The sequence below is a fragment of the Penicillium soppii genome (genome assembly GCF_028829465.1).
Source record: "Penicillium soppii strain IBT 18220 chromosome Unknown utg000003l, whole genome shotgun sequence".
In the NCBI taxonomy this organism is placed as follows: Eukaryota; Fungi; Ascomycota; class Eurotiomycetes; order Eurotiales; family Aspergillaceae; genus Penicillium; species Penicillium soppii.
The window spans coordinates 3,363,425-3,416,457 of record NW_026643233.1 but is presented as its reverse complement, the minus strand read 5'-3'; the positions used below and the strand labels follow the sequence as shown (position 1 = coordinate 3,416,457).

Here is a 53,033-nt window from a genome sequence, read left to right as displayed (position 1 = left end):
GCCTAAGCCCTAAGCCCTAAGCCCTAAGCCCTAAGCCCTAAGCCCTAAGCCCTAAGCCCTTAAGCCCTAAGCCCAAACTGCCACGGGCCCTAATAACGACTTCAACCCTCACTGCTACGAACCCTCACCCCTCGAACTACTAAAACCCTCACCCCTCATCTACATCCCTCACCCCTCATCTAAAACCCTCACCCCTTATCCTTATGTACAACCCTCACCCCTCATCTACATCCCTCACCCCTCATCTACATCCCTCACCCCTCATCTAAATCCCTCACCCCTCATCTACAACCCTCACCCCTTATGTACAACCCTCACCCCTCATCTAAATCCCTCACCCCTCATCTACAACCCTCACCCCTTATGTACAACCCTCACCCCCCAACCCCACCCCTCATCTAAATCCCTCACCCCTCATCTACAACCCTCACCCCTTATCTACAACCCTCACCCCTCATCTACAACCCTCACCCCTTATGTACAACCCTCACCAATCATCTACAACCCTCACCCCTTATCTACAACTTTCCTTTACCTTTCTTTATACTACCTATTCGGGATGAATTACTATAATTTACTCCCTATTAACTATAACCATCCTATACCCCGACTTGTACTGTAAACCCTTACCCCTTGATATCCTCGCATTCGATCTTCTGTATCAATTACTATCCCGGATCCCTCTCTGTACTACTATCTCTTACTCCTTAATCTATTACTATCCTTTACCTCTTATCTATCACCCTCCTCTCTTATCTATCACCCTTACTCCTTATCTTTAACTATCCTTTACCTTTCCATATACTATCGATTCTTGATCTATTACCTTAACTTACCCTCTATAAACTATAACTACCCTTCACCCCCGCCTATACTATAAACCCTTGCCCCGAGCTATATGATAATTCCAAATCCCTGAATATCCTGATATTCCATCTTCTTTACTGATTCCTATCCCGCATCCCAAAATTTATTACTGTCCCTTACCCCTCTATCAATTACGAATCGATGTCTACCACTGATATGAATCTCCCCTCCTGTTATATATCCCTCTCTATATCTATATCTATCCATCCGAAACCTAACTACCCTATCAATCCTTCTCGGATATATCATTCCCCGGAACGGATAATACCGATATATTATATATACTACATATCTTTAAATATTTATTCGCCTCTGTCTTCTCGTTATATACTATGTACTACCTTCGAACCTATATATATATTTAATATACCATTTTTTCGCTTGCCTGACTACCCTCGCCCCATAATATTAAACCCTGACATATATGCTGCCTGACCGCGCTTGGTAACCACTTGAACTTACACTGCTACGGACCCTTACCTCGAAAACCGCTGTTAACCCTTACCCCTGGAACTACTATAACCCTCACCCCTTATCTAAAACCCTGACCCCTCGCTATACTATAAACCCTTACCCCTCGCTATACTATAAACCCTTACCCCTCGCTATACTATAATTCTATACTCCTTAATATCCTCGTATTCTATCTTCTTTACGAATTACTATCCCGGGTCCCTCTCTTTACTACTATCTCTTACTCCTTAATCTATTACTATCCCTTACCCCTTATCTATAACCCTCACCCCTTATCTGTAACCCTTACCCCTTATCTGTAACCCTCACCCCTTATCTGTAACCCTGACCCCTCGCTATACTATAAACCCTTACCCCTCGCTATACCATAAACCCTTACCCCTCGCTATACTATAATTCTATACTCCTTAATATCCTCGTATTCTATCTTCTTTACTTCTTACTATCCCGTATCAGTTTCTTTACTATAATCTCTTACCCCCGAATCGATTACTATCCCTTACCCGTCTCTTTATTACTAATCTATATCGATTACTTTCCTTAATCTCCTCCCCTCTTTTAAATCCCCTCTTATATATATATCCGTATATGTCTATCGATCCTTAAACGAACCATCCTATAAATCCCTTTCCGATACGTTATTACCCGGAACTTATAATGTGTAAATATAATCTATATACTATATATAAATGAATATATATTCGCCAGTATCTTCTCCAAATATTCAATGTACTACCTTCGAAGCTATATATATATTTAATATACCATTTTTACCCTTGTCTGACTACCCTCGCCCGATAATATTAACCCTGATATATATACTGCCTAACCGGGCTTGGTAACGACTTCAACCCTTACTGCTACGGACCCTCACCCCTCGCTATCACTGTTAACCCTTACCCCTGGAACTACTATAACCCTCACCCCTTATCTAAAACCCTCACCCCTCGTCTAAAACCCTTACCCCTTTATCTATAACCCTGACCCCTCGAACTACTATGACCCTCACCCCTTATCTATAACCCTGACCCCTCGAATTACTATGACCCTCACCCCTTATCTATAACCCTGACCCCTCGCTATACTGTAAACCCTTACCCCGAGCTATACTATAATTCTATCTTCTTGACTTCTTACTATCCCGTCTCTCTTTCTTTACTACTATCCCTTACCCCTGAATCTATTACTATCCCTAACCCCTCTCCTGATTACAAACCTTTACCCCTCTCTTAATTAAACACCCTCACCCGTCTATCTATTACTAGTCCGTATCGATTACTGATATTCCTCTCCTCTCGTCTTTTAAATCCCCTTTTTATATATATATCGCTATATGTATATCGATCCTTAACCGAACCACGATGTTAAACCCTTTCCGATATATGATTACCCGGAAGTTATAATGTATATATATATTATATACTCTATATATAAATGAATATATATTCGCCGATATTTTCTCCGAATATTCAATGTACTTTCTTCGAAGCTATATATATGTAAAATGCTGTTAATATCCTTGCCTGCCTACGCGAGCCTATAATAATAAAACCGGATATATACACCGCCTGACCGGGCTTGGTAACGACGGGCCTAAATGCTGTGAAACGCTGACCTGGGCCGGTGATGCCTGTACTGCCTATATGGGGAATGCCTGCCCTAAATGCCTGAGCTGCGCTGGTAATGCCTGCCTAGCCTGGGTTGGTAATGAATGCTTCGTATGCCTAGTAATACTCCGCCGCCGATAAATGCCCCCCCTGTATGCCATGTCTAAACTATATATATCTGTAATAAATGCCCTCTATGGCTAACAAATGCCCTGCCTGGGTGACTAATGCCCTGCCTGGGTGACTAATGCCCTGCCTGGGTGACTAATGCCCTGCCTGGGTGACTAATGACTGCCCTGCCTATGTTGGTAATAAATGCTCGGTATGGTAATACTCCGCCGCCGATAAATGCCCTCCCTATATGTGATGTCTGATCTATATATATCTTTAATGAATGCCCTTGTTAAATGCGATCATTTTTATATATATATCAGTGTATGGCCTGCCTATGTGGGTAATGCCTGCCTTGTATGGTTGATTAATGCCCTTCCTGAATGTGATCGCTATATTATATATATCGGTAACGAATCCATAGCTTATGTGCGTAATGAATGCCCTACCTGAATGTGGTGGCTATACTATATATATCTGTGCTAAATGCCCCGCCTATGTGGGTAATGCCTGCCCTATACGGCGTGACTGGGCTTGTGATGAATGCCCTGCCTATATTACTAATGAATCGTGTGAATGATCGACCTGTGGTGGTAATGATGGGATGATTTGGGCGGGCAATGAATGCCCTCTATGGCTAATGAATGCTCTGTATGGCCTGTGTTGGTAATGTATGCTCTGCATGCCCTGTCTGGCTAATAAATGCTCTGCATGGCCTGTGGTGGTAATGCATGCTCTGTATGCCCTGTCTGGCTAATAAATGCTCTCTATGGCCAATGAATGCTCTCTATGGCTAATGAATGCTCTCTCTGGCCAATGAATGCTCTCTATGGCCAATGCATGCTCTCTCTGGCCAATGCATGCTCTCTCTGGCCAATGCATGCTCTCTCTGGCCAATGCATGCTCTCTATGGCCAATGCATGTTCTCCATGGCCAATAAATGCTTTCCATGGTCAATGAATGCCCTCCATGGCCAATGAATGCTCTACATGGCCTGTGGTGGTAATGCATGCTCTCTCTGGCCAATGCAAGCTCTCCATGGCCTGTGGTGGTAATGCATGCTCTCTCTAGCCAATGCATGCTCTCCATGGCTAATGCATACTCTCTCTGGCCAATGCATGCTCTCTATGGCCAATGCATGTTCTCCATGGCCAATAAATGCTTTCCATGGCCAATGAATGCTCTCCATGGCCAATGAATGCTCTCCATGGCCTGTGTTGGTGATGCATGCTCTCTCTGGCCAATGAATGCTCTACATGGCCTGTGGTGGTAATGCATGCGCTCTCTGGCCAATGCATGCTCTCCATGGCCAATGCATGCTCTCCATGGCCAATGAATGCTCTACATGGTCAATGAATGCTCTCCATGGTCAATGAATGCTCTACATGGCCTGTGTTGGTGATGCATGGGCTCTCTGGCCAATACATGCTCTACATGGCTTGTGTTGGTGATACATGCTCTCTCTGGCCAATGCATGCTCTCCATGGTCAATGAATGCTCTCTATGGCCAATGAATGCTCTCTATGGCCAATGAATGCTCTACATGGCCTGTGTTGGTGATGCATGCTCTCTCTGGCCAATGAATGCTCTACATGGCCTGTGGTGGTAATGCATGCGCTCTCTGGCCAATGCATGCTCTCCATGGCCAATGCATGCTCTCTCTGGCCAATGCATGCTCTCTCTGGCCAATGCATGCTCTCTATGGCCAATGCATGTTCTCCATGGCCAATAAATGCTTTCCATGGCCAATGAATGCTCTCCATGGCCTATGAATGCTCTCTATGGCCAATGAATACCCTACATGGCGAATGAATGCTCTACATGGCCTGTGTTGGTGATGCATGGGCTCTCTGGCCAATACATGCTCTACATGGCTTGTGCTGGTGATGCATGCTCTCTCTGGCCAATGAATGCTCTACATGGCCTGTGGTGGTAATGCATGCGCTCTCTGGCCAATGCATGCTCTCCATGGCCAATGAATGCTCTACATGGTCAATGAATGCTCTCCATGGTCAATGAATGCTCTACATGGCCAATGAATGCTCTCCATGGCCTATGAATGCTCTCTATGGCCAATGAATACCCTACATGGCGAATGAATGCTCTACATGGCCAATACATGCTCTACATGGCTTGTGCTGGTGATGCATGCTCTCTCTGGCCAATGAATGCTCTACATGGCCTGTGGTGGTAATGCATGCGCTCTCTGGCCAATGCATGCTCTCCATGGCCAATGAATGCTCTACATGGTCAATGAATGCTCTCCATGGTCAATGAATGCTCTACATGGCCTGTGGTGGTAATGCATGCGCTCTCTGGCCAATGTATGCTCTCCATGGCCTGTGTTGGTAATGCATACTCTCTCTGGCCAATACATGCTCTACATGGCTTGTGTTGGTGATACATGCTCTCTCTGGCCAATGCATGCTCTCCATGGTCAATGAATGCTCTCTATGGCCAATGAATGCTCTCTATGGCCAATGAATGCTCTACATGGCCTGTGTTGGTGATGCATGCTCTCTCTGGCCAATGAATGCTCTACATGGCCTGTGGTGGTAATGCATGCGCTCTCTGGCCAATGCATGCTCTCCATGGCCAATGCATGCTCTCTCTGGCCAATGCATGCTCTCTATGGCCAATGCATGTTCTCCATGGCCAATAAATGCTTTCCATGGCCAATGAATGCTCTCCATGGCCAATGAATGCTCTCCATGGCCTGTGTTGGTGATGCATGCTCTCTCTGGCCAATGCATGCTCTCTCTGGCCAATGCATGCTCTCTCTGGCCAATGCATGCTCTCTATGGCCAATGCATGTTCTCCATGGCCAATGCATGCTCTCCATGGTCAATGAATGCTCTCTATGGCCAATGAATGCTCTCTATGGCCAATGAATGCTCTACATGGCCTGTGGTGGTAATGCATGCGCTCTCTGGCCAATGCATGCTCTCCATGGCCAATGAATGCTCTACATGGCCAATGCATGCTCTCTCTGGCCAATGCATGCTCTCTCTGGCCAATGCATGCTCTCTATGGCCAATGCATGTTCTCCATGGCCAATAAATGCTTTCCATGGTCAATGAATGCTCTCCATGGTCAATGAATGCTCTACATGGCCTGTGGTGGTAATGCATGCGCTCTCTGGCCAATGTATGCTCTCCATGGCCTGTGTTGGTAATGCATACTCTCTCTGGCCAATGCATGCTCTCCATGGCTAATGCATACTCTCTCTGGCCAATGCATGCTCTCCATGGCCTGTGGTGGTAATGCATGGGCTCTCTGGCCAATGTATGCTCTCCATGGCCTGTGTTGGTAATGCATACTCTCTCTGGCCAATGCATGCTCTCCATGGCTAATGCATACTCTCTCTGGCCAATGCATGCTCTCCATGGCCTGTGGTGGTAATGCATGGGCTCTCTGGCTAATTAATGCTCTGCATGGCCAATGAATGCCCTCCATGGCTATTGAATGCTCTGCATGCCCTGTCTGGCTAATAAACGCTCTCCATGGCCAATGCATGCTGTCTCTGGCCAATGCATGCTCTCTCTGGCCAATGCATGCTCTCTCTGGCCACTGCATGCTCTGTATGGCCTGTGGTGGTAATGCATGCGCTCTCTGGCCAACGAATGATCTCTCTGGCCAATGAATGCCCTACATGGCTAATTAATGCTCTGCATGGCCAATGAATGCCCTCCATGGCTATTGAATGCTCTGCATGCCCTGTCTGGCTAATAAACGCTCTCTCTGGCCAATGCATGCTCTCCATGGCCAATGCATGCTCTCCATGGCCAATGCATGCTCTCCATGGCCAATGCATGCTCTCTATGGCCAATGAATGCTCTCCATGGCTAATGAATGCCCTCCATGGCTATTGAATGCTCTGCATGGCCTGTGTTGGTAATGAATGCCCTGCCCGGCTAATGCCTGTGTTGGTAATGAATGCCCTGCCCGGCTAATGCCAGCCCTGCCTGACTAATGCCTGCCCTCCATGGCTAATGAATGCCCTCCATGGCCGATTAATGTCCTATATAGCCTGTGTTGGTGATTCATGCCCTGCCTAAGCTATTCCCCCTCCACACTATCCTTTTTCGCTATATTGCCGATTTCTTAGTAATATATCTGATACCTCCCGTACATCTTTATTGAATTCACCTGTATATATCTGAACTCGCCCTATACCCTCTCGCCATACTCGATCCACCTCCTTCGAAGCCATATATATTCGTGCACTAGCTGCACCGTATCTCCGTCAAACCGGGATCCCAAAAACCGTACAAGCTCACCCTCATTCTCCATCTGCACTCCCTGTGTTTGTAGCCGCTGAGCCCACGCCTCCTGAATTGTCTCACTGCCCTCGCTGTACACCATCATTGCCACCCCCGATAATAACAGCCCCCGGTACATACACTGCCCCTGCCCGCCACTAATATATCGATCGCAGATCGCCTGTGGCATCCCGCACCCAAAGCACCCGGCGAATACCGCATATTTAATCTGCCGCCGCACACGAATCCACCAACTCTTTGCCGATGTGTACCCGGACTGTGCCTGTGCCCCGCACTCGTATAAGTCATGCTGGTCATGAAGCCCGCGTTGGGCACAAAACCAGCATCGTCCGACCCATAACTGCGCCTGTTGCTGTAAAAACTCGAGTCCGGCACTGATCTCTTGGCGGGCTTGCTGGTAACTAACCCGGGCTGCCTCTCTCTCTTGGTCCTGGCGTTGAAACCGTTGGGCGGCCTCTGTTGGTATGGACGGAGCTGAACTTGCGGGTAATAACGGGTCTTGCCGGCCTGAATGGCCTGGCTGGGCTGAATGGCTGAGCTGGGCTGAATGGGCTGCTGTGCCTGAATGGGCTGCTGTGCCTGAATGGGCTGCTGTGCCTGAATGGGCTGCTGTGCCTGAATGGGCTGCTGTGCCTGAATGGCCTGCTGTGCCTGAATGGCCTGCTGTGCCTGAATGGCCTGGCTGGGCTGCTGGGCGTGAATGGCTGATCTGGGCTGAATGGCTGATCTGGGCTGAATGGCTGATCTGGGCTGAATGGCTGATCTGGGCTGAATGGCTGAGCTGGGCGGGTAATGATGATCCTGAATGCCCTGATGACTGCACCGGCCGTTCTGGCGCGGCTAAGTGGTGCCTGCCTGGTTCATCACTCCGCCGATACATTGGACTGGTGGATCGAACTTGGGATCGAAACGTAGTCGATTCGCTATCACTGCGCTGGCCACTGGCCTCCGACTCGCTCGATAATGGCCTCGGTCCTTGGGCATCGTGGCTGGCCTCAATTGAACCGTACTGGATATCTTCCATGGGCTCCGACCTATATGTTGGGGCTGGGCCCTGGGCTGGGCTGTTTCTCTCACTAGCCATCTCACTGCCCCCATCACTGTCCCCCCCCAACGGCCAGCTCACTCGCCACCTCACTCTCAAGCTCTTCTTCGTTAGCTAGCCACTCCGGATCACAGCCATCACAACGTTGCTCGATGGCTTCAGAATCCCCGCAATACTGCCTGTGATGCCCATCGAGATACTCATCGAGAATAACCCGTCGACACCCTCCGTTATATATATAACGATCTAGCCGGCTCTGCTCCGCCTGAGCCTTGATGGGGTCCTCATGGATTTGGTCCCATATTGGCCGCTGGAACCCCTCGGGCTGAATGATAATGGCCTCACTGCGGTCCCCATCCCGGCCCGCTCGCCCACTCTCTTGCGCGTAGTCTAGCAGACTGCGCGGCACCCCGATGTGAATGATACACCGGATGTTGGGGATATCAACCCCCATACCTAGCGCACTAGTTGCGGCCACCACGCCGGTGGGATCAGCCTGAAATCGGGCTAGCACCCCCGGACGATCGAGTACTCGGCTATGGTATGCTTCACTGCCTACGATCTGGGCAATGTGCTCGACGATCTTAGTAGTGGGCCCATAAATGACCACTCGGCCAGCCGCGCAGCGGGCACGCCGAACACGGTCCTGAATGAATCTCACGATCTCGGGACGTTCGATCCAATCGTAGCCGTTTCGGTACCGACTCGGCACGTTGGGTTGCCAGAGCCGGTACGCAACATTAGTCCGATAGGTCCGCGCTCGAAACATATGGGCCTTCTCGCGGGTAGTCCGTAAACGCCGGAATAGCTGGTCCTCGGCTGCCGGGGGTAACGTAGCCGTTAGATATATCATCTGGGCCTGGGCCACGATCAACCTGCCCAGTTGGGCCATGGCAGGCCGGAATTGGCTTTGGTCATTTAGCACAACGTGGCATTCATCAATCACAATTCGATCTAGCCGATGGCCGAGCCGCTGCCTGTTCAAGAACGTCATAAAGTCCTCCGTAATAGCCGATTCGGGCGTGACCAGTACAATGGATGCCTGATCGGCCGGCCGCCGGCTCTCCCATTCCACACATGCGATGCCGAGCTGCCGGCAACGGTGGACCAGATCCCCCCGTAGTGCAATTAACGGCACGACGACCACCGTTACCCCTCGGGGGCTGATCCACGCGGGTAGCATGAATAGCAGGCTCTTGCCGCCCCCGGTGGGCATCACAGCCACCACTGGGCTCTGGCCCTGTTGAATGGCAGCTAATGCCGGTGCCTGCACACCTCGAAGCCGTAGCCCGGTGTTACCCATCATCCGTTGCATCTCAGGCTCGATGGCGGCCTGGGCTAGCTGCCACCGGCGCTCCGTACGGCTCATCTCAGCTTCCTTTTGCCATGGCGAAGGCTGCGCGAGCCCTAATGCGCTCTCGGCCCCTCCGTCATCAGCGGACACAAAGCCTAGAAAGCGGTGCCAATCGGTGCTGCTGAGCCGAAACATCTCTCGCCGGTGGGCCGTTGTACCGGGCTGCTCGGTGATCCCGCGGCCATAGATCATCCCGGCCACATGGGATGAATGGGCTGCTTGGAGATCGGCAATATGGCCCATCCATTGCTCGGCATTGATCCCATCTTCGTCATCTTCTTGGGATGCCTCGGCCCGGCTGTCCTGTTGGGCATTATTGGGGAATATGCTCGATGGCCGCATGAATCGTCGGCTGATCCCAATAGCGATGTCTCGGTATGCATGGAGATTGATGGCGTGCCCGTTCAAACCAATGGTGGTTTCTCGCTTTAGAACTTCTCTGAGTCTCTCTGAAGACCACTGTCGGCCGGTGCCAGGGTCAGGGGACCATAGATATGCCTGTCGACGGGGGCTGGTAGTGAACGTGTTAGTGTATATATATGTGTGTGTTGGGTGGGTGCGTGTGAGAGAGAGCGGGGGCAATATATATGTTTGATCTCTGTGTTGAACTGTGTGTTGATCTCTGTGTTGATCTGTGTGTTGGGTGTGTTGGGTGTGTGTGTGAGGGGGGGTATATATATATCCAACGTACCCGGTCGTCTCAGCATCAGATGCCTCCCCGCGCACCTTCTGTGTGTACGCCTCCAATCTCTCCACAAACGGCAGCACTAGCCATAGATACCAAACCACTAGCTCACCGACTTCCCGGGGTAGATACCGATGAATAACCTTCACGTCGTTCGTACTATAAAACCCTTTATGGTACTGCGTAACAAACGCTACCAGACCATCTTCGACAAAGACATTCCGGTGGCCTCCGCTGTCAGTATTGTAGTGCCGAATGCTTAACAGCTCTGGTGCCCGTGCAGGCTGGCCTCCGCTGACGTGGACAGCAATGGCTAGCTTCTCGCGGAAATGGGCTACCCGTTGGAGATAACTGTGCACATTCGACATTCGGAGCCGGCCGGCACTAGACTCGATGAAACGATGCTGGAGTGGTCTCTCGTTTCGGACCCGATTCACCATCCATTCGCTACCGGCCACAGGCCATACCGTGCGAGTGTCTTTTAGAAAGCTCCACCCGTGCGCGGTCTCGGTGGGATCATCATAGATAGCCTGCCACGGGATCGTGGGAACTGAGCTAGCCTGACTAAACAGGAGCTCTTCGTGTAGTATCTGGAGTGTGGAGCTTACGAGGCCGTGGGTAAAGCCGCGGAAGTCACCCATAGTGAAACTGTACTGTTGATATAACAGCTGGTCCTGGTTCATCCAGCCAACATGGCCTGTGGCGGTGCTGTTATAATGGATCTTCAAGCCGTAGGTGCGGAGATCTAACAGCCACTGCATTGGACTGTTAGTGCCGCGGACCATAAACTGGCTGACCATCTCGGTCACCCACTCCCGGAATGATCGTTGGCTGTGGCCCTGTGTGTGGCCCTGTGTGTGGCCCTGGCTGAACTGAATAAAGTGCGATGACGGAGGTGTGCCCTGATCTAGGCCACTATCAAAGTTGTAAAACGAATCGTCCGTTGTTTGCGTTAAAAATGTGAAATCAGGTGAATCTAACGGACTTTCCGTATCCCATTCGCCAGCCATCTGATGCGTAGCTAGTTGGTGGATCATCTTCTCGGCCGTTGGGTCTAGCTTTAATGCTTTGTGGACCACCATAAACCGGGCAATCTTAATCACTTTTGACAAGATTGGGGGATAGCTCTGGGCAGTGCCCCAGCCTGCCTCTCCACGTCCAAGCACCGCGCTAGCGCAGATGAGCGCGCTCTCATAGTCCTCGACCTTAGTTCGGTGGTTCAATAGCTCAATGCAAAAATCCAGACAGGCGGAGTCGAGGGGTGTGAGCTGAAAGGGTGATTCGCTAGTGACTTGGTCCTGTTGTTCCTCGGAATCACTTCCTGATTGCACACTGCTTTGGTCCGAACTGCTCAGGTCTTCACTGCCCTGGTCTAGATCTTCACTGCCCTGGCCGGCGTTGGAATGGCCTGCCATGCCCTGGCCTGTGTTGGAAAGGCCTGCCCTGCCCTGGCCTGTGTTGGGATGGCCTGTGTTGGAAAGGCCTGTGTTGGAATGGCCTGCCCTGCCCTGGCCGGCGTTGGAATGGCCTGCTCTGCCCTGGCCTACGATGGGTGAGGCACTAAGCTCTGCCTGGGCTAGTCTCCATAATGTGGCCCATGTCGCTCGCTGGCGTTTGGAAAACCTGTAGTGGGGGCTAGCCCAATCATGTGGGGCCTGCGTGCGCGTGAAAAACATGAGAATCTGCTGCCACGGGATCGTGTGTCGCTTAACATTATCACCATCCATATATGCTTGTAGTGGTTGATGTGGCAGGCGATCCCGCTCAGTCCGAACAGCCTCGCACCGAATGGTGTGGCTCGTTTTGGTGCAGATCAACTGGCTGATGCGAGCTACAGTGGCCATTGAATTCCAAATTGTATAGGCGGCCTGCTCGGTCTGATCGGGCGCTTCGGGATCGGGGGCTCGGACACAGTCCACTAGGTCGTGCGGGTTGATCCCCTGGAGATAGACGGCCCACTGGGTCCTCCGAAGCCATGGATTCGTCTCGTCTCGCTGGCTGGCCACGATCACCTGGGGGAGCTCTTCTCTTTCGGCATATGCTCTTTCCATCTGATCAATCACCTGACTATTATGATCAGATATTGCTAGCGAATCGGCCTCGGGAATGGCCTCGGCTCCGAGGGTTTGAACGCGGATGTAATGGGACCCTAGCCCGTGATTAAACGCACGTTGGCATCGGACGATTCGAGTGAATTGTTGGATTTGTTGCTCCGCAGCTGATGAAGTATGCTGCCGCCGACGACCGCCCCGGTTTGTAGGAGCTACCCAGCTATGATGATCACGCCAGTGAACACGCATAGTGCTAATTGACCGGGCAACGAACTGGCACATCGGGCCTTGCTCGCATAAAATGCCATCTGAATAAACAGGCAAATTAGCAACGGGCTGATTCACCACTAAGGGTGGCTGCCATTCATCACATTCTGCCGTACGCTCCCATTGTTGAACTGCCTCGGCAATTTGGCGCGCTTTCGGCTTCGGCATCCGATGATTAGCAGATTGGAGGTGGCGAGAAACCTCTTTTGGTCGAACACCATATTCACATAGCTTACATACAATCACGGGCGTGGTTGATGGCTGGTGAAAAAGCTGATGTTCCATTGTGGTAGTGGGGGTAAGTAATGAAAGAAAACAGTGAAGGATAACGAAGATGAAAGAGAGAGGAAAAGCAGAGTAGAAAGGGCGGGCAGGTTAGTGTGAGAAGAATTTCAAAATAGGCCGGGGGATCGTTTCAGCCCCCGTTACCCCACCTGCACACACTATATATAGAATACGATGATCGACATAGTGCGTTTCGGCCCGGGCCTTAGATTGACAGGTCAACCACTGATTCCCCACATATGCAGGGCTGCCACTAGCCACATAGGCTGGCCCTCAGCTCACCTAGGCAGGGCAGTCATCCCGTTTCAGTCCTTTCCCAGCCCATATAGGCTCAGCAGCCCATTAGCCAGCCAGTAAGGGCCCTCAGCCCATTCAGGCATGGCAGTCATCCCATTTCAGTCCATTCCCAGCCCATACAGGCTCAGCAGCTCATTGGCCAGCCAGGAAGGGCCCTCAGCCCATTAAGGCATGGTAGTCATCCCATTTCAGTCCATTCCCAGCCCATACAGGCTCAGCAGCTCATTGGCCAGCCAGGCAGGGCATTCACTGCCCACACAGGCTCAGCAGCCCATTGGCCAGCCAAGGAGGGCATTCATTGCCCACATAGGCTCAACACGCTATTGGCCACACAGGAAGGGCACTCAGCTCAGCCCAGGTCATTCATTGGCCATCTAGGTCGCCCAGTCATCCCATCTCAAGGCAGTCGTTGCCCACATGGGCTCAACACGCCATTGGCCAGGCAGGCAGGGCATTCAGCCTTTCCTAGGGCATTAATTGCTCATATAGCACGGCATTCATCATATATATATATATAACAATTAGCCTAATCTGGTTTGAATGGCTGAATAACATGAATATGGTGAGCAACACGAATAGCTGAGCAACATGAATGGCATATATGTTAGGAATGGCTGAATAACATGAATGGCGGAGTAACACGAATGACTGAATAACATGAATGTGGTGAGCAACACGAATAGCTGAGCAACATGAATGTGGTAAGCAACATGAATGTGGTAAGCAACATGAATGGGTGAATAACATGAATATGGTAAGCAACATGAATAGCTGAATAACATGAATGTAGTGAGCAACACGAATAGCTGAGTAATATGAATGGCTGATCAACATGAATGGGTGAATAATATGAATATGGTAAGCAACACGAACAGCTGAGCAATATGAATGGCCTAATAACGTGAATATGGTGAATAACATAAATATGGTGAATAACATAAATATGGTGAATAACATAAATATGGTGAATAACATAAATATGGTGAATAACATAAATATAGTGAATAATATAAATATGGTGAGCAGCATAAATGCCATGCATAGTGCGAGTAACATGAATGTGGTGAAAAAAACCAATGGCTGGATCCCATGAATGGCATATATAGTGTGAATAACATGGATGGTTTGAAAGATATGAAATGGGAATGGGAGTATTGTATGGCTGTAGTGCCAAGCCTTTCTTGTCCCCCATCAAAACATCTCCCATTTTTGATCACCCTCCACCCCACATATATATGCTCCTATATTCTAAAAATTAACAGAGATAAATAAATCACTCTATATTATAACCTCTGCAAATTTCAGATCCATCAGAGGTCTGTAGCCCTCGGCAGTGGGGGTGCGAAGTTTACCTGAAGTCAGGATGCGACCCGCTTATCTTATCGTGGTGACCAAGTGGCTGCCTCAGGCCCCGGTCGCACCTCCAGATTCCCGCACCCCATCAAAATATCTCGAAAAACCCGACATTTTCAATCACCATTTTCTCGACAACCAGAGGGCTGTGCAAGCTCCGGAGCAAATGGGGGCAAATTCATATGTGCCATTATAACTTTCCAAATTTTCAGACTGATCGGAGGCCTCTAGACCAAAGGAGTCAGGGTGAGAAGTTAACCTGAAGTCAGGGTATGGACCCACTTTCCCCCCTCCATAGTAAAAGAAAAACCTAACCTGGAGTCACCGTGACTCCAGGTACCCCCGCGGGGGATAGGCGCAGAAAATGGCAAGGGGACCCCTCAACAGAAAGAGACGACAAGCAACAGATATTCTGGTACCGAGCGGTCTGTTGTTGCTGGCCGTATCAGTGAGACGACGAGACACTCTTCATCTGAGGTCACTACTCATAATTTCCAAACCCTTTTAAGAACGCTGACAGAAACAACCAGTTCTCAAACTAGTTCGTAGACGATCGGACCCCCATCAGCCACAAAAACCTCAAACCCTAAATGGCAAGACACGGCAATCTCAGGCAGTAACATATCGGTGGAGCTTTCAAAACAGGGCGTGGTACTTGTACTTAGTAGTGTTCTCGGGGGCATACTTGCTTTGATCGGAATTTTAAGTATACATCGCATTATCCTGCGTCATTTCCATAGGCATGCGGGGGGGTCGGTTGTCGTTCGCTCGCAACCAGCTGCGGATTTCCCGGATAAAAAAGAGAGAACATTACCTTGGACAGCTGAATTTTCGCACTTTTCAATTAACACTTGAATTTACATCTCATAGTGACTGGCGTTCGGTGAAATTTCTTGCGTACACAATTTGTAATAGCTCTCTAGATCTGGATGTTGATAGTCTAAGCCAACAGTTCTTCTCAGGGCGGCTTGCTCCTCCAACCCGACTTTGGGATACGCAATCCAAGCTTGGTACTCAGTTGGTATCGAGAAAACTCTTATTCCAAGTCCCGGCTGCTTTCCAGTGGTCCATGCGAGTCCGAACATGGAGTTAGAACATGGACGCTCCCTAGCTGAATGACAATGGAAGGAGTAAATATGGTGAAGATCATCATGGTCAACCCAATGTAAGCTCGGTCGTACTTTGAGCATATACGCTACGTTTTCTAGATGTTGGCTTCAGGCTGGTATGACCATTGCCATTTCCATAGCGAGGCTACAAAGCCTCCAATTCTGCTGCCTACCAGAACGGCCCTCATCCCATTGATTTTAAAGGGCCCGCAACTATACAAGTAGCCTCAGAAATCGACAATGTTGGCCGGGATGGCATTATAATGTACTGCCAAATTCAAACTCGTCTCAATGATTATCTCGTATTCAATCACTATTTAAGGTTGTTAGTCCCGTGCAGTAAGGTCAGTTTATGCACAATAGGTACCACACTTACGGTGCAAGTGGAAGCTCGCGGTATCTGTGACAGCCAGGTCATGGCTTCTGAAAATTGATCGGTTAAGCAAAGGCTCGGCACAGCTTTACAAGCAAAGAAGCCATCAAATGGGCGAAGCCAAATCTCCAATGAAAACTACATCAGTTGCATGATCCTGTTGTTTTTACTATTTTCGGGTACCTCCCCAGTGTATCGTATCACTGCCGTCAAGAAGGAAACAGAGCAGCCAGCAGGTACATCGACGGCGTCAATGCCCAAAGTTCACCGTCCTACTTTAGATCTAGCATTTGCCCCGATGACTTTGGTATCGGATCTGTTGGCTCAAGCACAGGGCACACAAGTTCCGCAGGGAAAGAAGGGGAATTACAAGATATCGTTCCCTATCAAGAAGGTCCGGCTTCCATTAGTGAATTCAGTGAATATATCAGGAATGCTCTATATAGCTGTGGAAATACACCGGATTTACTGGCCAGCGAAAGGCAACGGAATCAAAAAGGGGAAATACCAAAAGATACGATAAAAAGAGTGTTGATTCTTGCTTTCCTATCTACTGGGCTCGAGGGGGTTAAAATACCCTCGAGAATACCTGGTATCGAATCCTCTAGAATCTCAGAGGTACCGTTTGGGTTAATACGATGCTGATCACCACTTTCCTGACAACTTCCGACCAAAATAACCAAAAAAAAAAACAAAACAATGTCACGCATGTAGGCAAGGGAATTGGTCAATTAACAGAGCGATCAACCCCGGAATATTCACCCTATTTCCATCAATTGGCTCCTCATTCCATTTCTGGAGATAATACTGGACCAAAAAAGATCCAACTAGATACATCCGACCTGGGGAGAACTCATTTTCAGTCAGCTCCTGCTTGCACAGAGTTGTCCTTGCTGAGCCATCTCGCGATGATGTCCATTCTTCGAGCTCTGCTTGTAAGAATGACAAGTGTGCACGAAGACGCGAAATCCGTCTTGAATTGCGTTAAACAGCTCGACCCAGTCGCTTCAACTTGGGCCAGCCTCGTCTCTTCAAAGTTTCAATTTTGGTCGAGATTTGACTCGTATCTAGCAAATTCACTAATGGTAGCCGAGATTGCTTGATAGGGAACGTCCTCCTATAATTTCCCGTCTTTCGCTGCAGAGCTTATGCAGACTGTGTTTAAGCCAACAGATTCGATGCCAGGGTCATCGGGGTAAATGCTTGATCCAAAGGTGGACGGTGAATTTTGGGAATTGTCGCCGTCAATGTTCCCACTGACCGCTCCACTTCATTCTCGACGGCAGTGATACGATGCTCTGGGGAGGTGCCCGAAAAGAGTAAAACCAGCAGGATCATGCAACTGACGCAGCATTCATCGGAGATTTGGTCTCCCCCATTTGACCACTTTTTTGTTTTTAAAATTTTGACGGGACTTTGGCTAATCAATTGATTTCCAGAAGCCATGACCTGCCGGCACAGATACCGTGTGCACCCGCTTGCGTCGTGTGTGTGTTGAAGCTGAGCTCGAGCGTAGCGTAACGTGGGTGTGCTGACCTTACTTCGCGGGACTAGCAACCTTAAATAGTCACTAAATATGATATAATAATTGACACGACGTTTTGAATTTCGCAGTACATTATAATGCCACCCCGGTCAGCATTGTCGATTTTTGAGGCTATTTGTATAGTTGTGGGCCTATTAAAATCAACGGGATGAATATTTTTCTGGTAGGCAGCAGAATTGAAGGCTGTGTAGCCTCGCTATGAGAATGGCAATATTCATACCAGTCCGACGCCAAAATCTAGAAAACGAAGTGTGAATGCTCAAAGCACGACCGACCTAACGTTGATTACACCTTCACCATCTTCACCACTTTCATCTCCTTCGCTACTGTTGATTGATAAGTGATGCTTTAGTATTCATGTTCTTGAGGGGAGTTGATTGTGTTAGATACAAGGCTGGTAGACAGGTATATATGTATGCACGTGCTCCCAGCCCCTGTGACTATCTCAGTGACCGTGATATTCAACAACCTTCATCTCCGTCATTGCCACTAGCTGCATTTCCACTCAGTTAGGCAGTGCCCACGTCATAATCCCATGATCATTGTCCTGAAACCTAAAAAGGGACTCGTCCTAGGCTGAAAGTGATTTTCGTCTCATTTATTGAACATAGAACCTAACATTAAACTGTATGTCCCACACTCGGGTTGGGGAAACAGGGGGTCTCAAATTGAAGTCTGGCCCTGATCTATCAATAACAACTCCTAGAGAGTTATTACGAGGGGATTAAGCACAGTAAAAGGGTTTATTGTGAGCCAGTCGCAATGCGATGCGAATTCAAGTATCATTTGAAAAACGCGATACTTCAGCTGTCCTAGGTAGGATTTTTGCACTTTTTTCCGGGGTATCTACCACTAGTTGCGAGGGAAGGATAGGGGTCGATCCCCCGGCATGCCTATGGAAATGACGGAGGATAAAGGGAGTAGTTTTATTGGGGTTGCCTCACAATGCCCATAGCCTCACGTGATATCTACACCGACATTACTGAGGGCCTCTTCCTCCTACAACTGCCTCACGAGTTCAGTTGCTTGCCTCTGCGGGTAGCTCGTCATCTCTCACGCAGTCAAGTCTTGATTTTGTTTCACGTCCTTCTCCAGGACAACAGCACCGATAGGCTTTGACTATATCGCTCTCCACCATGACGTTCAGCCAGTCTAGCAGTGCCACTCCTACCCCGCTCGACTCCGCTTGGCCGCCGGCCCACATTTGGGAAACCATAGGTACGGCAGACCGTGCCAGCTGGCTAGGACAGATACAGAGAGACCGGGCTAGGCGCCTTGAATTGGATGTAGCGGAGACCGACCTCCGCCGCAGAAGGCCTCGTGTGGACCTTCAAGATGATGATACTCTCGAAGAAAACCGTGAGCCACTCCCCGAAGTTAAACCACTCATCGACATATTTCCTGGTGTCTCCGCCGCCCTTCTTACTCGCGTCTTTGAGAGGAAGTTGAAGGCGACTGAACTCATACGCTTCAAAGAGAAGTCAGTCACCGAGCTAGATCAGGAGGACAGAGTCTTCAAGATGACCGAGTTAGGAGGCACAGTAGGCTTCAAAAAGGCAGCAGCGTCGCTTAAGGACTGGGGCCCCAACCCTCAAATATAGACAACCTGCTTTCTTGCCTATCTGGCTGTTGTAGGATATCTCTTCGGCGAAAAACATCCTAAAGCAGTTCCCAATCTACTCATGTTTATGAGGCAGATCCTAGACTTCGCTCAGACTTATCAGTGGTCAGAAGCAGTTCTCCCACTTGCCCTTAATTTCCACTAATACATGATGGATAAAGGAGAGTTATCGACGGACAGCTACCTGGTCACGGGCCCATTTCGCGAGAAATACCTCCGCCACAATCTCACCGTGTCTGCGAAGTCACTAACAAACCCTCCAACCCGGCTTCGTTAAGCTAGGAATACCAGATCTTCGAATAATAAGACAGAAGTTTGCGATAAGTTCAACTCGATAGGGTGCTCCTAGGAAGGCTGTAAGAGACGTCATGAGTGCACGGCATGCGGCCTAAGCGAGCATGGCGCCTCCTCCTGCCGCAAGAAAAAATAGCAAGTGACAATTCTTGAGAACTGCACCAATATCACCGACAACGTTGTTCTCAATCCCCTATCCCTAAGCCTCATACCACAGGGGCAACCGCCCCGACCAAACACTGCTGTTCAATACCCCGTCTTCAACCCAGAGCTCCCAAGGCTACAGTCCTCTCCGTCGCCACTGTATGCGTAAGCCTGGAGCAATCTTCTACGCTACTATCCGGGCGATCTCGGGTCCACTATCGCTGGCATTCTGACCTACGGTGCTCAAGTCGGTTATAGGGGCAAGAAGCAGTTTCGCCACTCCTCTAACCATCACATACATGAACCCGACATGATCACAGCCAAACTAGCAGAGGATCTCAGCCTCGGTCGTGTTCGGCTAGCCTCTAGGTCCTCCTTCGTTTCACCGCTTGGTTTAGTCCCTAAGCACGACGGGGGATGGCGCCGTATCCATGATCTATCCTGGCCCCCTAGACAGGGCGTTAACCAGGGCATACCGGACCCCTGGTCAGCTATCGAATATATGTCAATCGATGACATATACGAGCAGGTCATACAAGCTGGCCCAGGTTGCACAATAATCAAGAGAGACATTAAGGACGCCTTCCGAATAGTCCCCGTTACCGAGGATAATTAGCACCTCCTTACCTTCCAGTGGACCGATTCCACTTATGTCGAATGCTGCCTCCCCTTTAGCCTCGCAACGGCCCCGTTTCTCTTCAACCTCTTTGCCGAGGCACTCCATTAGATACTCCAATGCCTCCTCCCTACATTCCATATCAATCATTACCTAGACGACTTCATCACAATTACTCAGTCTCCCTCAGTGTCCGACCCCACGGGTCTTTTTGATAAGGTCTACAACAGAGTCACCGACTATCTACGTATTCCTCGCAATACCAAAAAGGACCAGCAAGGGACCTGTATTACAGTCCTAGGTATCCAGATCGACTCTATTGCAATAGAAGCTCGTCTGCCGCCAGAAAAGTTATGCCGCGCCACATTAGACGCCGCAGCTGCCCTGAACGCAGCGAGTCTCTCCCTTAAGCAAGCAGAGCGTCTCACAGGCTTATTAGCCTTTTGTTCAAGAGTTGTCCGACTTGGAAGAACAAGATTACAGTCTCTATACACCTTCCAAGCCGCTTTCCCACATGGTAGTAGTGCGCGCCGCCGTATCCCTTACGAGGTACGTGACGATTTGGAATGGTGGAGGGACTCTTTGTCTCTCTTCAACGGCGTACTCCTAATTGACCCCTACCGCCGCCCTATCACGCATCTCTACACAGATGCCTCCAGTACAGGCCAGGGGCTCTTCTTCTTCTCATCCCAGTCTACATTAGACTGCTAGCTAGCCCATTGTCACCAGCTTCATCCAAACAATGCGGCCACATTAGCCCTTGCTCAAGACGCACATACGCACATCAATACCAACGAAGTAGACGCCATCCTACAAGGCTTCCTACTCTTCAGCCACCATTAGCTCCATCATACTCTCGTTATCCACACGGATAGCTCCACAGCGCACTCGGGACTTAAGAAAGGATTTCTTCATAGTCCGCCTAACGCACCTCTAAAGAGCCTGCTTATCCTAGCGGCGGCGAGAGACATCCACATCGTGCCACACTGGCTTCCCTCCGGGGAAAATACATTAGCAGACGCGCTCTCACGTAACAATCTTAAAGACATTGCTAACATTTGTCCCCATTAGCAGGACCTCTCGGTATTAAACCGCCCGCGTGGTTCTGTTCACGAGCTCCTCAGCTCAATGCCGGCCATCTAAAATTACTCTAGAACGGACTCAGCGCCAACACACGTTCCGTTTACCTCTCTATTCAGCGCAGCTACGAAAAACACTACGCGCTACAAAACTTATCCGCATAGCCAGTTTCAAGACAGTCATTGACCTCATAGCTAAGCTCACGACTCCTTAGTAACGCCAGCCAAAAGGTTGTCAAGCCTGACACCGCACTCGCCGACCTAGCCGCTCTCCGAGCCTACCACATCGATAATTTCCTTAACGATAAAATCTTCGATAACAAGCATTTTCGGCGTCTTATAGACGGCGCGAGAAGACTTAACCCAGTCACAAAAGTACGGGTCAAAAAACCTATTTCGCGTGACACTATTACGAAACTATCTGCGAGCCTTGCCGCACTACCACCACGGCCTTTGGAGATGTCTGCGAAACTGCTAGACGACTTGAACTTTGCAACCGCGTGCCGGGTAGCATTTACTGGATTCCTTCGCCTCGGAGAATTCACCTACAAGACTGACGACCTTAGCACACATTCTATCTTCTCAGCCACAAAGTTAACGCGCTCCGACGTCAGGTTCTCGTCCTCGTTAGACCACGCACAACTCACACTTAAGCGCAGTAAGACAGACCGCCGTCACGAAGGGGTGCAAATTATTCTTGCAAAGACGGGAGATAGCGCGTGCCCAGTTAATGCCTTTCAGAAGCTGCTACTTCTCGACCCCAGAGGGCCCGACGCCCCATTGTTCTCCTTCCACAGAAAACCATTTAGTCGCAACAACTTCCTCTCGACCTTATCTACTAAGCTAAGAGCGCTTGGACTACGGACAGAGGGCTATTCGGGTCACAGTTTTCGAAAGGGCGCAGCTCAGCATGCGCACGATAGTGGGATACTCGACGACCAGATTCAAATGCTAGGGAGATGGACCTCAGAAGCTTTCAGGGTATATTTTACGACGAACGCGTCAGTTTTGTACAAGCTCAATCACCAGTTCCAGACAGGCTCGCCGGCCCCGCTGTCTCTGCTGCTTCCCCCACCGTCCCCTCCACCATCCTAGTTTGGCCGGGTCATTTGGGCCCTATCTGACGCTACCGTCTACGACTGCAGCGACAGGTGACCCGTTATAGCCAAACTAAACTATTCTTGCTCCTCTTGACTGCGTGAGGTCACCAATAAAGGGAGTAGTTTTATTGGGGTTGCCTCACAATGCCCATAGCCTCACGTGATATCTACACCGACATTACTGAGGGCCTCTTCCTCCTACAACTGCCTCACGAGTTCAGTTGCTTGCCTCTGCGGGTAGCTCGTCATCTCTCACGCAGTCAAGTCTTGATTTTGTCCCTCCCGCCTTCCCTCTGTATATAGAACCCACTACAATACAGACATATTGCCTCCCTACAAGGGAGCGCGAACGGGCCCTATCTGACGCTACCGTCTACGACTGCAGCGACAGGTGACCCGTTATGGCCAAACTAAACTATTCTTGCTCCTCTTGACTGCGTGAGGTCACCAATAAAGTTACTATAAGGTTCTTCACGGTCTGGCCGAGTGCAGTGGGTTTCGGGTGAACTTACTGCCTTGTCCCAGTGTACCGGGGAAATGGTTCTTGTTGTACTTGAAATCGTTGCTTTCAAAGGCCATCAGGCTAAGGATTGCGACTTGTTCGGCTTTGTTGGTGACTTTGTATATACTGAAAGATTAGGAGATGGAGTCGGCGGCTGTCTTTGCCGTAGCACATTCTCCCTTTGCTGGAGCGTCGTCGCAGGATTTTGATTGCGGAGCAATTTGTATCAGTTAGGCTTCTGTTAGAGAAATATCGTTTGTCGCGAACGAGCAGGGGTTTAGCGCCGCTGTGGAGAAGAGGGCGAGTGATAGGACGAGCGATGTGGCGAGGATCGAATGCATGATATTCAGTCACACTTAAGGTAAAACCTGAAGCAATTCTGTGCGAGTATTACACAGGATGTAAAAGGGCGATAAAGCTTGTTTCCCGCGTAGTGCAGAAAGAGAGCTGGATATATAGTCGAGGGAGCAAGGTCGGTCCGGTGAGGCCGCGTCGAATCAAGAACAAATCCGCTGAATTAAAAATAGAGAATTGCTTAGGGGCGAGGATTTGAGCGGCCAGTAACCATCTATATCAGATAATGTGGAGTGTTGGTATTGTGATAATCAGAATCATAATACAACTAGAGATAGATGTAGCTCCAAAAGAAGAGGGATCCCACAACTTATTAATACATCCGCTCGGGCTCGCATTCTAGCGGCATTATAAGAGGGTGGTGATAAATAGCATATTGAAACAAGGTTATTTATACATTATATGAGGCCACTCATGCGTTCGTTTTACAAAAAAGGGCGGTGGAGGTGGATGCGATTGCAGTATAAATGCAAATCCTAACAACCATCCCCCCAAATACAGTTTAGACCAATTGAACTTAGTACCCGCATCGTAAGCTAATAAAGATGGTCGATTGTAAAATTTCAACCGTTAGAACCTGTCGCAGGGTTAACATTATCTATATACGTCTTAGCTCGCAGTAATCAGGGAGTAAACACCCGGTGGGTAATCTTGTACTAGGAGAATCCAATTATATCGCATGATTAATGACCCCAGCGTTTCCAGAAGACAGGGCTGAATTCCAACCAACCATGGAAGAAGATGGTTGTGAGGTCATGGCGTTGCACCAATGGGCTCCCCTCGCATCCATCTAGCTCCCAGGAGCTTGATGTAACTTAGATATGGCTTATAAGGCCCGGATTTGGTCACAGGCACAGAGATTCACAGAAGCATTTCAATCTTCCAATCCACTTAAGTTGTATATAAGTCAACCATCTCGGCGTGAAGGACCTTAAAAGCCCACCAGACCTCTAACTGCGCGGCCCCGTAATCGAAAACCTACATATTGCCACCTCCGCCTTATTCCCACTGTGGAGCATGGATGTCAAGTCCTTTACCATGACCCCTGAAGAGTTTATACAAGACTGATTATCATGCTAATTTTATTTGCCCTGATTACCCGGCTACTTTTCTTATGGTTTCTCGAAGATGATGGCCGTTTTTTCAGGCAGACTAGGCCCCATACGTGTCATCATTACTTTTATCCGCTGTCGTGACAGGTTTAATCTGGGGCAAGTGCTCATCAACTTGGATTTGTATACTGCTTGGACTCCACTCGATCAGACCATCTATTCAAACTATAGGTATCATTGTTACAGCATCACTAAGAAATAGAAGAGGCTTTCTAAGCAGTAGTTCTACTGAATTCGAAAAGGTCAACTATAGTATTTCTATGCCGAAATAGGACACATCGCCTCGAAAAGACAGTTTTTCACCTTTCTCTTGCATTGTCCGACAATCCTGCCAGATTGAGTCTCGAGGGGTGATTCCAGTCATCGAGTACGCCAACCAGCCTCTCCCTAGATAAATCCAATGCCTGCTCAAAAAAGCGCAGCCGGGCTAGCTGCTTGTCGTGACGAGCCTAAAGACCGTCCCTCTTTTGTCTCCGGTTCGTATCAGCCTCCTTCAAGACCATGTTTTCCTGCTCTAGCTTCTGGCCATCAATATACTTAGACACGCACGACTCCCATAGGCGTCGATAGAGTCCAATAAGTCGAGCTGCTGGAAAGGCGAACTTGGGATCGTCGCGTTCGAGTTCGGCTAGCACCTTCAAGATGGGTTAAAAGGGCTCGGTCACCCGGGCGTGTCTTGTATCTGCTTCCTGTTGGGAGAGACAGGGCTGCATTTATTAGCAATAATATTCAAAGCCGAGTCATCGCACTTACCAATGGGACGTGGTCGGAATTTTCCTATGGTTTGTCTTTCTCGCCGAGGATGAGCAATTCACTAGGCAGCTGATCTCCTATTTCCTGGTCTGTCGAGCTATGTTTTGTATCCATTTTGTCTGCAGGGAAAATCAAGATCTAGATTATACCATTTCCATTGATCCTCTGTGTCTCTTATAGACTATACAGGCGCAGGTGGTTATAGACTAGGTTTATAACCACCACTACGGTCAATTAAAGCATTCAAATTCGGACTGGAGTTGTTTTACGCTTCAGCGGACTGTTGACTGTGTATTCAACAATAGGAATAGTTGATTAAGGGTAATGATCAAGCCTCACGAAGTTAAGGGCCAAAGATGAAATTTCGTTAAGGATACTATCAGACACTTCTTTCCCTTTCGTTGAACGCCTCAGAAACTTATCTTATCAATCGAATGGGTTCAGAAGACAGCAAATTTTTTTAATGTAGTTTCAGGGTCACAAGTTCGAAAATTGAGGGTTGCCAACGCTATTCTAAGCTTCAACGGGTTGACGTGTCGAGCACATCCTCCTATGATCTCGCTTTCTGCAGTCTAGTCGTGCAGACCTACAGCTCAAAGCAACCAAGATCACACTAACGCGAGGCGAGGAAAAAATTCCATATTTCGAGTATGAAATTGTAGGCGCTTTTCGGTGATTCAATATTGAGTCATTCACAGGTGAGTTATCAGATCAAGAAATATAAGCCTGTCATTGCGAATTGAATACTACTCAGTGCCTCAATTTGAAAGGGCTGTGAAGGATTCAACAGTCAGCCAACGTTTCTTGTCCAACTCAACATACTGTCGCTCAAGAGGACTCTTGCTCGTCTCTCTCGCCAAGCATCTAGAGCATGAAAAATATCGCTGCAAATAGTTGCGGTTGAATGAAGACGAGGCTTTCCACAGGCATGAATTAGGACAAGTGTCCTTCAATGCTGCCTGCCCAGCTTGTAACTGACGCCGAGAAGCCTATAAAGAAGTCCTCACCCCCGGCAATCGGTTCGGAAATTTATTCACTTGGCTCTACAAAATCGAGCAGGCTTGTGCCTGAGCCACTTGATAAGTTCTTCCCAATTGATCCAGTACTGAAATTCCCACTCCACTGACATTAATAGAAGGTTCCCTTTTTTTGTACCACGCGCTAAACCCTGTTAGGCCATCACATGATTCCCAGATGTACCCTGTTTTTTAAATGGTCTTTTACACCTACGTTTCATTACCAATTTCCTACCAAATTCCTATATTCAATCCCCATATTCAACCCCCATATTTAAACCCCATATTCAACCCCCTATATTCAGCCTCTATATTTATCATGTCTATCATTTTCAATGCCCTCCCTCTGCCGCCTATCCCTGAATTTGGCGAGCCCTTTTATCGCTCGGCTGAGCAGGCTATTGAGGCTATTAATATGCACGCCCAGCCCCAGGGCTTCGCAGTTTCAAAGCGAGGCTCCCAGCCTAAAAGGGTTCGAATTCAATGCGCCCGAAGTAGGGCTTACAAAGCCCAAAAGACCACTAATCATCAATCGACTACCCGATCAACCGAATGCCCATACCGTGCCACCCTCCACCTACGTTCCGATCCCGATATTACCAGCAATCATGGGCTTTGGGATATCCAGATTGTTGAAAGTGGCCATAATCATGATCGACAACCAGGTCATACCTTTGCTATCCACCAGACAAGGCAGATCGATCGGTTTAGAATCCAAGTCATTGCTGGAATTCATCAAGGTTCCTCTCCATCTATGATATCACAAGGAATCAAGAATCAATGTGAGGCAATAGGCGAAGAATTCACCCTTAATCCTGATAGGATTGGGCGTTTTATATTCGATTATCGGCAATCGGATTTAGGAGGTTATTCGCAGATTCAAAACCTACTAAAGCAAGACAATGATCAATGGATTATTCACTACGATGTGGATACAGACGACCAATTAACTGCGGCATTCTTAGTCCACCGTAGTTCGATTGAATTACTTCGGAGCAATCCCTTTTTTCTATGGATGGACTGCACCTACAAAACCAACCGATATCACTTCCCGCTACTTGATATTATCGGCGAGTCTTCGGTCGGTAAGAGTTTCTATATTGGGCTTGCATTATAGCCAATGAGCGAGAACCAGCTTATCGACAGGTGCTACGTTGGCTAAAAGGGCTATTGGATCAGCAGCAGATCCCGTACCCAAGGACAATTATGACCGATAAAGAGAAGGCCTTACGGAATGCATCGCCAAATTCAGAGATAGGCGGAAGAGGGAGGGTATTGAATATGACAGACATGATGGTTATAGAGGCTAAGTTGAATATGGGGGATTGAATATGGGGGATTGAATATGGGGGATTGAATGTGGGGTTGAATATAGGAAATGTGTAGTAAATTGGTAATGAAACGCAGTTGTAAAAGACCATTTAAAAAACAGGGTACATCTAGAAATCATGTGATGGACTAATATAGTTAGCGTGGTGTACAAATTAAGAGAGCCTTCTCTTTTCCAGTCTCAGGAACATAAAACATAAGACAGGAGTCAAATGAGTCACCTTGTTTTGGCCTACAAGTCTGAGTTATGGGGGCTTTGGCCACCCTAACCTGCCTAGTTCGGGCCTCGGATGTGACTGAACATGAATCATTTACAAGGAACGCAACTTTGGCAGTCATAATATTAACGTTTTTGTAAACAAGGGGCGCCCTATATAAAACACGCGTACAATGTGGTCGAGGCAAACATTATTTGTGATGTGAGATGAAACTGGGGCTGAGCAAAGACTATGTGTGAGGCTTTGGGCTTACAGATAAGCGGCTCGTGGATAGAAATTCATATTGAACGAGCACAGTACCAGAGCGATTTTCTATTTGAATCATTAATTGAATCCATGGATGACTTCCCCGCAAAGAGATGGAACCACTAGTAGATACTACGATGATACCCCCACACAGTACGCTTCCTCCAACCAGAACCCAGAAGTACAATCTAACGAGACAGCCGGGTTCCAGGCCAGGAATTGAGCGGTAGTGATGCCAAATTTAGTGGCCACAGTACCACAGTCGTCGCCATCTGTATTTATTAGCTTTTTCCGAAATAAGGGCATAGGCGTTAGGGACGAGGTGTGAGAAAGGAAAGGGTATTTAAGCTTACCGACTGGCACGTAGTATTCATCACAGTTACTGGCAATGCCGGTCTGCGTTAGAGCAGGAGGTGACACCGTAGTAGCCGTAGTTGCCCTGGCTGTTGTTGTTACTTTAGTTATAATAGTTGTCGAGACTGCGGCAGTGGTGGTAGTTGATGACACACCGACGCAGTATGCCTCTTCGAGCCAGAAGCCAGATGAGCAGTCTGAAGAGACCGCTAGATTCCAGGCAAGGAATTGGGCGGTGGTGATACCAAATTCGCTCACCACAGTCTCGCAGGTGTCGCCGTCTGCATAAATTAGTTCACTTCCATGTGAGATATTTAAAAATTAGGGAGGGGAGTGGCAAAGGGGAAGGGTGGCTGAGCATACCGACTGGCACATAGTACTGATCGCAGTCACTGGCAATACCGGATTGAGTTGGCGCGGGGGCTGTCACTGTATAAGCCGTGGCCGCTTTGGATGATGTTGATGTTGTTGGGACTGCGGTGGTGGTGGTAGTAGTAGTAGTAGCCGACGACACGCCGACGCAGTACGCCTCATCAACCCAGAAGCCAGACGTGCAGTCAGAAGAAACAGCCGGATTCCAGGTTAGGAATTGGGCGGTGGTGATGCCGAATTCTGCAGCTACTGTAGCGCAATTATCGCCATCTGTTATAGAATGATTAGTGTACAAAACTCGGAACAAATGGCAGTGGAGAGTGAAACGTACTTTGAGCAGTGTAGTATTTGTTACAATCTGAAACAATTCCCGTCTGTGTGGGAACCGCAGGGGTGCTGGCTACAGAGACCGAAGTGGTCGTGGTAGCATTACTGATGGAATTTCCATAGTTCCACCCGGACAGTGGATCGACACAATAGGCGGAACCGGCCACCAAATCGTTGTCACAGGTCGTCTTGTTCAGAGAAGGATTGGCCTCGGTGAACAGATTGATTGCGATCAGGTTGGACAGACAGATCTGCGCGCAGGTGAGATTGAGGCTAGCATCGTTGACAAACCAGGCGCTGCAGTCAGTGGTTGTGCCGGTAGCCACGACACTGCCTGCCGGGGGATTAACAATTGAACTAACGCTGTCATCGGTAGTGGTGTTTAGGGGCTGGCCAATATATATGCCTCCTGGGGTGGAGACACAAAGGGTCGAGCCCCAGTAAGGGACAGGATCAACCAGGTTACTGCAGTTCACGTTGAGCTGAGAGTTGAAGTTGATTACGTCCACCGTCAGGAGGCCATAGTCGACAGCAATAGTGCTGCAGGTGTCATTGGCCTGGATCGTGTAGATGCTGCTACAAGTCTGGGGCAGGCACAGATCGGTCCCATTACAGATCGATGAGCAATTGACTAGACTAGGATTGATGTAAAACATAGTAGCAGCGGACACGCCATAGGCGTAGGCGATAGAGTCACACGTATCGCCTTCCTTGGTCGTATACGTATTCCCAGAAACGCAGTTCACATCAACAGATGGGACTGTAACGTTGAACTCACTTTGCACTAGGTCAAAATCAGAAACGGTGAGGTTACAAGCCTTTGCAACGCTCTCGTAAGTTGTCTGCCAATCCTCAGTGTAAGCGTCTAAGTAGGCGTTCGCCTAGAGGAGGGCTAGCTGCTGCACGTTGCAATACGAGCACAGATCTGCAGTAGGCAGATCGATGACATCGTCAACATCAGGGAACGCCGCAATAACATCTGTAATAAGTTAGTGATAGTTTCACCCGACATCAGGGTACTAGAAACAGGGTTGATATACCGTTACAATTGTCACCGGTTGTGGGATCAGTAAAGCAAGAGGAATTCCAATTACTCCAGACCTGATCAACCAGCGCGAGAAAAGTCATTCCGGGGACCAGTTCAGCGGTGCTGCCACAGCTAGTCTCCACGGAGTCACGCAGCTGGGCAATTGATGTTCCGCATGCGCTCTAACAGACCAGAGACGTCAACGTGTCGTTGTCTAGGCTGCCCCCATAGGAGCTCGTGGCCAGGGATGACACGCCCGGGTCACAATCAACGCTATTATATAGCGAAAGTTCACAGGCCGTGGTCAGACCAAAGCTAGACAGAGAACCATTTGCGAACATAGTCACCTCGGCATCTGCACTGACGCCCGCAGAGGCCACCAAAAGCAGCGCAAGAACGCTAGGAAGGGCCATCTTAGAACACAGAATAAAAAATGGGCCTCTCTGAATTGTCCTTTGCAATAGCCCCAGGGGCATCAGTACCTATTATGAAAAAGTTCATTACTTCGAAAAGTTTTCCTGGTAGTCAGAAGACACTACTACATGACCCGATATGATATGATAGGATCCTGGCGGATGGATCCCAGGAACCGGAAATGAGGACATACAAGGCGGGCGTATTCTCAAATATACTAGACCCCATCGAGTGAGACATCAGGCGTTTGTTCCTAGTCAACGCCTGATCATTCTTGGCCCCCATGCAGGTGGGTCTTCATTGTTCAAGCTAGGGCCAGTCAAGGCGAATGCACGGCTTTTCTCCGACCCGAGAAGCGGGGACTGCCGCATCTCGGCAAACAATGGTCCACTGAAGGGTTTTATGAAAGGGTCTAGCCAAGGGTCTAGTAAAGGCTTTAACCCGACCTCGGGGGGGAATTGACCAATTGTAAATGTTGCCCGTTGCGCTAACTAATACAGGCAAACGCCGCCGTTCACACCAGGACTCTTTAAGGCTAGCTATCTGCAACTACTTAACTAAGATTCAAGTGCCTCTAGATAGTTTGTGAGTAGAAATTTTCTCGCAGACAAGCATTGGATACCCGGCCTCCGGTAATCTATAGCGGGTCACTAAACCACTTGTAATATTATCCTCTCATCCTTCCGGCATGTCCGTCAGGTCCGCCACTGTTTTAATTAGTCGTTTAGCGAGGTCCAATCTCGCTACGCAGTAGATGAGACATGCAACTTGATCTAGACTGGACAGAGCCCGACTTACTGGTTATAGAGAATACCCCGAGAACGGCGAGGATAGGACAGAAAATTATGGGATTAATTTGACTTGCCAGATAAGTTCTGTAATTCCTTATATAGCGCGGGGTGTATCTCTGGCAGATACTTCACCGGGAAAACAGGTCTTCAATATTAGCAGAGGCCGAGTGGCATATCTCCGTAAGTCTTGACCTCCATGCCACTTGTCTTTGGCGTTATCTCGGTTGCTTTACAGAAGAACACTGTCTAATATTATTTACAACAGACATATGAGGCGAATGCTTTAGGCCCTATTCGGGCTTCTCTCGTTGGCGCTCGCCGATACCTACTACGATACAAACACCGCTTGTGAGATTGGCTGCTGCGGTGAATACAATGTCTGTGGCATGGGACCAACCTACTACAGCGCCAAAACCTACATCAACAACTGCGATGCGAAAGCAGAATGCAATCCAGACAACTGGCCAGAACAGTATGTCAACGCGACAACCTGTCCCCTGAACGTTTACTGCAGTTCATTTGGTTTCTACGGCACGACCGAGGAATTCTACGGCAACACCACCGTGACCCGGCCATCATGTGATGCCGATACTCAGTCAATCAACCGAGTCATTGGTTACTACAACTCAGCGGCGGCCTCACGGGGATATGGTGGCATGCAGCCCGCATCAATACCCCAGGGTGTCTACTCTCACATCTATTTTGCTTTCGTGAGCATCGACCCAGACAGTTTTGAGGTCATCCCGGCATCCAATGCCGATAAACTGCTCTACCCCCAGATGCAGGCACTTCAGATGCGTGACTTGAGTCAGGAGCTTTGGCTCTCCATCGGTAGTTAGGACTTTTCCGACAGTGGCGCCGCGACAGCAACGACATTCTCCGATCTAGTTGGGGCCAGTACGAGCAAGCAGAATGCCTTTTTCAAGTCGCTCACCCAGTTCATGACCACCTATGGCTTTACTGGTATTGATATCGACTAGGAGTACCCCGCAGCAGGCGATCGTAACGGCCGGGACTCAGACTATGCCAACTTTCCCACCTTCCTCGCTCGATTGAGGAAGGCGCTAGATGACTACAAGTTTGGCCTGTCTATCACATTACCAACAAGCTACTAGTATCTACAACATTTTGATCTAGAGTCTATCGACCCGTCGGTTGACTGGTTCAACTTCATGAGCTATGACTTACACGGCACCTGGGATATTGGCAATGAATGGACCGGTGCCTATCTGAATGCTCATACCAACCTAACTGAGATCAAGACCGCGCTAGACCTGCTATAGAGAAATGACATCAAGCCCAGCAAAGTCAATATGGGTATGGCCTTCTATGGCCGCAGTTTCACTCTCGCATCCTCCTCTTGCACCGAGCCTAGGTGCCCATATCTTTCCACCGGAGATGCTGGTGACTGCAGTGATACAGCCGGTGTTTTGTTCAACAGCGAGATCGAGGCTATCATCAGTGATAACGACTTAACTCCGAAGCTCTACAAGGACGCTGCCATCAAGGCCATTAACTGGAACAGCGACCAGTGGGTCTCGTATGATGATGAAGACACCTAGAAGCTCAAAGCCGAGCTGGCGAAGTCTCAGTGTCTCGGTGGGGTCCTCGTCTGGTCTGTCGACAGTGATGACAGCTCACACACTTTCTCCAAGGGGCTAGCGGCCGCCCTAGGCAATGAAATAAATTTGAACACGACGACCGGACTGACCTCGGCCACGTTCCTCCTCGAGAAGTCTGCTACCATCACCTCCACTTCCACACCCAGCCAGGGCTCGTACTGCCGCTTCATCAACTGCGGAGATGTCTGTCCTAGTGGCTACAAGGTCATCACGCGCGAAGACAAGACCTCCCAGCTCATGCTTGACAGCACTGAGTGCCCGTCCGGGTACGGACAGACACAAACACTCTGCTGCCCTTCATCTTCGGACTTACCAACCTGCCAGTGGCGCGGCTTCCACAACAACGGCAAGTGCAAGGGCGGTTGTGACGACGGGGAGGCTGAGGTGGGCACCACCGGCGCCGGTTGTACCAAGTCGGGATATCAATCAGCTTGCTGCTCTACCACCACCTCGACTGACCCCTGGTCCAAATGTGCGTGGACGACCAGCTGCGAGAGTGACAAAACATGCCCATCAGGCTTCTCCAACTTCGTGGTAGGCTCGCGGAATGGCTGGGGCGGTATGCCCTCGTGCAAGGGCGATAAAACGTACAATTATTGCTGCTCAGGCTCGTCGGTCCCGGATGCCTTCACTAATTGCGAGTGGAAGGGTCACGAGACGACCTTCGTTAACACCGCGTACTGCAGTGATTCGTGTCCCTCTAGGTACATCCGCGTCGCTGAACAGTCAATCAACATGTTTTTTGGAAACAACATGAAGGGTCATACTACCGACTGCATTGCCGGGAACGAGGCCTACTGTTGCAAGGGAGCCACTGCCAAAGTCGCTCCTCGGTCTGATACGAGCGAGCCGACCACCTATCAGGATCAGACGGCCAAGGACTTTGATGCCTATCTAAAAAAGTTCCTTGCTGACCCGGTATGCCCCTTGACCTGGGAGGCCCAGTACAGCGCCACCTTTGGCGATGACTATGTCACCCGACGAAGCATGAATTACGTCAATAGTATTAATGGCAGCAGCAGCAGCAGCACTGGCTTCAGTGTAGGAAAGGCCCGGAGAGACCTGGCGGACCAAGCCACTACGCTAAGCCTTCTGATGCCATTACTCCAAAGTTGGATTACTTCCGAAGTCCCGCGTGAGGATATCAACCGTATCTGGGATCTGCGTTTGGAAGAGTATGGGCTGGAGAACGATGCTGCCAATTCCTCGACCATGAGGAATGTTCTCTTTGGCTCCGTCGATAGTTGGTCAGGATCATTCCTGTATAGCCCGTCTTCGACCCTGTCTGATGAGCTGTGCAACATTGCCGATTCGTCCCAAGGGTTAGACCGTCTCTATGTCGCGTCAGAATATCTCTGCGATGATCCCAGTGAGGATGATGATGATTCCACACTGTCGACGCGAACTGTCACCGTGGTGGGCACCGACACCCGTTCAGAAAACAATTGCTCCCCGTCTGTGATGTATGTCCTGCGAGGCATTATCAATGTAATTCTTCCTCTCTCTCATTTTTCATATTCCAAAAATTGACCGTGCTTGATTCTCTATCAGGGTGAACTCTCTCTCCACTATCTCCGGTGGCTCCAGTCGACTTCCAGTGGCGGCAACGAGCTGATCCTCGAGCTGGCCTTCTGGATAGGAAGCACACCCGGCGTGGCGGATTCAACCGCCCGGGCCAACTACGGGGATCGCAGCCACACAGCAGGCACCGACCGATGGATCGTTATGCACATGCATGTTCCGCTCGACGGACGTACCTTCATGGGGGGTGACAATATTTTGTACATGGGAGTCCGGAACATGGGTATTTATCACAGTCAGGGTGTCTACCGTCCCCCTGCCGTCACCCCGGGATATCAGCGGGGATACCGGGCTGAATATCGCTATACAAGCTCCTACGCGGAGGGAAGATATAACACAGGCAATCTTCAGAATTACAATTCCCGGACTGATACAATCGCTTGTCCTCGACAGCGCCGCGGCAACGCTGCACAGCGGTGGTATGTTGGTCAGAATCGGGACAGTAATGTTCCTGGAACGGCTAGTTCAGATGTGGACTATGGCCAGTTGCTGAATGACTTTGTACGTTCGCTTGATTCTCGTGCAACATGAGTATACTAATTAGGAATAGGGAACATGGCTTCACAATAGGGGTACCTTCTCGGTGGCAAATCTGGCGTACCTTTGGCCAACACTGCCAGATATCGCAATCGACAACGGCTGGACTCCAAACATCAATGCGCGCGACAGGTTGAATCCCGCCGCTGGCGCCTTTGATGATAATTGGCTGCCGGACACAGATACACCCCCGGAGGATCCTTCAGCATATCAAGATATTTGAGCTGTTTGGTGGAATTGCCGTGTATTAGAATATATATATATACAAAACCCCACCGTGACGTTGGCGTAAATTTCAATGACTAAAGCAATGCAGTAATGGCTGTGTCGGGTTTGAAACAGATGAGAGCTAAATTCATTCAAAATGTTAAATCAATGTTGTTCTTTTTTTGCCTTGAGCAACTCTAGCGAGGGAAGACCCCCTACTACACATAATGATCGAATATCACCCGGGCATCCGGGCTTGATTAGGGCATCATCCCCGTCGCCGACCCGTGGAACGCGTTGGTGGGGCCGCCCTCTGCTGTAGGCTTGATTAAACCTTGGGGCCCCTCTTCGTCCTCTTTTCTTCCCTCTTCTTCCCCCCTTTTTTTTTTCCGCACTTTTTTCACAAATTACCGACTGACACAGGAAGGGCAGAAGTGAAGAGAAAAAAAAAGAGAGTAAATTATCATGGCAGAAAGCAATTCTCCTACCTTGAACCATTTGGAGCTTCCGGAATCCCCCTCTCAAATCAGCGGCAGACGCAGAAATCGCCTCGTGAGCATCATCAAGCAAAATAATATTTCTCTCCTCCGTCAGTTTATTGCCTCGTGCTCTCCCGATGATGTGATTGCTCCTGGGACAGCCTACTTGGATGACACCTTGTTCAGTGCAGCCTCTTACGGTAGCCCCGAGGCTCTTCGCATCCTCTTGGGGGTGTATACTGCTGCCCCAGAAATTGTTAAAAAGTTCAATCCCAATTTCCGACTGTTGCTAGACGCATGTGGTGCAGCAAATATTGATATCGTGCGTTTCATCTTAGACAGCCATGACGATCCAGAGAATCCGTTACCGCTCGGATCAGTGGATTTGCATCAGAGAGATGACTTCGGAGATACGCCGATTCTGGCCGCTGCGAGGTCGCTGATATATCCCGATGAAGATGCCAACGAATTGGAGGATGAGGGCCTTGATCGGAATGAGTGGATTTGGAACCGGATTACGCGAAGCCATCAGTTGATCAATCTTCTTCTCGACCGGGGCTGTTCAGCAACAGATGTCAATCCCCCTTTGCCAAATGATCTCTCCCCTTGGGAAAATCAGGTTCAAGACAGTGTGATTGGACTTTCTGTGTCAAGGGGTACTGGTCCATTAATTCAACGGCTCGTTGATTCCGGTGCCGATATCTATCTCAAACATCAACATCTTCATGACCCCAGAGTACCACTTCAGTCTAATACTACAAACACTCGCGCGCATAACGTGACCACGCTCCATCTGGCAAGCTTATTCTACAATTCAGATGCTGTTAAATTGCTCTTGAATCATCAAAATCACAAGGCCAACGGCAACCCTGACCTGACTTCCTCCTGTGACAGCGATGGGCGGTTTCCATTACACTGGGCAGCTAGCGGCAGTGCCGAGTCTGATTGCAGAATCCTGTATAAGCAGCTGAAAATCAGAGAAACCCTTCGGCTGCTCCTTGACCACGATTCTACTGGTATCAACCTTGTTGACAAAACTGGATCCACGCCCCTGCACTATGCTGCTAGCAGCCACGCTAGATGCGGTTGCACCCAGTATGCTGAGCTTGCTATCCGCAATTTACTCGAATACAAGGCTGACCCTCGAATCCCCGATGGCTCGGGCCGTACCATCCTGCATCTACTAGGGTACCACTCCCATCAAGGCGACCCCATCAATACCACACTCCTGGAATCAATCTTGTCACACGGTGCCAATATCAACCATACAGATAACAACGCGAAAACAGCATTACACATCTTTACTCAGAATCTGCGACAGGTCTCAGCGGCAAAGTTCCTAATTGAGCATGGAGCGGATTTCAGAGCTCGAAACACTCTTCGCGAAACGCCCTTCCATACGGCAGCGCGAGGGTTTTTGAATGATCATGTACGCCGTGATGGGAGAGATACGGAAGTGACAACCGCGAACAAGATCAGACTTCAGGATGAGATTATGCTTGCTCTGAAAAATGCTGCTGGGGAAGATGCCGCTATGTTGATGAACCAACCAAATGGGGAGGGTAAAACGCCGCGAGGCTTGTTGGAGGAGACCAGAAATAGGTGGCAAGGGATAGCGCAGCCCATATCAGGCCCTGGGAGAGGCAGAGGCAGAGGCAGAGGGCAGCCAGTAGGAGCATAATCACAGATGAAGCATATCTAATAAAAGTGGCTATCGTAGCACTTCTCACAATTCTTCTCTCACATCTGAATTAGCATGCCCAATTCACGAATACTAAATGCTCTCTTGTTTAAACTTGGAATTTGCGCCAGACTTCAAGACTTTGAGTCAAGGATGCTGGGCAAAGTCTTTTATCCTCCGTCGTTATCTGAATAAAGCACATCTTAAGCAAGATTTGGGACATGAGCCATATACATAGAGCCCTATTTGAGGATGACTTTTTCATTCGTTGATGATTTTTCGTTCGGCAGGAGTGACGGGTGGCCCCGTTCGCAGTTAGACTTTCATTATTCTTGGAGATAGGTTTCTAGAGCATGAGGATAGCCGTACGAAGGGGATCGGGGTTAGGCATTTTGTAGCGTGGATGAATAGGCGAGGGACAGTTTGGAAAGTGTCACGAAGATGTACCCGAGTTGGCATTCTTGTCAGGACCCAAGTACTAAGCAGGTCTGACGATATATATCTCGCAGTCTATGTGAGACTGCAGAGATGGCCAGTTCGCAGGTGCGAACTGGACCCAGGGCTGAGACCCACAATGCGAGGGCTCATGACCTCACATGACCCCACATTTGTATATAAACAGTTCAGAGGCTGGAGTCTTGGACTCCAGCGATTAGTTCAGCATTGAACCTGTCTACTGCTTTCTCCATTCTATTGCCCGAATCCACCTAAGTCCCAAGACCCTCGTAACGGGGTCTTACAATATTTAATATTAATACTAATACTATTTTCACTATTTAGGCCGAGAGAAGACCAGCGCCTACCTTTACCTAGAAAATATAGGAGCAGAAGATCCTAAACCTGATTACTATATCGCATTTACCCTTCCTATTCGTCGAATATCAAGAATTCTATAACCTCCTTTCCTACGCACGGCTAGCACCTACACCACTAAGTGTTCTATCAAGAAAGGTGATTCGCGAGCGCCTTCGGGATTTTGTTATAGAACATTAACAGGAGACACTATAACGGCTTCTATCTAGTGTAAGAATGTCGATTACGCTTGACTGTTAGACTTCTCTATTCTAGCAAGCATTTATGGCTATTATAGGATACTTCCTAGACTAGGAATAGGAGTATCGCGAGGTTCTCCTTAGGTTTAAGCTAATATCTAGATCTTATACCGGAGTGAACCTCGGTAGGGTTGTTCTCTAGATCCTAGAGAAGCACCAGATCGCTAACCGTATACTGGCGGTAACAACTGATAATACGTCTAATAATAAGACACTTATCGCAGCGGTGAATGATTCGGCTAAGACGCTATAGTAAGAGACAGATTCTACGATTATCCAAGTGCCCTGCCTTATATATATGATTTAATTAAGTCTAATTGATTTACTTAGTAAAATTAAGGCCTCCCCGAAGAATGATAACGCCGAGACGGAATGGTCTAAAGACCGTGTACGTTCACTTCGTGCGCGCTAGTAGAAACATAAGATCGCCGATACTCTAAATAAGGTAAGCTTAAATCTTCTATTTATGAATCATGATCTAATAACGCTAATAATCCTTATAGGTTCGCGGTCTCGCAGTTTATATCAACGGAAGCCCTTAACGCAAAGAAGCCTTCTTGAATCTTTAATCTAATAACGCTAGGATAAGGCTTCTCCTAATCTAGGATGTCCGTATACGATAGAATTCGACATTTCTAATACTCCGGCGGGCGAAAAGACTTTATAACATATTCGACAAGTACTACAAAGACTATACCTAAACCCATTTTGTATTAAGTATCGAGGGGTGGTGTAACGGGCCAGGGCCACGTTGAGGCTCGGGCTTTGCCCGTGCAGACACCGCACCCGATACTGCCGAACGGGTAGCCTGACCGCCCTAGGGAACACTATACAGCAGTTGACCGCTCCTTTGTTTACGGTTCTCTAAGATTTAGATAAACAGCATGCAGGCACCGCCTAATTGAATCAATTCAGCTGTAGCCCTTCACAGGTGGCGATAGATTGACTATCTACTTTACATTCTCTAGCCCTTTTTTACGCTTACTACGCTAGTTTATCGTACTAAAGACTCGAGTATCCACCTTATCTTTAGGATTTATAACAAGCTTTTTAATCATCTTAAAAGATCAATACGTCAGCTTCGTCGAAAGAAAGTTCACTAGAAACAGCTAATACTTTCCTCCCTTAAGGCTACGAAGGAGAAACTAAAGGAATACTACGGCGAGACAGATGATATCGAAGGTAATCTCTATACAATTAGGACGATCCTAGCGCCGTCGAGTAAGATAGAGTTCTTTTTAACAAGTGATTAAGACCTAGATCCTAAGATAGGAAAGGACTATAGAAAGGAATACCGCGAGAGTCTTTAGTCTCTTTTCGAGAGATATAGCCAACGTGAACTATCAGATATAATACAGCCTACTAGCTAGTTATTAATAACTAAATCGGAGCTAGAGAGGGCCCTTAACAGCGATTCTTTACCGCGATCAATTACTTCGTAGTACGACGAGCTCACTAAATATCTCTAGAGTGGTAAGTAGACTGCGGCATATCCTCTCCATTGGATATTAGGCTCAATACCATATCCGCAAATTGAGGATAATGGATATTACTTTCATACCATATCCTCAATGAGGATATCCATGGATATCCGCGAGGATATGAGGATATTCTGCGGATATCCGCACTAGCATAACTCTCGCTTGATTATCTACTTAGGGGTCGTCATGTGCCTCTTATACAGCTTATTAATTTATTTTTCAGAACAAAAGATACATAGGTTTGGTCCTGACCATACTACTACCCTTATTTATCCTATTTCCCAATGAAATATTAAGTAATACCTATGTATTAACCAATATTTATTAGCTTTATTATTACTTATAGCATCAATCTTTATTTTCAAAGTGTATTGGGGGAAAACATGATTTTTTGTTATTTCACTTTACTTTACCATGGAAATATATATTTACTCATGGAAGAAGTATAGCATCTCTCAGCTGAACTAAGTATATTTAACCAAACTCGCTATTTCCCGGTCAAATTTAGTTAATTTAGCTTTAAATTAATGATCTAAGCCTAACTTTCAAGTATATAATGATTCTAAATAGATTCTCTCGAAGATTACCGGTCGGAAGCTCCAATGTTATTAACAGCGGACTTGGTGAATATGGCGGCAAGGTTGAGGATATCTAAGGATATCCATGCGGATATCCACAATATATCCTCAATTATCCTCAAATATCCACACCAGTGATTAGTAATAGCCAATCATCGCCATCAAAAGTAAGAGATGTCAAGTACGCACCCGCAACTTACGAGTTACAGCATATTTGCCATAATTCTGATATTTTCAGCTCGTTCTATATGTAAGTTTCTCTCTCTCTCTGACATAGTGATCAAGTACACCATGTCTTACTCACAAGCATCTCAATCCCACTACTCCTTCTACGCTAATTCAGATCTAGGTCTAAATACCGACCTTCTTTATTCAGATAATATCTCTAAGCTTATTAGCAGCCAAACTCCATTGATATCTACGTCTCAAATTTCATCTCCGATTGCACCCCTCTCGCTTACGCGTGTTAGCCTCCCTCTTCAGCAGTATTAGGTCCTCTATTCCTCTAAGCCTAGCAGCGAGATGGAAGAATCTCGTAAGCGCTTTATAAGTTGGTGGTTAACTACAGAGTCTAGATCAACACCTGATATACAAGACTCTATCCGTTGGGATGGGAAAAAGACTTCAAGTGTCTGGGACAATTTTAATCAGGTTACACATAAGAAGACTGGCAAGCCAAAGGTTATGTGCATATCATGCCTCTGTACCCTTGTTCATCCAAGATATCGCCGTACTAGGTCATCACCGATAAATGCACATATTAAGGCAGGCACCTGTACTCGGAAGCCAGTTACTCAGAGGGTTGATCAGCTACTAAGAAAGATAGTATATTACTCTATTATTAAGATTTTTAATATCTCTTTTACTAATCTTGATAATTATCCTAAAGCTATCGATCCCAAAACACCAACCTTTCTCCTAGGAGCGTCTCGTTAAAGCGATCCTAGACTTTATCTTAGCGGCTCACCTACCCTTCCGAATCGTGGAGCATACCCAATTCAAGGACCTAGTAGAGGTCATTTAACAAGCTTAAAGCAAGATCGATATACCATCCGCGCGAAGTATACGACGTTATCTTGATTCTACAGTTAAAAATGACTAGAAGGAGATTCTTAGAAGACTTCTAGATAGGAGTCGCCTTTTACTAGCGCTTGATTGCTAGACATCGCCATTTTAGTAAGCTTTCATGGCTATTATAGGCTACTTTCTTAATCAGGATTGGAATTATTGTAAAGTTCTTCTTAGATTTAAGCATCTTTATGGGTCTCATACTAGTGAAAATCTAAGTAAGACCGTTACTCAGCTCTTGAACAATCATAGAATCACCAATCGTGTCTTATCTGTGACAACAGATAACGCAACTAACAATAATACCTTGGTGATAAACATCCAAGAGACTATTCAGTCGTAGAGCCAACTAGATACCTTAATCTTCCGAGTTCCGTGTATTACGCATATGATCTAATTAAGCTTAAATAAGCTTCTTAGGAAGCTGAAAGTAACACCACCTAATAAAGAGATTGAACTAGAGTGGCCTGACGAGCGAATATATTTATTCCAGACTAAACAATCTGGCTCAAGTCGGCAAATTGCAGATACCTTAAAGAAGGTCAGTCCTCTATCTCCCTTAGGCTTCTGAGTTTATTCTAATAAGAAAGTCCAAGATCCGAGGTCTTGCGGTCTTTATTAATGCGAGCCTATAACGCCGGGAGTCATTTATAGCTCTTTAAACTAATAAGCCTCGTTTGGTTCCTATTTAGGATGTCCAAACCCGATGGAACTCAACCTTTATAATACTCAATCGTGCTAAAAGGTTATAACCATTCTATGACCAGTATTGTATAGATTATCAGTATCTACACTTTAAACTTGATCAAGAAGAGTGGCGACAGATTGAATATCTTCTTCTTCTTATAAAGCCTTTCTTTGACTTCACCACTATGTTATCAAAGACTAGGGATATTACCACACACAACATCTATAGTATTTATAATAAGCTTTTCTCTTATCTAGATAAAGCTGAGTGTAAGTTAAAGAATAAAGGTGTTGTCTGGAAGAAGCATATGCTCTAGGCTCTTTAGACTGCTAAGCGGAAGCTCTTAAAGTACTACACTACGACTGATTATAAATCATATGGCGATATCTATACACTCGCGACAATCCTTTGCCTATCAAAGAAACTTCGATATTTCGCATCGTCAGACTGGCAAGGTGATATTGACTATATTAATCACTATCATAGAGTTCTCAAGCGAGAGTTTCAACGATATAAAGAGATACTTCACCGTGATTCAGATAATACAGTCTTATAAGATACCACGAGAGAGGCCCCGGATAATGAATATAGTGATCTAGATGCTGCTTGTGCATCTCAAAACCAGCCCTAGGATAAGCTCTCAAAGCCTGAAGATGATGAGATCGCGAGGTATCTTGCCCGCGGGATTAAGATTCAGAAGCTAAGAGCATTCTAGAAAGACCATAAGCTTAAGTTTCCTATCCTTGCGAGGATAGCACGGGATATTCTCTCGATCCCAGCTAGTGGTGTAGGCGTTGAGCGATTATTTAATTGCGCTCGCGATATCTGCCACTATCGTCGCGGTTAATTGAAACCAAGTACCATCCGAGGATTAATGCTCTATCAATTCGCCACTAATTTTGACGTTAAGCAGAAGGAGATAGAGGTTATTAAGGAGTATCTCTCTATTAGGGAAGCTGCGTTATTAGACCAAGCTCGGAAACCAATGCTCTATCTTGAAACTCTTAAGCCAATTAGTGACAACGAAGAGGAGGATCAAGAGCCTAGCATACAGGACACACAACAGAAGAGGAGCTGTAATGATGATTTAGATGATGAGAGGAATAATGATCAAAGTAAGCAAGTGCAGCGTAAGCGATCAAAGAAACGATTATCTGAATCTCTTGATGAAGATGACGATGACCTTCCAGAAATGCCAATAGATAAGAGTATGCTAGGACGGTCAGGACGAATTCGAAAGCAGCCTAGGTTACCTGATGGATTTCAGATTGATTTAAGGTAGTTGATATTATATGGAGATAACGGAATTTTATTTACTAAATTGAAATCTTGAAAGTTAATAATTACACTATGATTACATTAAAAATACGTAGGAAACTGCATAAATTATACATACTTAAAAGAGTCGTGAGGCTAGGCATGTTTGGCCTGTTTGATATCCACTGGATATCCTCAAATATCCAGAGGATATTAGGTGGTATACCATATCCACAAAATTGAGGATTGCGGATATTGGGTGATATACTATATCCGCAATCTGCGGAGAGGATATGTGGATATCCATGGATATTGAGGATGTTGCCGCAGTCTAGTGGTAAGTAAGTAAGCCTATTTTATAAGTTATATAACTAACCTTACCTGATTAGATATTATTAAAGGATACGTTCGGATCTTCTAGAAAGATCATTAGAGAGAATTCCCTGTTCTTATAAGCATTACCCGTGATATTATGTCAATTCTAGCAACTGGTGCCGGAGTTAAGCGTCTATTTAACTCTACTCGGGATATATGCCACTACCGCCGGGGGTCGTTGAACCTAGAGAGTATTCGTGATATTATGTTGTATATATATATAACAAGATTTGATATTAAGGAGGAGCAGCGGCTGATTCTCTAGGAGTATCTCTTAGACCATAAGATAGCAGCTTCGGCAGAAGCACTTGATATCTAGACATATACCTTCGAGGCTATCAGTGATGACGAGGAGGAGGATGTTAAGTTGCGTCCTGATACACCGGCTGCTATATCAATTATACAAACAACCCCAAACGCACCGCCACTCTTAGCAGTCGCCGCTAGAAAGCGGCCTACGGTCACTTCTAGTAATGAGGAAGATTCTGATGCCGATGGATTTGTGAACCCGGAGGAGAACCTATCATTATCCTTCCCTGATACGCAGCATCGTGTATCAGGTAGGATACGGAAGAAGTCGAGACTACTAGATGGGTATATAGTTTGACTCTTGGCTTATTAGAACCATGACTAGACACTATGCTATAGATGTAATATAAACCATTTAAAATTTGAACCCCTATTCGAGGATGAACCTATGGTATGCACAAAGGAGTGTACATGTAGTATCCTTCTGTAAGGCCATACAGTGATGAATTTTTACTTTACAATTACAATGAAATACAGCCTGTTTCTACATAATTTATGCAATTGACGTCTAGTCACGTCTTTTACCTGTTTGTCATGTTTGACGACCCTCAGGGTCCCCGCGGGTAACCCTCATGAGGGTCGGCCTCGGTACGACCCTCCCCGCGGGTCCAGGTCTCGGACCCTGACCCTCCGCATGGGGAGGTGAGGGTCAGGGTCATGGAGGGTACCCGCGGGTCCTAGCCAGGTCTAATCGAACCGAACGACAGGGTAGGAGGCCCAGAAGAGTATATTTTCCTTGTCCAGGAGCGCATTGCTAGGTATGACCCCGACCGACATCAACTATTAACTAAGGTGTAGACCTAATATCTAGCTATTCGATATAAATTCGGGTGCTTGCGTGATACATACCGTCCGATCCCTCTTGAAGAATGTCAATCTCGTGGAAGATAGGCTACCACCAAGTCAACATCTCGCTTCATTCGACCGTACATATAAGACATCAACCAATATAGATTCAGCAAGCTTTCTTGTTCCACTTCCTCCCTGGAATGGACTACCGCTTACAAGACCTACAACGCACCGCAAATGGTGACCCGAAAGGTTTGGAACATCGCAGCCTGCTGACCAGTCGCTTTATTTCAAAGTGCGCTAATTACCTCAGGCTAGGCCTCGCCAAACCCGCCCCAAAACCCAGACCCGTGGGCGGGTTTGTTTTTTGAAAACCCAACCCGCGACCCATACGGGTACCCAAATTACCCGCGCCTCCCAAAAGGGAAGTATCTGTCAGCCAGCACAAAATTATGCTAAATCCTTCGTTTGTAAAAACGTATCGCCCCGGTACGAGTAGACTATATGCAACCTCAACTTTTCCGAAGAGCCTCACGCATGAATCAATAATACCCTAGTACTAATGAAACGTCTCTAGTCTCTAAGTTTGGGACAGGTGGATTTTGAAGGATATGTTATCGATATTTAGCGCTGAGCAAATAGCTAATACAACTAATAGCCTTGAAGTCGGCTTGAAGGCACTGTCATCCTCCCTGATGATCTCTTTTGAGATCTCTCCCCTAGACTGGTAACTGGAGGTGGCAGCGAATTTTCATCGTCGCTCTCTTGCTCCGGATCAATAGCTATTATTGTCGCATCTTGTAATCGATCTTGAGACGGAAGCTCCTGCGGGGCGGTGCTTTCAAGTCGCAGAGCACTATCAGCAGTGAGGCTTGTATCCGCATCTTCGACTAGGTCACCCTCGTCTATATCGCTAATAGCTGTATTTTCGTCCTCTGCCTCCTTGTTTGCCTTTTCTTCAAGATTCTCCTGGTCCTCCCCTTCCGCCATCCTATGATCCAGCAGACTCGACTGCTGGCCCTCCAGGGTGAATTTCTCGGAGCACATATACATCATCAAGTCTTGGATCGGAGTCTCATTCAGGGATCCCCGGCGATAGTGGCAAATATCTCGGGCACTATTGAACAGCCTTTCAACTCCTGCTCCAGTGGCTGGAACTGAGAGCAAATCACGAGCTAGCCGCGAAAGCACGGGAAATTTACTCTCGTTCTCTCTCCAGTATACACGCGGTGGTATCGAAGTAGTTGCTGGCAAAATCAGTGGTCTTTCAAGTCCAGTGAGTCAGATGTGCTTACACTCATGGAGATAACAATCAACCTCGTCATAGCCGACTCCTTCGCTTGTTTCTACGGTATGTGATGGTTCAAGAAGCCGTTCCAACTCTGAGACTTGTAGCGACGGACGCTGGACAGCACGAAATAGCATCTCTGGGTTTTTTGTTGATACCGTGCGAAAGATGATCGCAGATATTCACAATACATTTTTGAAGCCTCGCCAATGCACTGTGAATACTCTGTGTCGTCAAAAGCACAAACCTTATATTGAGAAGCAAGTAAAGCCGCCGTACCGTAGAGAAATCCGTGGTCACGATACGTCTTTTCGTAATAATCCCTGAGCTTTTGCTTTGCCATGAGCATTGCACAGTACATGTCTTTTTTTCAGGGCGTCGTTTTCCTTCTCAGCTTCCGATTTGAGCGTTCAATGTGTTCCAGAAGCTTCCTGTACACGAGAAAGACACTATGGATAGTCACGTCTTTGGTCTTTATCAGAGCCATCGTAAATTTGAAGAACGGCCTTGTATGAGGTAGACACCAACACTGAAATTAACATGACCAATTCTGCGGTTGGGTTGGTAGGTAGCCAGAGGTGCAATATTACTGAATGTTAGTATAATTTCGATGGGGTTTTCTTTGACTAGAGTAACACGGTCATCATCGGTGAGTGAAATGAAATTAATGGCATGGCCTGTTGCCATCACTCCCGTCGCAATAACATACGGACCCATGGTGGTGAATGTTGAAACGCGTCATCAATGCTGTTTTGCGGCATCCCCACCGTAGCTTAATCGGTGCCAACAGTGAGGAAGGCTTTTTCAATTATTGGATCAGCAGAAAAAAAAAGCAATGCCTCCGAATGCAGTGTTCAATCAATGATGAAACGTTGAACCAGCTGCAATTAGAGGATCGTCAGTGTTTATGCCCTCACAATTTATAATGATCATTGCATCGATGCAAGCAGAACGACTGGCTGCAATGCTATAAATACCCGATCACTCGCCAGGAGAACAGTCGTTCGCAAGGATTCCTTTATTACTCTGGTTCAATAAGTATCGGACGCTTTTAGTCTCCGTAGGCTACTCTTTGATATGGAATGACCCCGAAATGTCATGAAATTGTGATTCAACTGATCTGTTGTATCACCCCAGCTTGTCTACGCTCAATACAAAAGTCTGAGAGCAACAGATGAGTGCAGCTGCTTCGTCGTTTGGAATAGTGCTGACATGAAACTCCGCCACTCCTCTAAGAATCCATTTAATGGATCTTCGATAAACTCAAAAATGATCGAAGCTGCGAATGCAGTGAGTTATGAGGTGGCTCAAATAAGCTAACTATCTACTGTTGATTAATAATAGATCGAATTCAGCCATTGAGCAGCCGCTTTGACCTTGCCAGAATGCAGCGAGTAGCAACAGCCAACAAGTTACCACCAGTTCATCATAATGTACCTTTGTGTTCCGAGGTAACATATCATTCCTTTCTTTGTGACCTATAATCCTGTCACACAAAAAAAAAACACTGTATGCATATTCTACATACTACTATACTAAGCCAAATACATTTAGTATCAACCAATAGATGCAATACAGCGACTAGGAATTAATTAGCGAGAACAGCGATCAAATGCTGCCTAGTTTATACTAGGTTATCACTAGTTTACCCGACTCAGCGACCCCCCTGCCCTGAAATCTTGCCGATTAGCGCCAACGCCTAGATTAATCGGGCTTTTTAGTTTGCGTCCCCAATTACCCTGGAGGATCGACTACACGGAGCTGAAAAGGTGATCAGATAATTACAGCTCGATAGGCCATGTTCCTCCTTGGTTGCATGAGTCCCATGGACTGGATATTTTCGGAAGCCTTTCAGACCCCAAAGTCCTATGTACGATGTATTCTGTGATTTCTCCGTCGTCGTACAGGCACCCTCCTCCCCCTTCCGATTTCTTTCAGCCCGCCACCCCAGCCCGGAAGTAAGCGCCCGCTGGTGGAACCCGAAGTTCATAGCGGAAGCTACGGAGCTCCCATTCAAGGTCCCCTCTTCCTAATTTGGATTATCCCAAGAGAATCCAAGGAAATTGCGATCTAATTGCAGCCAATGGAGTAGAGGAAATCCACATCTCTACCATTCCTTGGGACTATTATGGATTTATTGTGCGCTAATCTATCGGATAGTCAACAACTTGTAGGGAAACAGCAAAGAAAAGAGAGATCGTACCTGATTGCACCTATGTACGCCAAGGCCTGTCTTAACTATATCTCTTTTGAAGACTCATGGTCTATGCATTCGCCTCCTGATAGCTGGTAGTATTTGGCAGGTGCAGTGGGTGTTACTTTGGCCGGTCCGGCGATCTTGCTTACTCGGAATCAACTTATCTCATCTACACAAAGTTGATGGATAGACAGATATCGCTTATTACACTGCTAGATAGACTTTCGCTGTAAGTGAAAATTTGCCTAATATCTGAATTATATATTAAGTAACGATGGATGGTAATACGAGGAAATAGAAAGGGCCCGCAAATGCCGACGTAGGCCGCCATCGCTCGTCAAGTACAAAAAGTAAGAACCGAATCAAAATCAAGACAGGTACGAGGGACTGAAAAAGATGCAGAAAGATTGATCTTGCCGCCCTAACCGCACCATAGCCTTAACTACTCAACAAAGAGTGTGACTGATATTTGAAGACCAGATTCTTGGGGTATCACAGCTTGGCAATGGAATCTGCGGATAGCCCAGGGCTTTAAGAGCTAGACTCAGGACACTGCACTTCATGGTACCAAAGCAAGACGGTCTTCTCATCGGCGGTTGTAACAGGCCAGTCAAGGTTTCCGTCGATTCCTTTGGCCGCATTTCCGTTGTGGCCCCCTGTGTGGATAGCGCAAGGGATAGTTCCAACATCACAATCTGATTCACCAGTGAAATGGAAGATGTAGTTTACATAAGAATCAATGAACAGTGTCTGCAATTTTATCCCTAAAAATCATGGAATTATCTTTTTTCCAGCCTCGTTTTGGTGTTAATTGTGTTGAGCTGTGGACACGCGAACGTCGTTGAAGCTTGGCCCTAAACCGACGCAATATTTTGAACTTATCAACATCATTTAATTGTTATTGTTGATTTATAGTTGTAACTTTTGTTACTATAACTCCTGCAATATTTTGTCCGCTGGCTTCCAGAAAGATTTGGCGAATGTGGAAGAGGTATCGTGATCTGAATATATATCCTCAGGTCGGTAAATCATACGTACGTCGATCCCATAGTTGTAATGAACGTAGCCACACTTACGATTACACGGGCATTTAATTACCGTTAATAGGTGGCCATATAGGCCCAAGTCCAAAGGTTATAGACTTGAATACTAGGATTTGACTCTGAACACCGTGAGGCCTGATCAACTTCCCCGATCAACTCGTTAATCACTATTACTATCATCAAATGGACTTGGAAGACAGTCAATTTCTAGTCAAAATTTAGCTGCGTCTATTGACTTTTGTGGTGATCGTGAAACCGAGTACATAGTCACCTGCGTCTGCATAGCCTATTAGAGACACCAGGGATTGATAGAAACCGTATTGCCCAGATCCTTGACATTTTCCTGTGGACCAAATGGTTCTCTTAAACAGCTCGCCGGTTTAGGAAAAAGAAGGAGATCAGTAGCCCAATGAATTACCCATTGATCTACGATTGGGTCACACAACATACATGTTCCGTCACTACTTCCCTAAGAAGATACTTCATATAGGCGGCTTTCTATAATAGTTCGGGGTCGTACCGCACTCCGTTCGCTATTTACACTCGATGCTCACCCGACGTGACAGAGGCTCACGCAGGTAATACAAATTAAAAGGTATTCTATCCATCTCTTTTAGCGCCTTATACTTTGCCTTCTAAGACATCAAGAAAGATTTTAACAAATCGGAAATATTGGACCTCTAATCCTTCTCGATGTTTAACAGGCTAAGATGTTCATGAATACTCCTTAACTCCCTCAATCGGCTCTCCTCGCCCTCCTGTAACAGCCGTAGATGCTCGGACTTCAATTCTTTGAATTCATCATCCAATTTGTGATGCCAGGGGTACAGCACACAGACTTGGAAGCAGAAGGCCGAGCTTGCGATCACAAAGTTCGTCAGAGAAAACCCGCGCGTTATAATCATCGTACTCGCTTGACGTGAAAGCGGAGCCTAGGATGATAAGTTGGTTATGCTAGCTGCAGCTAATTAGTAAATCTTAATATAAATCTTATGATTGCGACGATAAAATACCTAGGAGCCTGATAGGATAACCCTGGACGAATGGATCTCAGATTTTGGATCTAGAGATATTTCCACGGAAATGATGAGGGGAGGAATCACAAGCAGGCGATTAACTTGATGTTAGGTGTAAAACAGAAGTAAGTTCAAGTCTAGGGGTATTTTTATATGGTAAGGTTAGCTAATCAGATGCGTTTAATTTCCGGAAATTCGGTATTTCGTTATATAGTCATTATTGAGACATTCTGGCCTTTCTAAATATCAAACGCGCTAAATTACTGTCGATAAGCTTAATGATTACTTACTTTTTTGATTGAAGTAGGCTGCGGATATGATTCATAGCATAGCCAATTTTGCCTAGAGTCAAAAATTTCCACTTTTGATTTTTTCTTGTTATCTAAGAGTTATTAAAACTCATATGTTCTAGTAGACGTTGCCCTTTTCACTCAGTCCGGGAACGAACTTTCGGCCGAAGCGGCATTTTCTCGGAACTAGCAATCGGCGCCAGCTACTGTTTAACTGTTTAACTAACCACATTTTTACGCTCCTTAACGATCTGTGAGTGCTAATCATATACTCTGATTAGTTTTTGGATTATACCAAAATCAAAATTTCATAGCTTGTGGGGGTACTTGTAATGTGAATGGTTTTTTATGTCTTCTTTTACACTTACATACAACTAGGAAGGGCTCTAATTTGCTATCCTTATTCGAGTTTTTTTTGTGATAGAAACATAATCTAGCTCTAATGAACACTTCTTAAAAGATTGAGCATATAGAGCATGTGATATTTACAGTATCCGGAGAGATTGACCTGTTTTATCTTGATGCCTCCCACTCTTCACTACGTTCAATTGTTCTCTTGAACGAGACCTGCCTCACCTTCTTGTATTCGGTAAATCTATCCTTGTGGGCACAAAATGTCTCTGAGCACTGCCGGGGCCGTGATCCGGATACGTCTCGTCATTCTCTTCCTTACTAACATCTGGTTGGTTTTTGCCAGTCTCAATTTAGCCATTGCACGCTTTACGATCGTTCTGCGAGATTATGCAAAACCCGACTTCGTGATAGAATTATAGAGCTTGTTTTCACAACGGCTCTATTCAATTCGTCGCTTTAGAAAGCCCAGATCTGTCCGTGGTTCGAGCTGTTTTTCCCGTGTACTAAATTTAGCCTCAGTGTTAAACGCCGAATCTCGTGTCAAGGACCGTCTTTAGGCCAGCTAATGGTCATATTATAGTTTGTTTGTCTCCCTAAATTACTATTTAGAGACAGCAGGCAACTAATAGTGACCAGAAACCAATTTGGAGGGACTGGGGCTGGTCGTCGAGTTAATAATTTTGGATCTTTCTCCAAATAGGCCAAGCTGTGAAGGTATATGGATCCTAAGATCATGGATTGTAGAAAGGGCCTGAACTGCTCGTTTTCGATACCATAATACCAGTGCCTGTGCATCGCGGAGCTGTAGGAGAATATCGGTGTTGCTTGCTAGCCACTCATTTAACTCTTGAAACTGTCGCTGCTTATCCTCGAATTACATTTTCTCGGCAGATTTGACGACGTAGCACTCCTACAGAGAAAATGTAAGTTGAGTGGTTTAAGGGCTGGTATAGCGAGGATGTCATTTTAGCGTAAATGTATTATAAAATCCGCCGTAAGGGTACCGGGTGTTTGTAAGGGTCTTTTGGACCATACAATGTGTTACGAGCCAAATCTTGATGAAAAATAGTGCATTCAACTAGAATACTAAACATCGGGAAAGAAAGAAAGAAGAAGAAAGAAACAACACGCTGAAACAATTAAGGTAGTGATGCCTGAGGCATCCAATCAAACAATGTAAAACACGAACTACGAAAGGCGGTGGAACACGGTAGAATCGGTTCCGGATCATTGATCCTGATTTCTTCGTGACACAATGGAAGACAGATTACTACGACTACCAGGCACTCTTTCTAACCTTTGGCGTTTTCCCCATCAGTGTTTTGCCTGGTTGGTTTAAATGAAACTATGCGGAGCAATGGATGCGACCATTTAATGGGAAAGTTCCGCCTACGAAAAGGATTCCGACGTAGTGTCACCAACGAAGATGGAATCATAACTACTGACACTAACAGAGATAATGTGCCCCTAGAAGCTTTATTCAGGGGCATAAAGGGAAACTAAACCCGGGCCCTTTTACAGGAAACAAGAATTAGTATCTGTGAAAGAATACTACATCGTGAACGCTTGTAAGACCCCGTTACGAGGGTCTTGGGACTTAGGTGGATTCGGGCAATAGAATGGAGAAAGCAGTAGACAGGTTCAATGCTGAACTAATCGCTGGAGTCCAAGACTCCAGCCTCTGAACTGTTTATATACAAATGTGGGGTCATGTGAGGTCATGAGCCCTCGCATTGTGGGTCTCAGCCCTGGGTCCAGTTCGCAC

General features: G+C 47.2%; 13 protein-coding genes across 13 annotated transcripts; 9 read left to right on the top strand and 4 right to left on the bottom strand.

The window, feature by feature from the left end:
• Positions 1-7,806: 7,806 nt before the first annotated feature.
• N7529_003427 (uncharacterized protein) lies at positions 7,807-8,306 on the top strand (the record flags this gene model as incomplete). Its single annotated transcript, XM_057238954.1, has 2 exons — positions 7,807-8,189; positions 8,258-8,306. 2 exons carry the CDS (start codon positions 7,807-7,809, stop codon positions 8,304-8,306), a joined length of 432 nt encoding a protein of 143 aa, XP_057101565.1.
• A 133-nt stretch (positions 8,307-8,439) lies between these two features.
• Positions 8,440-13,029, bottom strand: N7529_003426 (uncharacterized protein; the record flags this gene model as incomplete). Its single annotated transcript, XM_057238953.1, has 2 exons — positions 8,440-10,252; positions 10,433-13,029. 2 exons carry the CDS (start codon positions 13,027-13,029, stop codon positions 8,440-8,442), a joined length of 4,410 nt encoding a protein of 1,469 aa, XP_057101564.1.
• Positions 13,030-18,843: 5,814 nt separating this feature from the next.
• N7529_003425 (uncharacterized protein) lies at positions 18,844-19,308 on the top strand (the record flags this gene model as incomplete). The annotated part of the gene is made up of 1 exon (XM_057238952.1): positions 18,844-19,308. One exon carries the CDS (start codon positions 18,844-18,846, stop codon positions 19,306-19,308), a length of 465 nt encoding a protein of 154 aa, XP_057101563.1.
• Positions 19,309-20,076: 768 nt separating this feature from the next.
• On the top strand, positions 20,077-20,382 carry N7529_003424 (uncharacterized protein; the record flags this gene model as incomplete). Its single annotated transcript, XM_057238951.1, has 1 exon — positions 20,077-20,382. The coding sequence occupies one exon, from the start codon at positions 20,077-20,079 to the stop codon at positions 20,380-20,382; it is 306 nt and encodes a 101-aa protein (XP_057101562.1).
• A 34-nt stretch (positions 20,383-20,416) lies between these two features.
• N7529_003423 (uncharacterized protein) lies at positions 20,417-21,093 on the top strand (the record flags this gene model as incomplete). Its single annotated transcript, XM_057238950.1, has 2 exons — positions 20,417-20,456; positions 20,540-21,093. 2 exons carry the CDS (start codon positions 20,417-20,419, stop codon positions 21,091-21,093), a joined length of 594 nt encoding a protein of 197 aa, XP_057101561.1.
• An 827-nt stretch (positions 21,094-21,920) lies between these two features.
• On the top strand, positions 21,921-22,556 carry N7529_003422 (uncharacterized protein; the record flags this gene model as incomplete). Its single annotated transcript, XM_057238949.1, has 1 exon — positions 21,921-22,556. The coding sequence occupies one exon, from the start codon at positions 21,921-21,923 to the stop codon at positions 22,554-22,556; it is 636 nt and encodes a 211-aa protein (XP_057101560.1).
• A 4,061-nt stretch (positions 22,557-26,617) lies between these two features.
• Positions 26,618-27,515, top strand: N7529_003421 (uncharacterized protein; the record flags this gene model as incomplete). Its single annotated transcript, XM_057238948.1, has 2 exons — positions 26,618-27,383; positions 27,445-27,515. 2 exons carry the CDS (start codon positions 26,618-26,620, stop codon positions 27,513-27,515), a joined length of 837 nt encoding a protein of 278 aa, XP_057101559.1.
• Positions 27,516-28,223: 708 nt separating this feature from the next.
• On the bottom strand, positions 28,224-30,584 carry N7529_003420 (LysM peptidoglycan-binding domain-containing protein; the record flags this gene model as incomplete). The annotated part of the gene is made up of 8 exons (XM_057238947.1): positions 28,224-28,363; positions 28,445-28,534; positions 28,601-28,726; positions 28,809-29,087; positions 29,149-29,986; positions 30,050-30,123; positions 30,185-30,308; positions 30,363-30,584. 8 exons carry the CDS (start codon positions 30,582-30,584, stop codon positions 28,224-28,226), a joined length of 1,893 nt encoding a protein of 630 aa, XP_057101558.1.
• A 1,178-nt stretch (positions 30,585-31,762) lies between these two features.
• N7529_003419 (uncharacterized protein) lies at positions 31,763-32,215 on the top strand (the record flags this gene model as incomplete). Its single annotated transcript, XM_057238946.1, has 1 exon — positions 31,763-32,215. The coding sequence occupies one exon, from the start codon at positions 31,763-31,765 to the stop codon at positions 32,213-32,215; it is 453 nt and encodes a 150-aa protein (XP_057101557.1).
• A 474-nt stretch (positions 32,216-32,689) lies between these two features.
• On the top strand, positions 32,690-35,110 carry N7529_003418 (uncharacterized protein; the record flags this gene model as incomplete). The annotated part of the gene is made up of 3 exons (XM_057238945.1): positions 32,690-32,916; positions 33,013-34,486; positions 34,550-35,110. 3 exons carry the CDS (start codon positions 32,690-32,692, stop codon positions 35,108-35,110), a joined length of 2,262 nt encoding a protein of 753 aa, XP_057101556.1.
• A 678-nt stretch (positions 35,111-35,788) lies between these two features.
• N7529_003417 (ankyrin repeat domain-containing protein) lies at positions 35,789-37,483 on the top strand (the record flags this gene model as incomplete). Its single annotated transcript, XM_057238944.1, has 1 exon — positions 35,789-37,483. The coding sequence occupies one exon, from the start codon at positions 35,789-35,791 to the stop codon at positions 37,481-37,483; it is 1,695 nt and encodes a 564-aa protein (XP_057101555.1).
• An 8,248-nt stretch (positions 37,484-45,731) lies between these two features.
• On the bottom strand, positions 45,732-46,505 carry N7529_003416 (uncharacterized protein; the record flags this gene model as incomplete). Its single annotated transcript, XM_057238943.1, has 2 exons — positions 45,732-46,327; positions 46,376-46,505. The coding sequence occupies 2 exons, from the start codon at positions 46,503-46,505 to the stop codon at positions 45,732-45,734; spliced, it is 726 nt and encodes a 241-aa protein (XP_057101554.1).
• Positions 46,506-46,845: 340 nt separating this feature from the next.
• On the bottom strand, positions 46,846-47,085 carry N7529_003415 (uncharacterized protein; the record flags this gene model as incomplete). The annotated part of the gene is made up of 1 exon (XM_057238942.1): positions 46,846-47,085. One exon carries the CDS (start codon positions 47,083-47,085, stop codon positions 46,846-46,848), a length of 240 nt encoding a protein of 79 aa, XP_057101553.1.
• Positions 47,086-53,033: the final 5,948 nt, after the last annotated feature.